This window comes from Petromyzon marinus, unplaced genomic scaffold (assembly GCF_048934315.1).
Source record: "Petromyzon marinus isolate PM22_M1 ecotype Great Lakes invasive population unplaced genomic scaffold, UKy_Petmar_22M1.pri1.0 PM_G_Scaffold_14, whole genome shotgun sequence".
NCBI classification, from domain to species: domain Eukaryota; kingdom Metazoa; phylum Chordata; class Hyperoartia; order Petromyzontiformes; family Petromyzontidae; genus Petromyzon; species Petromyzon marinus.
Genome location: NW_027422695.1, coordinates 418,655 through 490,743, shown reverse-complemented (window position 1 = coordinate 490,743; position 72,089 = coordinate 418,655). Strand labels below are relative to the sequence as shown.

At 49.5% G+C, this 72,089-nt stretch overlaps 1 protein-coding gene across 1 annotated transcript; it reads right to left on the bottom strand.

Moving 5' to 3' along the window:
- Nucleotides 1-26,190: 26,190 nt before the first annotated feature.
- LOC142910233 (ephrin type-A receptor 3-like) lies at nucleotides 26,191-53,124 on the bottom strand. The gene is made up of 13 exons (XM_076059939.1): nucleotides 52,173-53,124; nucleotides 47,586-47,650; nucleotides 43,761-44,433; nucleotides 43,000-43,155; nucleotides 41,616-41,981; nucleotides 39,351-39,475; nucleotides 35,817-35,976; nucleotides 34,096-34,296; nucleotides 32,091-32,152; nucleotides 31,398-31,613; nucleotides 30,686-30,835; nucleotides 28,715-28,878; nucleotides 26,191-26,855 (listed from the first exon to the last, which is right to left on the bottom strand). Exons 1-13 carry the CDS (start codon nucleotides 52,279-52,281, stop codon nucleotides 26,756-26,758), a joined length of 2,547 nt encoding a protein of 848 aa, XP_075916054.1. The 5' UTR covers nucleotides 52,282-53,124; the 3' UTR covers nucleotides 26,191-26,755.
- Nucleotides 53,125-72,089: the final 18,965 nt, after the last annotated feature.

The following is a 72,089-nucleotide window of genomic DNA, read 5'->3' as shown; positions in this document are numbered from 1 at the left end:
ACGATTCATCCATTAACGTGTGTGTGTGAAAATCGATTTTTTCTATAAATCACATTCGTTGTATGTCAGTTGGTCACGTGACCCCTGCTGCCACTAGAGGCGCGACATTCAGAGGCTTAAAAAAAATGTGTTGAGTGCAATCGCAACCTCGAATCGCAAACAGGGCGAATGTTCATGTTCAAGGTGAATGCCCTGATGATGGCACGATTGTGGTGAGTAAAATCTTCCCCGATCTAAATACGTGCTTCCGATCGAGTAGCAGGAGACCTCGTTGACAAAAAAAAAAACCACGCAGTTTATTTCGGTTTTGCACTCGATTTATCAAGATTGCAGCTCTTACGAATGTAAATCTTCGGTTTGACTGCCATGCAACAATCCCATTGCAATGCATAGAAAGTGCGCCCCCTACTGTGTAAAGGTAAAAAGGGCACACGAAGGTTTCTTTGGTAAAAGTCCTGTAAAAATATAAATTCTGCAACTATTCCATGACACATGGGGTGCACTGCTCTAACATCCTGTCTCAAGGCATTGCTGCCAATAGCACACGGGAAGAACGCTAAACTAAACTATTGTTTATTTTACCGGGTGAGTCCCACTGAGCTACGTAGCTCTTTTACTGAAGCAACCTGGCCACACATACAGCTCGACAAAGTGGCTTCTAAGGTGGGAGTTTATCGCAGCCAAATACTCTAAACGCGTGTTTCCAAATGCGGAGGGGAAAACCGGAGGTCCTGGTGAGAATTTCACGCGACCACGGGGAAAACATGGAAATTCCAATTATGTGTAGTGCATCAGGATTGGGATCGAACCCACGACCTTTGACATACCAGGCGAGGGGGTTAACATCTCTCCACCGTGGCAATACTGAGGGAGCAAGACCCAAACTGTGAACAAATAGAAACGTTCTTTGGTTCCATTCGGTAAAGTCACGTAGGTAAAAAAATAAAACAATAAAAAAATCACGACGTTTCGGCCAAAACACAAGCGGCCTTCATCAGGTCCTCTGGACAGTCCGGTCCCTTCACCTGATGAAGGCCACTTGTGTTGTGGCCGAAACGTCGTGATTTTTATTGCTTTATTTTTTTACCCACGTAACTTTACCGAATAGAACCAAAGAGTATGGATCCCTGCAGTCACGAACGCTTCAAATCTCTTTAAAGAAACGTTGCTTGATTCCATGAGGCTGAACTCACGTGTGCATTTGGATGCCTTCTCTCAGCGAGTCAGGCAAACACATGTGTGCAATGGTGCAGGTGCAGGGGGTGAGGCTCGAGCAAGGAGGAGGTGGGGAGGAGGACCGTGGGGAGACCCTCGCATCCATCTCAGCTGACGGTCGTGTCACCCGCTAGGCCGTCCGCAGAGGCCTTGACTGCCAGGGTGAGACGCGGACACACACACACACGGCGGTATCGTGCGGCGTGTGCGCGTGTGGAATTATCGCCGTCAGTTGAGCAACGGTCTTTTCAGTTGTGTTGTAACGCGCAGTAAAACCTAATGTCTAACACGCACACACACACGCGCGTCAGATCTGACGAGGCTGAAGCAGGGAACGTAAGGATGAGGATGAGGCGCTCATTTGGAGGCTGGCTCGTGGAACCTGCGTCGACTTCCATCCTCAGAGTACGCATGCCTAATTGAATCCAGTTCAATAACTAAACTATTAAACTACTATTTAAATTTGTTTTTTGTTTACCACGTAAGGCCCACTGAGTGTGGAAATTTATAGCAGCCAAATACTCTTAAACGCGCGGTGACGTTGATCCTAAATACGGAGGGAAAAACCAGAGGACCCGGAGAAAAATCCACGCGACCACAGGGAGAGAGAGAGAGACACCGCAAACTCCAAGCATACAGCAGCAGCAGCAGGCGTCGTCAGGGTTGGGGTCCAACCCGCGACCGCTTGTGTACGAGGCGAGGCAGTTAACATCCAGTGGTCATCATCACCACTGAGGCCACCGCGCCTCACCATCACTCTCCTCCTCATGCCGGTTATGCGACCGGACATTTCGTTGACGAGCCCTACCGTCGACGAATCCAAGCGAGGCAAGCGAGCGGCCCGCACATTGAAGCGTCTGCGTGTACGCGTGTACACGCTCACCTGCGCGTCTGTGTGTACGCACGGACGCGCTCACCTGCGCGCGTTCATCTCTGCGTGCGCTCGCACTCATGAGCGCACGTGCAAGGACGGCGACGTGCACCTGGCCCGGGCACGGAGGAGGGCTCCGTCCACAGGTGCACGTGCTCTTGCAGCGAGCAGCACCTGCGCAGCGGCCCCGCTCACCAGGTGAGGCGTACGCCCCCACAACGCCACGCGCCAGGCTGCGCACGGCCACCATTTGCTGCGTCTGCTGCCATCTCTCACGTTCCAACGCTCTTTCCCCCGTTGCGCATTTCAACTTTTTTTTTGTTATCCGAAATATCCATTGGCTCACGATGTAAGTCACCTACGTGACTTTACCGAATAGAACCAAAGAGTGTGGATCCTTGCGGTCACGAAAGCTTCAAATCTAGAAGAGATGTAAAGCGCTTCAAGATATTTGATCTATTTATCCATTAATTTTAGTTTCGCGGAAAAGTAATCGTCAGTGACATCACGGTGCGCATTTTTTTGCTATCCGACATCGTATTTTATGGTGCGACGTCACAATGGTCATCGTCCTCCGTGCTCATCGTGTGCTATTCTCTACGCCGCGACTGCGCCCTTTGCCACCACATCAGAAACAGTCGAGGCAGAGGGTGAGCGTCACGACTGCTGTGTGTCACATTGCAAGCGAAACACCGATGTCGTTCTGGGTGGTGCCATGGCCCAGCGGTAACACGCTCGCCGCTCGGTGCAGAGGTTCGCGGTTCAAATCCAGCGGGGGCCACCCTGGTTATATTACTGTGGACGTATTATTACTACGCGCCATCGGCTACACCATGTCACGGTCAAATCCCGCGACATCATTCGCAAGAGGAGGCCATTGTGTTCCATTGGCGTCATGGCCCCGCAAATCACTCTGTCGGAATAGACGCAGCGATCATCGCCCCCTACGGCAAGAACTTGGCAAAGGAGGTCTAATGATGTAGATGCTCACCCCGAGCCCTCATTACTTTGATAGCGGCATTGTCTTTGAGCTGTGTGACGTCTTCTGGCGTCATCTGGTCGAGCACCAATTGGGTCGAGGCTCAAAAAGAAAGCCGTCACTTGGTGTGGACCAATCAGTTTCAAGGACAATGCATCATATATTATCATAGTGTGTTTTTTGTTTGCATTTTGACTGCAGGTATTGTGGTTAATGCAGTGACATGAATCCTTGTAAAAAGGTTTCAGTTTTGTTGCCAGAAAAAAGGGGAAAAACCCTCTTATTATTACAACTTGGCAGGATCTTCCTATGCAAGTCACACGGCACTCGGTGAACACAAGTGCAGCAGTAGTAGTAACAATAAAATGACGAGCTGAATTTCTACCGGGCCTGAAGCAATCAGACCCACGCCGTGCAGATCCGTTCCTGAGAAGGCCAAGCCCAGCTCAGGTTTCTCCCCCGGGCCACTGGCTCGACCCCTACCTTCCGCCCCCCTCCTCGCCATCACGGCGGAGAAGTGATCAGAATTGAAGGTTCAATGCATGTTTGGGGTTAGCCGGTGTTACCCCCGCCCCCCCCCCCCCCCAAAGCTTTCGTTTTTTTAGCTCTTTCGGTAAAGTCACGTTGAAGGGAAACAATAAAATATATAATATATATAAAACAATAAAAAATTCTCACGATGTTTCGACCATAACACAAACGGTCGTCATCACGTGTGTCGTTTGTGTTATGGTCGAAACGTCGTGAGAATTTTTATTGTTTTATGTATATTTTATTATTTTATTGTTTCCCTTCAACGTGACTTTACCGAAAGAGCTAAGAATATGAATTACTGCAGTACGAAAGCTTTAAATCAAAATTTCGTTTTTTTACGTCGCTTTCGAGATTTTTCCGCATTCACTTTTTTGAACGTTGAAAAACGCGGATCCGTGAGTCGACATAACCGACAGACGCCGTTAGCAAACGCACATCTTTGCCGTGAAGCCACGAGGCTTTCCGAGGGTCGGGCCCCGCTCAGAGTGGCTGGAGCCCCCCGCCGTTGGCGAAGTGGGCCATGCGGCCCACGTGAAATGATGACGCCGAAAATTACTCGGGCAGAGCTCGTGGATTTTCGTGGGAATTTATGATTTGCGACTGTGCGTTCGTGTCTGAACTTGCCTGCATTATCACCAGCTGTGGTCTCAACAGGGGTTTCCCCCCGGGTGTGTAATAAAGTAAACCTGTCAACCTAAAATAACCATTTGTCACGTTAGACGTGGCTTAAAAACGTGCGTTGACGGAGACAAACTTGTACGCACGCACGTTGAACTTCTTTAGCACCGTACGTAGCCAACCGCGCTAACCGGAGGCGTGGTCGGCTAAATCGCCACCCGACGTCCGTGCGGCACAGGGCCCAGTCTACCGCGTGCCGCGGCCTCCCTTCGAGCCGGGAATCTTCCCGAGCGGCTCCTCCGACGGGAGCGTGCGGCTGTGGGAGGGTGGACCACGACGTCCCCCCGTGCCCACCCTGCGGTGCGGCGGTCAGGCTGCGCTGGACGCCGCCTGGTCCCCCCACAGCTCCGCGCTCGCTCGTGGCCGCGCTCGCCGCGGAGGCTTCGCGCGCGCGGGAACTGTCCAGCGGCACGTGCGTCAGGCCGCGTGCACGCCGCAGTGGCCGGGGTGTTAACCACACCTCGCCCGTTATGCAGCTCGCGGTGCGATCCCGAGGCCTGCGTATTTGGAGTTTTGCAGGCCTCTCTCCCCGCGTGGTTGAGTGGATTTTTCCTCCGGCTCCTCCGGTTTTTCCCTCTGCACGTAGGAAACATCGCGTCGGTCAGCTTCACAGTGGAACAGACTTCAGCAGCAGGCCGCGATGCCAAGGAGCGTGAAAGGCAGCAGCGGAGAGGCCGGTCGTCGCCGTGCCGGTTTTCTGTCGACGCTAGAAGCTAGCCGCTATGAGGGCGCTGAAGGCGACGGTCTGTCAGCAGCGGCCACGGCCGGTTCTGGATTCTGGCTCGTTCGGGAGGCAGTTACGGGTCGATGATTGGGGTCAAGTCTAGCAAGCAATGGCACGATCCATCGGCTTGGAGGTGGGCATCAAGCGGGACAGCCATGGCCGACAATTACCCCGATGGATTTAACCCTGTACGGTAATATACTGAACATGCATGGGCATACCAAGTACTTGCACCATATATTGATAGACGTTATGCTGTTTTAAAGCGTGGATTCTTGGGGACTTTTTTATGGGCCATCAGCCATCACGACAATTTCCGTCTGCTTATGACAGCGTAACGTGCCGACTTATCCCGAGATCCACAAACAAAAAATATTTTGCGATCCACCCATGAATCACCATCCACGCATTGGCCACCGCTGACCTGCTCGCGCAACAGAATTGTTAACCGGTATGAAGCAGGAGATGTTTTGTGGACCACTCAAAATCCAGGGCCCCGAACGGCAGCCCCGGCTGCCCCTGGCGATTGTTTACGTACAATCCTTTTCACTTCAGTCGTAAAATTAAAGATTTTTTGTTAAACAATGGGCAGTGCCACCCGTTCCCAGGGCGGTGCGGAGCGATCCTGAGAGATGCTGACAGATGCTGAGACACGTACCGCGTCGCCCTCTACCCTGTCCGTGCATCAATCCTGAGAGACGCTGGCAGATGCTGAGACACGCACCGCGTCGCCCTCTACCCTGTCTGTGCATCGATCCTGAGAGACGCTGACAGATGCTGAGACACGCACCGCGTCGCCCTCTACCCTGACCGTGCATCGATCCTGAGAGACGCTGACAGATGCTGAGACACGCACCGCGTCGCCCTCTACCCTGTCCGTGCATGTCTCGACATCTTAAGGCGTGAAAATTATTTCTAGCCAAGGGGGGGGGGATGGTTTGGCACACAAAGTACGTAGATTTATTTATCCCACATATGCACAATGTCTTAACAGCTGCAAAAAAAACTGTCAATTTGTAATGAACGCCTTTTCAAAGGAGAAGTTTTTCATCAGCAAAGAAATGTCCATAATACAGGTTAACTCTCCAATGAGTGACACTTTTTGACAATACATTCAATGTGTATGTATTATACAGTTTTTCAGTACAAACAATGTTAGAAATAACATTTTTTTTTGGCGTGACATCAAACGTGCAGTGTGCAAATGTGTGACCGTGTGCGTCTATGGATGTCCTTTGTGGTTTCACGTCACGTGGCCTCAACGTGCACATAGCCTGGCACAAGCGCCGTGGTGACGTCACCGCCACTTAGTGGCGAATGGTGGTTGTTGTGTTCTATGTTTGTACGCGTGGCTCTGGTTCTGTGTCTTTTGATGTCCTTGTCTGTGAGTGCAGAAATTGTGGCACTGTCGGATGTCATCGGTACCATAACGACCTCCCACAATGAGCAAACAGCAGCGATGGGGGAAACGTCGTGAACCAACCGCACTGCATCATCATACCTCGTGACGTTATGCCCTGTGGCAGCTTGTCATTACACTTTGGCTGGGGCCTAGACTTTGACTCAAAATTGACAGAAATTATTTACAATGCGTATTTTTATTCTTGGTTCTTTCGATAAAGTCACCACGTAGAAGGGAAACAATAAAATAATAAAAATATAAAACAATAAAATGTATCACGACGTTTAGACTGCAACACAAGCAATCATCATCAGGTGTGAAAACCACAGCAAGAAAAATTCAAATTGTTCTTGCTGTGGTTTTCACACCTGATGATGATTGCTTCTTGTGTTGCAGTCGAAACGTCGTGAGAATTGTATTGTTTTATATTTTTATCATTTTATTGTTTCCCTTCTACGTGGTGACTTTACCGAAAGAACCAAGAATATGAATCCCTGCAGTCACGAAAGCTTTAAATCAAAATTTAATGCATATTTTGTTTTTCTGAACAAAAATACGAGCGTGTTGTGTGTTGAATCCTAGGGTCAGAGTCTATGCCACACGTGCAGTCTCAAGTTACCTATTGACAACTTTTACTCAGCCTACCCTGTCAACTCCCATCGTTCACTTTACTGGACTTCACCCAAGCTCGACTGCCAAGGTCTACACAAGTCTCACAATTTATCGATTTAAAGCTTTCGTGACTGCAGGGATTCATCTTCTTGGATTATTTCGGTAAAGTCACCACGTAGAAGGGAAATAATAAAATAATAAAATAAAATAATATTTTATTATGTTTTATTTGTATTACTTATGTTTTATTTGTATTATTGATGTAGTGGAGTAGATAATGCGCATGGGAATTGGCCATGTACAGTACATACAGACAGACAAGGAGAACGGGTCACACGAGGGCGAACAGGTGGTCGAGTCGCAAGTGCCGTAACCAAACCCAAGTAATTAAGAGAGTTGTGACACGAGGGCTATGATTGGTCGAGAGGCTGTTAGCGTTAAGTGGTGGCGTCGGAATGTCTGATGAGGGGGACAGGTGCGGGCTGGCGGGAAACGGCCAGCGAGCCACGTGGCAATTAATTAAGGCTAATGCGAGAGGGGATAAAACGCGAGGTGGTTTGAACAGAGGGGGGTTGCTGTTGGGGAGTTACGGTTGGAGAGTTGCTGCTGGGAAGTTGTTGCTGGGCAGTTGTTGGCGAGAGGTGAAGAGATACGGAGAAGACAGCTGGAAATGTTCTGGAAGAATAGATAGAGAGCCGGATCCCAAAGACAGTAAATAGCGATAGGGAGAGTCAGCGTTAGCGGAGATAGATAGAGTCACTGTGTGTGGATAGATGGAAGTCACTGCGTGTGAAGAGATAGCAGCGATACTGTGTGTGAGGAGATAAAAGGCGAACCACTGTGTGTGGAAGAGATAGAAGACGAACCACTGTGTGTGGAAGGGAAGACACTGTGTGTGAAGAGATAGGCGAAGAAACACTGTGTGTGGATGGAGATGCACGGACGATGCTGAAGTAAATCGGAGCGTCCGAGTTGGCGGAGCACGGAGAGAATTACTGTGTGTACGGAACGATGGAATAAAAGTGACGGCGGAAAAAGAGACGGTTGTCGTCCGGGTGAATTCACGGCACTACATTTGGTGTCAGAAAAAGTACGGAACACGCCACAATGTCAGGAAAGCGGCAAAGAAGAGAAATGTGCCAGTGGACTTGAGCGGCGACAGCGACAACAACGATTTGCAGCCCGGCCAGATGGCCGGCAGTACTCCGGACGGTGACAGCGGTTCGGGTGGTGCTGAAGGCCCGGGATCGCCGGAAGATTGGGTGAGTCCTCATGACCCAGTGGGAGGCCAGAATGGAGAAGTTGTTGGAGGAATTCCAGAACTTCTTGACGGAGAACCGCATTCAACTACCCGTACCGGGTCCACCGCCGGAGGTTGCCGCTCAGCCGGAGCGGTTGGAAGAATCTGACGACGAAGACGACCCGTCGGAGGGACCGCCACGACGGCTACACGTACAACGATTTGAGGCCAAGGTGGGAGATTGGACGGCCCCTGCCGGGGCTGCGAGCACGGTGGCGGTGGTGGTGGACGAGGCGCCGCCGATGGCAGCGGCGGCCGGGGTGTCGACCGGAGACCGACGGCGTCGTCCCGGGGCATATGGAGATGGCGTGCATCGGACATGCTACGAGTGCGGGCGGAGGGGTCATCTCGCCCGCGACTGCTGGAGATGAAGAGGTTGTCCTCCATGGGCGCCGAACTACTACAGCGGGCGGTTCCCCCAAGACCAAGGATCCCGGGTGAGTCGAGATGCATTCAATACAGGGCCGCCCTATCCACATCACTCATCCGCGTCATCTCACCCGTATTCATCGGGTTCGGATAGTACGCATGGCCGGGATACGTGGGGCGCGTTGGTACATCGTGTGTTGGGGGCCGCGCCAGGATCGTTGGATGTGATGGGGCGTCGGCGACTCTCATTTCGTTGCAAACTTTTCGGTCGCTGCCGACGTCGCCTGGCTCGTTAGCGCCAGTGGAAGGGCCATGCGTAGCGGAAATCGGGGGTAGTTTGGGCATTATGGGCTGCGTGGTTGCGACAATTCAAATTGGGGAGGTGATTGTGACGGGAAGTGTTTTGGTTTCAACGGCCTTGGCGGTACCGTGTTTGTTGGGCACAGATTTCTTGCAAAAGATGCCAATTAAGATTTCAGTGGAAAAAGGTTGTTTGGAATTACCGTCGGGGAGATGTATGAAATTTTTGGGGACACCTTCGAAATTTGCGGTGGCGAACGCTGTGGTGCAGGCCGTGGTGAGCCGCACCGTGCGTGTCCCACCTGCATCGCAAATATTGATACCTCTACGGTTAAAGAAGGAATTGCCTTGGGATGAGCTGCAGGAGGGATTGCTGTTAACACCCTCAAATGCTGTATCGAGAATGCCCACCGTGGTAGGGGCTTTAACCACAATACCAACGTATTGCGATCCTTTCATTCAAATTGTAAACACGGGGCACGAAGAGGTTGTTATTCAAGAGGGCACTACGTTGGCGCACGCGATGGGTGCGCCGGGTCCAGAAACGAAAACATGCTTGCCTAGGGGACAGGATGAAATGTTGTCAAGGGAGGAAGACGATCCGGAATGGTTAAGGGATCTTTACAAACAAAACCCAGAGTTATTGCCTGTGCAGCAGTCGGGTTTGCATGCGTTGCTAGTGGAATTTAAAGATGTGTTCAGTTCAGGGAAATACGACGTGGGTCGAACGACGTTGTTGCAGCATCGTATTGACACGGGGAACGCACCCCCGATCAGGTTAAATTCGCATCGTGTAGGTCCTCTTCAGAAAGAATGTATTCGGCGATCTGTTGATGAAATGCTAGAGCACGATATTATCGCCCCATCGTCCAGCCCCTATTGTCCTCGTTAAAAAACGTGACTGAACCATGCGATTTTGTTTTGACTATCGGAAATTGAATAAAGTTTCGGTGGCGGAAGCGTACCCGCTTCCACGAATTGATGATTCGCTGGATGCCCTGTCCGGCGCCAGAATCTTTTCAACCCTCGATTTGTTGTAGGGCTTTTGGCAATTGCCCCTGGATAAAGAGTCAAAACCTAAAACGGCATTTCGGACACCACAAGGATTGTATCAATTTAACGTGCTCCCGATGGGACTCCACTCAGCGCCGGCGACCTTCCAGCGATTAATGGAACTCGTGTTGTCGGGCCTGCAGTGGGAGTCGTGCTTGATATATTTAGATGATGTGATTGTTTTCAGTAGGAATTTCGATGAACATTTGCAACGGCTGCGCGCCGTTTTTGGCAGAGTGCGGCGCGCTGGATTGAAATTTAAACCACAGAAGTGCCAATTGTTGAGAACATCGGTGAAGTATTTGGGGCACGTCGTTAGTGCGTCAGGAGTGGCCACTGATCCGGAAAAGACGAGTTGTGTGCGTACATGGCCAGTGCCGAAAACAGCAGGGGAAGTGCGTAGCTTTGTGGGCTTTGCATCGTATTATCGGCGGTTCGTTAAGGATTTTGCCACGATTGCTCGACCATTGCATACGCTGACCGGGAAAGGTGTAAAGTTTCAATGGGGGATTGCTGAACAAAAATCGTTTGAAGCGTTGCGGGCCGCACTGGCGGACGCACCGCCGTTGGGATACCCGGATTTTACGAAGCAATTTATACTTGACACAGATGCCTGTGATACGGGCATAGGCGCGGTTTTGTCACAAATGGTTGATGGCGTCGAGAGAGTGGTGCCATATGGCAGCCGGGTGTTATCGCCGGCAGAGCAAAAATACTGTGTGACGCGTAGGGAATTATTGGCGATTGTCCATTTTGTGTGCCAGTACCGACCGTATCTATACGGCAGGGAATTTTTGATCCGCACTGATCACGCGGCGCTACAGTACTCGCTGCGCATAGGTCAGCAAACGGGGCAAATGGCTCGCTGGATTGAGACCCTCCAGGAGTACTCTTTCACGATCCAGCATAGGAAAGGGACGCACCATGTAAACGCGGATGCTTTGTTGAGGTTGCCGCGACCGGCTGAGACGTGTCGGTGCAAAGATGGCTCGCTGCGTTGCGGCCCGCCGCTGCAGGAGGTTCCGCAAACGGTCGCTGCAGCGGGTTCGGGGGTGCCAGGGATAATCCCTGGAGCAGAAATTGGACTGTTGGGGTTGTCATTGAAGCAGTGGAAGCAACTGCAGGTGGAAGATTCCTCGCTGACCAGGATGAGGCTGCGTGCCTCTCGTTCAAGGGAATCGGAGGATCGCCCATTTTTGATGTTAACGGAGGGGTTGCTTGTTTGCTGGGATGTGGAAGCACAAAAATTTTGTATTGTTGTCCCGAAGGTGTTGCGGGGGAAACTGATTAACGAGATACATGAGAAATTGATGCATCTGGGGGAGAAGAAGACCGCGTTGATGGTGGGGAGTGAATTTTACTGGCCGGGAATGTTTAACGATGTGAAACAGCATGTAAAAGCGTGCCAGGAATGTGCACGGAGGAAAGCGCCGGCACGGCCATATCGTGTCCCTTTGCAATCGATTCAAGTTTCGAAAGTGAACGAAATTGTGGCACTGGATATTTTTGGTCCGTTTCCCGTCACCCCTCGAGGGCACAGATATTTGCTCGTCGGGGTGGAATATTTAACTTGTTGGCCGATGGCATGGCCGCTAGTAGACCAGTCAGCGACGTCGATCGCTGAGGCTTTCTTGAATGGATACATATTAGATAAGGGGGCCCCGGAACATTTGCTTCCTGACCAAGGCAGAAATTTTTCATCGAAATTGATTAAGGACGTGTGTGACTCGCTGGGGAGCAAAAAGATTCGGACGTCCCCGTACCACCCGCAGACTGACGGGATGGTCGAGCGGCGGCATAGGACGCTGACGTCCATGCTTTGTCACCAAGTAAACACCACTCAAGATGATTGGGATCTGCATGTTGCAGTGACGCTGGCCGCGTATAGATTGGCCCCGCATGCCTCAACGGGGTACTCGCCATTTTTTCTGATGTATGGACGGGAACCGGAATCGCCGGCTATTGTGAAATTGGGAATTCGAAAACGGGAGAAATCTACGACGGTGCCTGCTCCGATGCAGGTGGCTTTGGACCGTCTAAGGGAAGCCGAGAGGCTGCATTGAAAAATACGGCACGATGACAAGCCGCTAACGAAAGATTGTTCGGCAGGCAGTGGCCACGAGAGCCGTGGAGTGTTGGAGATAAAGCCTGGTTGCACTGCCCCATGGTGCCGGTGGGAACGTCCCCGAAATTTCACCGCCCCTGGCAGGGGCCCGTTGATATTGTGGAGGTTTTACGGGATCAGAGTGTGCGAATAAAATTCGGTCGTCGGACATGGTTTGTTCACCCGTCGCGCCTGAATAAATTTGTGTTACCATATGATGCGTCATCCCCCATCCGAGAGCGGCCTGTATTGGATGTGTCCGACGAACCTGTGGGGAGGTCACAAGTGCGCGTGTCCCAGAAATCTGCCCCCCGTATGCCTGCAGGATCGCCCTTTTTGGGCAGGGTTACCGACCGGACGCCGATTGAACGGCCACAGATCCGGACCAATGGCCGTCCCGACCATGAACGACGGACAGCCCCACCAGCTGAGTGTCGCGGGGACAGGGATGGGCGCAGGATTCATTGGCAAGACGAGCAAGGCCCTCCCTTACCGAAGAGATTCCCGTGCAGGGGAGATGGACCGGCAGCGGGAACCCGTTCCAGGAGGAATGCAATACATTGACTTTGGGGGTTGGGAATTCTGTATAAAGGTCTTGTGTGCTTGTCGTTGCGTGAGTGTACAAAATGGTTGTATATTGCAAATGCTTTATGTATATATGTTGTCATCGTTCCGTCCGCTTCACTCCACTACTCCAATTCGAGTATATCGTAGCCGGGGACGGCTAGGTTCTTTCATCACGGGGGGGGGGGGGGGGGGGGTGATTTAGTGGAATAGAAAATACACATGGGTAAATTGGCCATATACAGTAAATACAGACAGACAAGGAGAACGGGTCACACGAGGTCGAACATGATGTCGAGTCACGAGTGGCATAAACAAACCCAAGTAATTAAGGGAGTCGTGGCACGAGGGCTGTGATTGGTCGAGAGGCTGTTAGCGTTAAGTGGTGGCGTCTGAATGTCTGATGAAGGGGACAGGTGCGGGCTGGCGGGAAATGGCCAGTGAGCCACGTGGCAATTAATAAAGGCTAATGCGAGAGGGGATAAAACGCGAGGTGGTTTGAACGGAGGGGGAGTTGCTGTTGGAGAGTGGCTGCTGGGGAGTTGTTGCTGGAGAGTTGTTGCTGGGCAGTTGTTGGCGAGAGGTGAAGCGATACGAAGAAGACAGCTGGAAATGTTAGGGAAGAATAGATAGAGAGCCGGACCCCAAAGACAGTAAATAGCAATAGGGAGAGTCAGCGTTAGCGGAGATAGATAGAGTCACTGTGTGTGAATAGATAGAAGTCACTGCGTGTGAAGAGATAGCGGCGATACTGTGTGTGAGGAGATAGAAGACGAACCACTGTGTGTGGAAGAGATAGAAGACGAACCACTGTGTGTGGAAGGGAAGACACTGTGTGTGAAGAGATAGAGGAAGAAACACTGTGTGTGGAAGGGGATGGACGGACGATGCTGAAGTAAATCGGAGTGTCCGAGTTGGTGGAGCACGGAGAGAATTACTGTGTGTACGGAACGATGGAATAAAAGTAAAACTTTTATAATATCACAAAATACACAACCTCAATCCAGATTGTATGTTACATTTCCATATTTAGTAAAACTTTTATAACATCACAAAATATACAACCTCAATCCAGATTGTATGTTTCATTTCCATATTTAGTTAAACTTTTATAACATCACAAAATAAACAACGCCAATCCAGATTGTATGTTACATTTCCATATTTAGTTAAACTTTTATAACATCACAAAATAAACAATGCCAATCCAGATTGTATGTTACATTTCCACATTTAGTAAAACTTTTATAACATCACAAAATATACAACCTCAATCCAGATTGTATGTTACATTTCCATATTTAGTTAAACTTTTATAACATCACAAAATAAACAACGCCAATCCAGATTGTATGTTACATTTCCATATTTATTAAAACTTTTATAAAATCACAAAATATACAACACCAATCCAGATTGTATGTTACATTTCCATATTTATTAAAACTTTTATAAAATCACAAAATAAACAACGCCAATCCAGATTGTATGTTACATTTCCATATTTATTAAAACTTTTATAACATCACAAAATACACAACGCCAATCCAGATTGTATGTTACATTTCCACATTTAGTAAAACTTTTATAAGATCACAAAATATACAACGTCAATCCAGATTGTATGTTACATTTCCATATTTAGTAAAACTTTTATAACATCACAAAATACACAACCCCAATCCAGATTGTATGTTACATTTCCATATTTATTAAAACTTTTATCAAATCACAAAATATAGAACACCAATCCAGATTGTATGTTACATTTCCATATTTATTGAAACTTTTATAACATCACAAAATACACAATGCCAATCCAGATTGTATGTTTCATTTCCATATTTAGTCAAACTTTTATAACATCACAAAACAAACAACGCCAATCCAGATTGTATGTTACATTTCCATATTTATTAAAACTTTTATAACATCACAAAATAAACAACGCCAATCCAGTTTGTATGTTACATTTCCATATTTAGTAAAACTTTTATAACATCACAAAATATACAACCTCAATCCAGATTGTATGTTTCATTTCCATATTTAGTTAAACTTTTATAACATCACAAAATAAACAACGCCAATCCAGATTGTATGTTACATTTCCATATTTAGTTAAACTTTTATAACATCACAAAATAAACAACGCCAATCCAGATTGTATGTTACATTTCCACATTTAGTAAAACTTTTATAACATCACAAAATAAACAATGCCAATCCAGATTGTATGTTACCTTTCCATTTTTAGTAAAACTTTTATAACATCACAAAATACACAACCCCAATCCAGATTGTACGTTACATTTCCATATTTAGTAAAACTTTTATAAGATCACAAAATATACAACGCCAATCCAGATTGTACATTACATTTCCATATTTATTAAAACCGTTTATAACATTACAAAATACACAACCTCAATCCAGATTGTATGTTACATTTCCATATTTAGTAAAACTTTTATAACATCACAAAATATGCAACCTCAATCCAGATTGTATGTTACATTTCCATATTTAGTAAAACTTTTATAACATCACAAAATATACAACCTCAATCCAGATTGTATGTTACATTTCCATATTTAGTTAAACTTTTATAACATCACAAAATAAACAACGCCAATCCAGATTGTATGTTACATTTCCATATTTTTTAAAACTTTTATAAAATCACAAAATATACAACACCAATCCAGATTGTATGTTACATTTCCATATTTATTAAAACTTTTATAAAATCACAAAATAAACAACGCCAATCCAGATTGTATGTTACATTTCCATATTTATTAAAACTTTTATAACATCACAAAATACACAACGCCAATCCAGATTGTATGTTACATTTCCACATTTAGTAAAACTTTTATAAGATCACAAAATATACAACGTCAATCCAGATTGTATGTTACATTTCCATATTTAGTAAAACTTTTATAACATCACAAAATACACAACCCCAATCCAGATTGTATGTTACATTTCCATATTTATTAAAACTTTTATAAAATCACAAAATATACAACACCAATCCAGATTGTATGTTACATTTCCATATTTATTGAAACTTTTATAACATCACAAAATAAACAACGCCAATCCAGATTGTATGTTACCTTTCCATTTTTAGTAAAACTTTTATAACATCACAAAATACACAACCCCAATCCAGATTGTACGTTACATTTCCATATTCAGTAAAACTTTTATAAGATCACAAAATATACAACGCCAATCCAGATTGTACATTACATTTCCATATTTATTAAAACGTTTATAACATCACAAAATACACAACCTCAATCCAGATTGTATGTTACATTTCCATATTTAGTAAAACTTTTATAACATCACAAAATATGCAACCTCAATCCAGATTGTATGTTACATTTCCATATTTAGTAAAACTTTTATAACATCACAAAATATACAACCTCAATCCAGATTGTATGTTACATTTCCATATTTAGTTAAACTTTTATAACATCACAAAATAAACAACGCCAATCCAGATTGTATGTTACATTTCCATATTTATTAAAACTTTTATAAAATCACAAAATATACAACACCAATCCAGATTGTATGTTACATTTCCATATTTATTAAAACTTTTATAAAATCACAAAATATACAACACCAATCCAGATTGTATGTTACATTTCCATATTTATTGAAACTTTTATAACATCACAAAATACACAACGCCAATCCAGATTGTATGTTTCATTTCCATATTTAGTCAAACTTTTATAACATCACAAAACAAACAACGCCAATCCAGATTGTATGTTACATTTCCATATTTATTAAAACTTTTATAACATCACAAAATAAACAACGCCAATCCAGTTTGTATGTTACATTTCCATATTTAGTAAAACTTTTATAACATCACAAAATATACAACCTCAATCCAGATTGTATGTTTCATTTCCATATTTAGTAAAACTTTTATAACATCACAAAATACACAACCCCAATCCAGATTGTATGTTACATTTCCATATTTATTAAAACTTTTATAAAATCACAAAATATACAACACCAATCCAGATTGTATGTTACATTTCCATATTTATTGAAACTTTTATAACATCACAAAATAAACAACGCCAATCCAGATTGTATGTTACCTTTCCATTTTTAGTAAAACTTTTATAACATCACAAAATACACAACCCCAATCCAGATTGTACGTTACATTTCCATATTCAGTAAAACTTTTATAAGATCACAAAATATACAACGCCAATCCAGATTGTACATTACATTTCCATATTTATTAAAACGTTTATAACATCACAAAATACACAACCTCAATCCAGATTGTATGTTACATTTCCATATTTATTAAAACTTTTATAAAATCACAAAATATACAACACCAATCCAGATTGTATGTTACATTTCCATATTTATTGAAACTTTTATAACATCACAAAATACACAACGCCAATCCAGATTGTATGTTTCATTTCCATATTTAGTCAAACTTTTATAACATCACAAAACAAACAACGCCAATCCAGATTGTATGTTACATTTCCATATTTATTAAAACTTTTATAACATCACAAAATACACAACGCCAATCCAGATTGTATGTTACATTTCCACATTTAGTAAAACTTTTATAAGATCACAAAATATACAACCTCAATCCAGATTGTATGTTACATTTCCATATTTAGTTAAACTTTTATAACATCACAAAATAAACAACGCCAATCCAGATTGTATGTTACATTTCCATATTTAGTTAAACTTTTATAACATCACAAAATAAACAACGCCAATCCAGATTGTATGTTACCTTTCCATTTTTAGTAAAACTTTTATAACATCACAAAATACACAACCCCAATCCAGATTGTACGTTACATTTCCATATTTAGTAAAACTTTTATAAGATCACAAAATATACAACGCCAATCCAGATTGTACATTACATTTCCATATTTATTAAAACGTTTATAACATCACAAAATACACAACCTCAGTCCAGATTGTATGTTACATTTCCATATTTAGTAAAACTTTTATAACATCACAAAATATGCAACCTCAATCCAGATTGTATGTTACATTTCCATATTTAGTAAAACTTTTATAACATCACAAAATATACAACCTCAATCCAGATTGTATGTTACATTTCCATATTTAGTAAAACTTTTATAACATCACAAAATATACAACCTCAATCCAGATTGTATGTTACATTTGCATATTTACAACTTTTATAACATCACAAAATATTCAACCTCAATCCAGATTGTATGTTACATTTCCATATTTAGTAAAACTTTAATAACATCACAACACGTACCACACTCCAGGCTTGTTGACACCCCAGGCTGTACACGTTACATCTTCACGTTGTGTGGTGAGCGCCGTGTCCTGGCCATGGCAGGAACCACCTGACAATCCCACACCACCCAATGGGGGTGAGTCAGCTGTGGGTAAATCACCTGGGGGGGTGAGTCACCTGGGAGGGGGGTGAGTCAGCTGAGGGGGGTGAGTCAGCTGTGGGGGGTGAGTCAGCTGGGGGGGGGTGAGTCAGCTGTGGGGGGTGAGTCAGCTGGGGGGGTGAGTCAGCTGTGGGGGGTGAGTCAGCTGGGGGGGGGTGAGTCAGCTGTGGGGGTGAGTCAGCTGGGGGGGTGAGTCACCTGGGGGTTGAGTCAGCTGGGGGGGGTGAGTCAGCTGTGGGGGTGAGTCAGCTGGGGGGGTGAGTCACCTGGGAGGGGGGTGAGTCAGCTGGGGGGGTGAGTCACCTGGGAGGGGGGTGAGTCAGCTGTGGGGGTAAGTCAGCTGGGTGGGGTGAGTCAGCTGGGGGGCGTGAGTCAGCTGTGGGGGTGAGTCAGCTGTGGGGGGTGAGTCAGCTGGGGGGGTGAGTCAGCTGAGGGGGGTGAGTCAGCTGGGGGGGTGAGTCAGCTGGGGGGAGGTGAGTCACCTGTAGGTAAATCACCTGGCGTGGTTGAGTCAGCTGTGGGGGTGAGTCAGCTGGGGGGGGTGAGTCACCTGGGGGGGTGAGTCAGCTGAGGGGGGTGAGTCAGCTGAGGGGGGTGAGTCAGCTGGGGGGAGGTGAGTCACCTGTAGGTAAATCACCTGGCGTGGTTGAGTCAGCTGTGGGGGTGAGTCAGCTGGGGGGGGTGAGTCAGCTGGGGGTTGAGTCAGCTGGGGGGGTGAGTCAGCTGTAGGTAAATCACCTGGCGTGGTTGAGTCAGCTGGGGGGCGTGAGTCAGCTGTGGGGGGTGAGTCAGCTGTGGGGGGTGAGTCAGCTGGGGGGGGTGAGTCAGCTGTGGGGGGTGGATCACCCAGTGGTACTGGATCTGGGGGTTCATCATCCAGGGGTGACTCAGCTGCTGAGCCAGCTGTGGGCGGCTCACAAGCTGGGGGTGACTGACAGGAGCCTGGCGATACACCGCCTGGGAGCGACTCCCCCAGGGGGGGAGATTGACCCCAGGTTGAGTCAGGCCGCGTTGACTCCTCACCGGGCGGTGAGTCAGCTGGGAGGGGAGTGGGGACAGAGGGGGCAGAGAGAGAAGATGAACATCAGGTAGGTCACCACCACACTCACCACCACACTCACCACCACACTCACCACCACCACACTCACCACCACCACACTCACCACCACCACACTCACCACCACCACACTCACCACCTGCTTCTGCTGTTGGCGCTCTCCTTCTTGTCCTCCCACTGTGGTGGTGGCCCCCAACCCCCCCACCTCCTCCAGCTCCTCCACCTCCTCTTTCACCTCCTCCTTCATCTCCTCCTTCACCTCCTCCTTCATCTCCTCCAGCTCCTTCACCTCCTCCTCCTCTTCTTCCAGCTTCTTCACCTCCTCCTTCATCTTCTCCAGCTCCTTCACCTCCTCCTCCTCCAGCTGCTTTACCTCCTCCAGCTCCTCCACCTCTTCCACCCCCTCCTCCTCCACCTCCTCCTTCACCTCCTCCTTCATCTCCTCCTTCACCTCCTCCTTCATCTCCTCCAGCTCCTTCACCTCCTCCTCCTCCAGCTGCTTCACCTCCTCCAGCTCCTCCACCTCCTCCACCCCCTCCTCCTCCACCTCCTCCTTCACCTCCTCCTTCATCTCCTCCTTCACCTCCTCCTTCATCTCCTCCAGCTCCTTCACCTCCTCCTCCTCCTCCTCTTCCAGCTCCTTCTTCACCTCCTCCTTCATCTTCTCCAGCTCCTTCACCTTCTCCTTCACCTCCTCCTCCAGCTGCTTCACCTCCTCCAGATCCTTCACCTCCTCCCACGTCTCCCCCCTGCACCTGCTGGTGTCTCTGTAGCACGTCACCGATCGTGGCACCACCATAGACACCAAATAGCCACCACCAGAGACACCTCCGCTATAGCTACCACCATAGCCACCACCAGAGACACCTCCGCTATAGCTACCACCATAGACACCACCAGAGACACCTCCGCTATAGCTACCACCATAGCCACCACCATAGCCACCTCCGCTATAGCCACCACCAGAGACACCTCCGCTATAGCTACCACCATAGCCACCACCATAGACACCACCATAGACACCTCCGCTATAGCTACCACCATAGCCACCACCATAGACACCTCCGCTATAGCAACCACCACCACTGCCATCATAGCGCCACCAGGCCCCCTCTCTGGCAAGTGCACACCACCCTCCCCAACCAGCCCACATCCACGCCCAAGCTTCTTCACCTCCTCCAGATCCTTCACCTCCTCCTTCACCTCCTCCAGATCCTTCACCTCCTTCCACGTATCCCCTCTGCACCTGCTGGGGTCTCTGTAGCACGTCACAGATCGTGGCACCACCACCACCTCCACCACCACCATAGACACCTCCACTATAGCCACCTCCACCACCACCTCCACCACCATAGCCACCACCATAGCCACCACCACCACTGCCATCATAGTGCCACCAGGCCCCCTCTCTGGTAAGTCCATGCCACCCTCCCCAACCAGCCCACATCCTCGCCCAAGCTTCTTCACCACCTCCACCACCTCCACCACCTCCTCCACCACCTCCACCACCTCCACCACCTCCTCCTCCTCCCCTTCCTCTCTGATGGTCGCCACCTCCGGCCCTCCTCATCTCCTCCTCCATCCTCGTGGTCCGAGGGGCACCTGGGAGCGAGACAGAGAGATACAGACTTCAAACATTCAGTAGCAGCAGCAGAAGGTGTCGCCAGGGTCGGGATCGAACCCACGGACCTCTGTAGACCAGGCGAGGGAGTTAACATCTCCTAGCCAACCGCGTGGCGAGGATCTCTCACATTGCTACATTTTAAGTTGTCGTGACGTAAAAGGTAAAAAAACAACGAGCCTACTTTTTTCCTACCTTTTACCTTACCACAATACAATCACTCTATCTACCTTTTACCCTTCAGCAGGTAAGGAAAAAGGTTAAAAACAACGAGCCTACCTTTTCCCTATCTTTTACCTTACCACAATACAATCACTCTACCTACCTTTTACCCTTCAGCAGGTAAGGTTAAAGGTTAAAAACAACGAACCTACCTTTACCCGACCTTTTACGCTTATGTGGGTTGTGGTGATGATGGTTGATGTGGGTGGTGGTGGTGATGATGGTTGATGTGGGTGGTGGTGATGATGGTTGATGTGGGTGGTGGTGATGATGGTTGATGTGGGTGGTGGTGATGATGGTTGATGTGGGTGGTGGTGATGATGGTTCATGTGGGTGGTGGTGGTAATGATGGTTGATGTGGGTGGTGGTGATGATGGTTGATGTGGGTGGTGGTGATGATGGTTGATGTGGGTGGTGGTGATGATGGTTGATGTGGGTGGTGGTGATGATGGTTGATGTGGGTGGTGGTGATGATGGTTGATGTGGGTGGTGGTGATGGTGGTTGATGTGGGTGGTTGTGATGATGGTTGATGTGGGTGGTGGTGATGATGGTTGATGTGAGTGGTGGTGATGATGGTTGATGTGGGTGGTGGTGATGATGGTTGATGTGGGTGGTGATGATGTGGGTGGTGGTGATGTGGGTGGTGGTGATGATGGTTGATGTGGGTGGTGGTGATGATGGTTGATGTGGTGGTGGTGATGTGGGCGGTGGTGGTGGTGATGGTTCATGTGGGTGGTGGTGATGATGATGGTTGATGTGGGTGGTGGTGGTGATGGTCGATGTGGGTGTATAGATGTTGTGTGTGTAGTGTATAGTGTAGTGTATGTGTTGATAGCTATGTATATAGATGTGTGTAGTTTATAGTGTAGCGTATAGTGTAGTGTATGTGTTGATAGCTACACTACACTATAGTACACACTACACTAAAGTACACACTACACTATAGTACACACTACACTATAGTACACACTACAGTACACACTACACTATAGTACACACTACACTGTAGTATACAGTACACTACACTATAGTACACACTACACTATAGTACACACTACACTATAGTACACACCACACTATAGTACACACTACACTATAGTACACACTACACTGTAGTATACAGCAGACTATACTATAGTACACACTACACTATAGTACACACCACACTACAGTACACACTACACTATAGTACACACTACACTGTAGTATACAGTACACTACACTGCACACTACACTATAGTACACACTACACTACAGTATACAGTACACTATAGTACACACTACACTGTAGTACACACTACACTATAGTACACACTACACTGTAGTACACACCACACTACAGTACACACTACAGTACATACTACACTACAGTACACTATAGTACACACGACACTATAGTACACACTACACTATAGTATATAGTACGCACTACACTGCAGTATACAGTACACACTACACTACAGTACACACCACACTACAGTACACTATAGTACACACGACACTATAGTACACCTTACACTATACACTATAGTATACACTAGAGTCTACACTATAGTACGCGCTACACGTATAGTTCCAACGTGCGCACACACACACACTGTAGTGTAGTGAAATACGCCGTGCGTACAGTTGACCGAGGGGCAAGTCGATGCGCAGTGTGCAACACGTGAGGGTCGTTGATGTGGGTGGTGGTGATGATGGTTGATGTGGGTGGTGGTGATGATGGTTAATGTGGGTGGTGGTGATGATGGTTGATGTGGGTGGTGGTGATGATGGTTGATGTGGGTGGTGGTGATGATGGTTAATGTGGGTGGTGGTGATGATGGTTGATGTGGGTGGTGGTGATGATGGTTGATGTGGGTGGTGGTGATGATGGTTGATGTGGGTGGTGGTGATGATGGTTAATGTGGGTGGTGGTGATGATGGTTGATGTGGGTGGTGGTGATGATGGTTGATGTGGGTGGTGGTGATGGTGTGATTGATGTGGGTGGTTGTGATGTGGGTGGTGGTGATGATGGTTGATGTGGGTCGTGGTGATGGTGGTTGATGTGGGTGGTGGTGATGATGGTTGATGTGGGTGGTGGTGATGATGGTTGATGTGGGTGGTGGTGATGATGGTTGATGTGGGTCGTGGTGATGGTGTGGTTGATGTGGGTGGTTGTGATGTGGGTTGTGGTGATGATGGTTGATGTGGGTGGTTGTGATGTGGGTTGTGGTGATGTGGGTGGTGGTGATGATGGTTGATGTGGGTGGTTGTGATGTGGGTGGTGGTGATGATGGTTGATGTGGGTCGTGGTGATGATGGTTGATGTGGGTGGTTGTGATGTGGGTTGTGGTGATGTGGGTGGTGGTGATGATGGTTGATGTGGGTGGTTGTGATGTGGGTGGTGGTGATGATGGTTGATGTGGGTCGTGTTGATGGTTGATGTGGGTGGTTGTGATGTGGGTGGTGGTGATGGTGTGGTTGATGTGGGTGGTGGTGGTGGTGATGATGGTTGATGTGGGTGGTGGTGGTGATGGTTGATGTGGGTGGTGGTGATGTGGGTGGTGGTGGTGATGGTTGATGTGGATGGTGATGATGATGGTTGATGTGGGTGGTGGTGATGTTGGTGGTGGTGGTGATGGTTGATGTGGGTGGTGGTGGTGATGGTTCATGTGGGTGGTGATGATGGTTGATGTGGGTCGTGGTGATGATGGTTGATGTGGGTGGTTGTGATGTGGGTGGTGGTGATGGTGTGGTTGATGTGGGTGGTGGTGGTGATGATGGTTGATGTGGGTGGTGGTGGTGATGGTTGATGTGGGTGGTGGTGATGTGGGTGGTGGTGGTGGTGATGGTTGATGTGGGTGGTGGTGATGTTGGTGGTGGTGGTGATGGTTGATGTGGGTGGTGGTGGTGATGGTTCATGTGGGTGGTGATGATGATGGTTGATGTGGGGGTTGGTGGTGACGGTTGATGTGGGTGTATAGATGTTGTGTGTGTAGTGTATAGTGTAGTGTATGTGTTGATAGCTATGTATATAGATGTGTGTGTAGTGTATAGTGTAGTGTATGTGTTGATAGCTATGTATATAGATGAGTGTAGTTTATTATGTAGTGTATAGTGTAGTGTATGTGTTGATAGCTATGTATATATATGGTGTGTATAGTTTATAGTGTAGTGTATGTGTTGATAGCTATGTATATAGATGTTGTGTGTAGTTTATAGTGTAGTGTATAATGTAGTGTATGTGTTGATAGCTATGTATATAGATGTTCTGTGTATCTTCTTTGGTTCTTTCGGTAAAGTCACGTAGAATGAGAATAAAATAATAAATTGATAAAATAAAATAACACAATAATATTCTCACGACGTTTCGGCCACAACACAAGCGGCCTTCATCAGGTGAAGGGGGCGAGACTGTCTGGTAGGACAGCGCTGGAGTGAGAGAGCCACGTTCAGATCACGGCTTTTAAGCTGTGTGAGAGGAACAAAAAAAATGTTCTGTGTAGTTTATAGTGTAGTGTATAATGTAATGTATGTGTTGATAGCTAAATAGAAGCATTGTTTCACTCTGTCCCATGTGTGTGTCTCTCTCTGTGTCTCTGTGCTGGCTCTCTCTGCTTGGATGTCAGTATATGTGTCTGTGATCTGTACTCTATCACTCTTAACCTATAATTTAGCAATCTTTGAAATAACTTAATCAGCCAGACCATGCGTTAATTGTGTTTTGACCGACCCTCTGTGCTGCATTATATTGTTTCCAAAATTTTACTAAATCTTGTTTCAATTTGATGTGCTTCTCCATCTCTCTGTGTTTCCTCTCTCCCTTAAATTTAGCTCTTCTATACCTGATGATGATTGCTTGCTTTGCAATCGAAACGTCGTATGCTATCATGTAATTTTATTTCATTATTATTTATTATTTCTACGTGACTTTACCGAAAAAAACAAAGAGTATTTTCAACCGAAAGTTCAAAAGTTCAAGTTTCAACCGCAAGTCCAAAATTTCAAGTTTCAACCGCAAGTCCAAAAGTTCAAGTTTCAACCGCAAGTTCAAAAAATGCAAGTTTCAACCGCAAGTTCAAAAGTTCAAGTTTCAACCGCAAGTTCAACAGTTCAAGTTTCAACCGCAAGTCCAAAAGTTCAAGTTTCAACCTCAAGTTCAAAAAGTTCAAGTTTTAACCGCAAGTTCAAAAGTTCAAGTTTCAACCGCAAGTTCAAAAGTTCAAGTTTCAACCGCAAGTCCAAAATTTCAAGTTTCAACCTCAAGTTCAAAAAGTTCAAGTTTCAACCGCAAGTTCAAAAGTTCAAGTTTTAACCGCAAGTTCAAAAGTTCAAGTTTCAACCGCAAGTTCAAAAGTTCAAGTTTCAACCGCAAGTCCAAAAGTTCAAGTTTCAACCGCAAGTTCAAAAGTTCAAGTTTCAACCGCAAGTTCAAAAGTTCAAGTTTCAACCGCAAGTTCAAATTTCAAGTTTCAACCGCAAGTCCAAAAGTTCAAGTTTCAACCGCAAGTTCAAAAGTTCAAGTTTCAACCGCAAGTCCAAAAGTTCAAGTTTCAACCGCAAGTTCAAAAGTTCAAGTTTCAACCGCAAGTTCAAAAGTTCAAGTTTCAACCGCAAGTTCAAAAGTTCAAGTTTCAACCGCAAGTTCAAAAGTTCAAGTTTCAACCGCAAGTTCAAAAGTTCAAGTTTCAACCGCAAGTTCAAAAGTTCAAGTTTCAACCGCAAGTTCAAAAGTTCAAGTTTCAACCGCAAGTTCAAAAGTTCAAGTTTCAACCGCAATTTGAAAGGCACCACGGGCGTGAGGTGGCGGCTCTCCCTGTTGGTGGAGTTGGCATGGTGGGCAGCTCTGCCAGTCGCCCCCCCACCCACCCAGTCAGTTGACCTCCCCACCACAATCCGAATTGTCTTGCGACCTCCTGCCGCGTGAGCTTCTGCCATTCCACTTTGGCTCCTCGCTCGTTCGTTCCGCCACAGGTTGCCATTGTGACGTCGCTCCGTGACATTGCCACTAGGCGGGGCTTCCCATGAAAGTGATAAAACTGTCTCATCTACCGGCGGCGGGCGCTTATAGACAATACGACTTTTTTTTTGAAACACGACAAAACAATTTGCGGGAAAAGTTAATTTTTTTATTAGAAAAGTAATTTGTCATCTCGAGCTGCTTTGTGGGGCGATGTCCCAACTCCCCCTTAGTGGATGAACCAACGCAGCAGCCCCCAGGTAGTGATTACATAAAGAGCCTCAACTCAGCGCACAACTCAAACGCCTGGAGACGTGGCAGCAGCAGCAGTCGAATCACGGCCGCACGCAGCAGCAGCAGCAGTAACGGCGTCATCCAGCAGCGGAGAGAGGAGCTGACCAGGGATTGTGTAAGTCGTCGGCCCTGCTTCCACTATAGTCTGTGTGGTTAGTAAAGAACACGAAGAGACGATGTGATGCAGCCACGACCGTCAATTACCCCTACAGGCCGGCAGGTGTCACCCTGTCATTACACAAGTTAAGGGATCAAAGAGGAGGCACGCGAACAACAAACGAGCACGGGGAAGACGCAGGTCGTCGCGAGCGGGGGAAAAACAATAGAAAGTGTTAAAACCGACGGGGGAGCGCCGTGAGAAAAACCCAACGGGACACGAGAGGCAAACGCTGAGACCCCGAGTGGAGGACGCGCCAGCGAACACGACTACAACCGAGTGGGAGGAGACGGCGGCGGAATCGGCGTTGGCGTTGGCGGTGATAAGGCGTCGCCGTGAATGGAGGCCACCGCCGCCGGAGACGACAAGCTGGGCAGGGGGAGAGAAGGGAGTGGAAGGTGACGAGGGTGGAACACCGACCACCGGGCAGACCCTCATTGGGACCGTGAGAAGGCCAAAGTGGTCGCGACGTTTGTGCCGCCCGCTCTCGTTTCCTGTTTTTGTTTTACCGGGAAGCGGTGCGCGTCATCATCACGTCGCCCCAGTGCTAGCGATGCTTACTACACAACGCACCGGGTACTCGTTTGAGGCCGAGTCGACCTAGTGGAGGCCCAGGACCGGTTCAGATAATCGTCATTGGTGTTGGCCGTGAGCGGGAATCAAATCCGGTGTCGCCGGGTTCGTAGGGCGGCGTGCTGACCACTATACCACCGCTCCCCACACGCACACACACACATACACACATACACACATACACACACACATACACACACATATACACACACACATACACTATCGCTACACTATCGCTCACACATACACACATGCACACACACACATACATACACATGTACACACATACGTACACACATACATACACACATACATACATACACACATACACACACATACATACACACACATACACACACACATACACACACACATACAAACATACATACAAACATACACACACATACACACATATACAAACATACATACACACATACACACACACATACACACACATACACACATACATAACAACAACCGCCATTCGCCACTAAGTGGCGGTGACGTCACCACGACGCTTGTGCCAGGCCATGCACACCTTGAGGCCACGTGGAGTGTCTAACGCCCGCTGGCAGGAGGTCACGGGACAGACCCAGCAGGTGCCACGGGTCGACTGACAGAACATGCTCTTCTGTCACTATGTAGTTCAGCAGATGTTCTTGCTTGCATCCATGATGGTGCGTGGATGCGCCGATGCCGGAACAGCGTGTTGGTAATGACAAGCCCATGGGCTGCACAAAAATTTAGCAGCCTCCTGCCGCTGTTATTGAGCTGATCTGGCTCATGCCTTCCAATCACTCCAGACCAGGTGACAGCATCATGACCAACTCAGGTGAGCACCTTTGACAGGTGCTCACCTGACTCATCGGCCTTGCCTGCATCCCTCCACGGATGTTCGTCTTCGGTGGGGGCATAACTAACCACGACCACCACTCCTTGCCTCCGGTTGATGGGAAGGCGAGCCCAAAGTAGCCTGGGGCTTACAGCTTCCCCCACCTCACCGCCACGCTTCCACGCCCCTTTCATTCTTTTGTTTAGATAGAAGAGCCACTCGCTCTCTGTTGTTTAGCAGTCTCCTGCCCCGAGTAGAGGACTATCCACCCCTCATGGTGGCAGGAGCCAGAGCCGGTCTACCGGACCTGCTGAATATCGCAGAGATCCAGGCGGTTCCGGTCCAGCTCCCGACAGAGGAGTGGCAGCCTCTCCTCCGCAGTGAGCGTTCGAACATTCCACGTGGCCACGCGTAGTGGTTTTTTGTTGTTGTTTCTGGAGGAGCTCCGATGGTGAGGATTCAGTCTCCCGGCTCCGCCAAATGGGGTTTTGGCCAGGAGATGTCATAGATGCCTGTCCTCCGGCACAAGCTTATTAATTAAAAATTTCATTCATGATTTAGTCATAATTAATTGAAGGTGGAGGGGTTACCAACCCCTCGCACCCGTCCAGATCCCCCATTTGGTCGCTGTGGTGGTCACAAACACCATGAAGGGAAAGGCCAATTTAAATTGTCCCTCCTCCCACGGCACCGCCCACGACAGCGTTGCAGTCCGGCACCACGAAGAGGTAGGGGGTTGTTTTCTTGCTCCCCACACACACACACAGACACACGCACACACAGACAAACTCACACACACACAGACGCACACACACAAACGCACCTGGCCGTGTCGTGCAGCACGTCAGTGACGGCGGTAACAAGGCGGCTGAACGAGGGCCGCCAGGAGCTCTCCTGCTGCCAGCAGCTCAGCATGAGGCGGCGGAGAAGCATGGGGCAGTCCATGGGGCACGGCAGACGCCAGCCGCCCTCTACTGCCTCCATCACCTGGGGGGTACGAGACCCATAGACTACTCACACAGAGACCCATACAGTACTACTCACACAGAGACCCATAGAGTACTACTCACACAGAGACCAATAGAGTACTACTCACACAGAGACCCATAGAGTACTCACACAGAGACCCATAGAGTACTCACACAGAGACCCATAGAGTACTACTCACACAGAGACCCATAGAGTACTACTCACACAGAGACCCATAGAGTACTCACACAGAGACCCATAGACTACTCACACAGAGACCCATAGAGTACTCACACAGAGACCCATAGACTACCCACACAGAGACCCATAGACTACTGACAGAGACCCATAGAGTACTACTCACACAGAGACCCATAGACTACTCACACAGAGACCCATAGAGTACTACTCACACAGAGACCCATAGAGTACTACTCACACAGAGACCCATAGAGTACTACTCACACAGAGACCCATAGACTACTCACAGAGAGACCCATAGAGTACTACTCACACAGAGACCCATAGAGTACTACTCACACAGAGACCCATAGAGTACTACTCACACAGAGACCCATAGACTACTCACACAGAGACCCATAGACTACTCACACAGAGACCCATAGACGACTCACACAGAGACCCATAGACTACTCACAGAGAGACCCATAGACTGCTCACACAGAGACCCATAGACTACACACAGAGACCCATAGAGTACTCACGCAGAGACCCAGAGACTACACACAGAGACCCATAGAGTACTCACGCAGAGACCCATAGACTACTCACACAGAGACCCATAGACTACTCACACAGAGACCCATAGAGTACTCACAGAGAACCATAGACTACTCACAGAGACCCATAAACTACTCGCACAGAGACCCATAGACTACTCACACAGAGACCCATAGACTGCTCACACAGAGACCCATAGACTACTCACACAGAGACCCATAGAGTACTCACACAAAGACCCATAGACTACTCACACAGAGACCCATAAACTACTCACACAGAGACCCATAGACTACTCACACAGAGACCCATAGACTACTCACACAGAGACCCATAGACTACTCACACAGAGACCCATAGACTACTCACAGAGACCCATAAACTACTCGCACAGAGACCCATAGACTACTCACACAGAGACCCATAGACTGCTCACACAGAGACCCATAGACTACTCACACAGAGACCCATAGAGTACTCACACAAAGACCCATAGACTACTCACACAGAGACCCATAAACTACTCACACAGAGACCCATAGACTACTCACACAGAGACCCATAGACTACTCACACAGAGACCCATAGACTACTCACACAGAGACCCATAGACTACTCACACAGAGACCCATAAACTACTCACACAGAGACCCACAGACTACTCGCATAGAGACCCATGGACTACTCGCACAGAGACCCATAGACTCACCACACAGAGACCCATAGACTACTCACACAGAAACCCATAGACTAATCACACAGAGACCCACAGCCGCACACAGAGACCACAGACTACTCACACAGAGACCGCAGACACACACACAGAGACCCATAGACTACTCACACAGAGACCCATAGACTACTCACACAGAGACCCACAGCCGCACACAGAGACCACAGACTACTCACACAGAGACCCATAGACTACACACAGAGACCCATAGAGTACTCACACAGAGACCCATAGACTACACACAGAGACCCATAGACTACTCACACAGAGACCCACAGCCGCACACAGAGACCACAGACACACACACAGAGACCACAGACACACACACAGGGGTGCCGGTGCTGAACTCACGTCCCGGTTGCTCATGTCCCAGTACGGCCGTTCGCCGTACGACGTCACCTCCCACACGACGATGCCGTAGCTCCACACGTCGCTCGCCGACGTGAACCTGAGCTGTGCGATGGCCTCCGGGGCGGTCCAGCGGATCGGGATCTTCCCCCCCTGGTGGGGAACATTCACAACGGGACCTCGCCCTCGGGTCCGGCACGCGGGGCTCTCGCGGCCCGACGTCGTCGGCACGCGGCGAAGGGTTTGCCGGGTCAAAGCCGGCGTCGCGAGTTCGCGCCGCCTCGACGCGCCGAGCGTCGAGATTCACGGGTCCACACCGTACGCTGCACGTTTGCACTTTCACCGCGCGTGTGTGCATGTGTGCGTGTGTGTGTGTGCGCGTGTGTATGTGTGTGTGCGTGTGTGCGTGTGTGCGTGTGTGTGTGCGTGTGTGTGCGTGTGTGTGTGTGTGCGTGTGTGTGTGTGTGTGCGTGTGTGTGTGCGTGTGTGCGTGTGTGTGTGTGTGTGAGGTTAATGCATTTCGCTCGACGCACGGCGGCGGCAAGTACTTTCGGCGAAAAACGGAAGCCCCTTAGGGAGCGGTAACGCCGCGCCGACACACGCCGGGCCGGCGCGGCTTTGCCTTCTCCTCGACTCCGGCCGAACGTCGGCCGAACGTCGGCCGAACGTCGGCCGTCGACGACGCCGGCGCTTCTTTTTTCCTGCCCCGCCTTACCCGGGAGGTGTACGCTCCCTCGGGGTCGGCGTCCAGTAGAAGCGTCCGCGAGAGGCCAAAGTCGGACACCTTGCACGTCAGCTCGCCACTCACGAGCACGTTGCGGGCGGCCAGGTCGCGGTGCACATAGCCCTTGCGGGACAGGTACTCCATGCCCGATGCGACGTCACGCAGCATCCCGAGCAGCTGGGTCACCACCAGGTGCCCCTTCTTCATCTACACCGTGCCCGGCCAGGGGGGGGAGAGAGGGAGGGAGGAGGGGAGGAGAGGGGGGAGAGGGGGGAGGAGAGGGGGGAGAAGGAAGAGGAAGGGAGGGAGAAGAGGAGGCGATGAGGAGCCGCCTGGGTGACGTTGTGCTGCTTGTTGTGCGGCCGTCTGGAATGCTCTTCCGGGAGCTGCTATGTGCGTTTAAGTCATCGTTGTCTAAACTAATTTGTTTAGAACTCTCGCTTGTTGTGTTTAGTTTGTCCCCCCCCCCCGCGCCAGTTGGCTACGTAAGGTACAAAGGAAGTTTGACGCAGACGCGTGCAGTTGTCACCACAAGCGGAGCCCCGGTTAGTAGGATCTACAGCACACACACACAACAATGCCACCGTGTGCTCTCCATTTGTGGACAGTTACACACACAACCGCTGAGGAGTGTGAGACTGCAACACACAGATGATCGCATCATTTGGCATTGCCACTTCTTACCCTGAGGAATAAATCCAAGGAATGGTTTTCCATGAATTCGGTGATGATCATGACAGGTTTACCTTCGTCGAGAGGACAAGAAAACCAAACGTTAGCAATCCACGCACAGCATTCACGACTTATACCGTAACATCATCACTTGGTCACATACACACCTTGTATCTCTGCCAAGATGCGTCGCTGTGGGTTCATACACAGGGACTCCTCTACTTACGAATGTTCCTCTTACGAACTCTCAGAGGTACAAACAAACCTGTTCGTACGTCCGGTTGCCCGTTCTGAACCGAGAGTCAGAGGTTCAACCTCTGCGCAATAGATGGTGGTGGCATCTACATCTGCAGAACGTGAAGAACCAGTGGCATCTACATCTGCAGAACGTGAAGAACCAGTGGCATCTACATCTGCAGAACGTGAAGAACCAGTGCATCTACATCTGCAGAACGTGAAGAACCAGTGCATCTACATCTGCAGAACGTGAAGAACCAGTGGCATCTACATCTGCAGAACGTGAAGAACCAGTGGCATCTACATCTGCAGAACGTGAAGAACCAGTGGCATCTACATCTGCAGAATGTGAAGAACCAGTGCATCTACATCTGCAGAATGTGAAGAACCAGTGGCATCTACAGCTGCAGAATATGAAGAACCAGTGGCATCTACATCTACAGAACGTGAAGAACCAGTGGCATCTACATCTGCAGAACGTGAAGAACCAGTGGTATCTACATCTGCAGAACGTGAAGAACCAGTGGCATCTACATCTGCAGCACGTGAGGAACCAGTGCATCTACATCTGCAGAACGTGAAGAACCAGTGGCATCTACATCTGCAGAACGTGAAGAACCAGTGGCATCTACATCTGCAGAACGTGAAGAACCAGTGGCATCTACATCTGCAGAATGTGAAGAACCAGTGCATCTACATCTGCAGAATATGAAGAACCAGTGGCATCTACATCTACAGAACGTGAAGAACCAGTGGCATCTACATCTGCAGAACGTGAAGAACCAGTGGTATCTACATCTGCAGAACGTGAAGAACCAGTGCATCTACATCTGCAGAACGTGAAGAACCAGTGCATCTACATCTGCAGAACGTGAAGAACCAGTGGCATCTACATCTGCAGAACGTGAAGAACCAGTGGCATCTACATCTGCAGAACGTGAAGAACCAGTGGCATCTACATCTGCAGAATGTGAAGAACCAGTGCATCTACATCTGCAGAATGTGAAGAACCAGTGGCATCTACAGCTGCAGAATATGAAGAACCAGTGGCATCTACATCTACAGAACGTGAAGAACCAGTGGCATCTACATCTGCAGAACGTGAAGAACCAGTGGTATCTACATCTGCAGAACGTGAAGAACCAGTGGCATCTACATCTGCAGCACGTGAGGAACCAGTGGCATCTACATCTTTAGAACATAAAGAACCAGTGGCATGTAGTGTATAGTAGTGTATAATGTAGTATAGAGGAGTGTAGTGTATAGTCGTGTATAGTGTTGTGTATAGTGTAATGTGCAGTGTGTATAGTGTAGTATAGAAGTACACCACACCGGTGTGTTGGAGAGCAAATCCACAACATTTCCAATCTGAGTACAATCACCAGTGATTAAAACAACGGGCATAATCAACTGGACAGCCAGCTACATAACAGACTTGCCAGTTTTAAACTTGGTTCGAAGCTTTTGTGACTGCAGGAATTAATCTTTGTTTTTTTCGGTAAAGTCACGTATAAATAAGAAATAATAAAATAACATAATAGCGTCCGACGTTTCGGTTGTATACATCTGGGGTTATGTATTTCCCCTCTCTCTTAAATTTAGTTCTTCTGTACCTGATGATGGCTGCTTGCGTTGCAACCGAAACGTCGTACGCTATTATGTTATTTTATTACTTCTTATTTATATGTGACTTTACCGGAAAAAACAAACAAAGATTAATTGCCAGTTTTTAGTTTGTTTAAAATGCGTGTGGCATCGATTGGACGTTCTCGAAGCTCACTCTTGGTGACGACGCCCTCCAGGCGGACGATGTTGTCATGCTCGAACTGTCCCATGATGCTCGCCTCACATAGGAAGTCCTGCTGCTGCTGCTGCTTGCTGGATCCGCCCTTCAGCGTCTTGATGGCCACGCGCACTGTTGCCGCCCCTCCGCTGCTGCCCTGGCGCTTCAGGTATCCGACGTGCACCTTCCCAAACTCTCCTGCGGGCCGAGGGGTCGATGACAGTGGGTAGCACGTAGAGCAGGTGTGAGGACCCCCCCCCCCCCCCCGTCCAGCTGCTAAGTAAGGTTCGTCACGTGAATAAAACGTGCCGATTGCTTGCTGGTTGTGCACTGGCCGGTCGCTGTGTGGTGCATGCGTTGGGGAGTGTGAACCCACGGCAAACGACGGGGTGCTGCAAAACAATGTTAACACTTTTCGATTTGAAGCTTTCGTGACTGCGAGGATTCATCTTCTTTGGTTCTTTCGCTAAAGTCACCACCACGTAGAATGAGACTAAAATAATAAATTGCTAAAATAAAATAACGCGGTAAAACTCTCACGACGTTTCGGCCACAACGCAAGCGGCCTTCATCAGGTGAAGGGGACGAGACTGTCTGGAGGACAGCGCTGTCCAGACAGTCTCGTCCCCTAGGGTTAGGGTTAGGGTTAATAAAAAACAATAACACTCCCCCAAACCATTTACAGCATTAACGCGATATCAAGGTCACATCACCATTTTAAAGGTGCAGACATTTATTTCAGTTAAGCATAAAGGAAGGAAATATGCAGTTTTTTTTACAGTGCCTTCATTTACGTTCCATCATTCGCCACTTAGTGGCGAATGGCGGTTGTTGTTGTGAGTGTATGAGGGGTGGTGTGTGAGGGGTGGTGTGTGAGGGGTGGTGTGTGTGTATGTGTGTGAGAGGTGTGTGTGTATGAAGGGTGGTGTGTGTGTGTGTATGAGGGGTGGTGTGTGTGTATGAGGGGTGGTGTGTGTGTGTGAGTGGTGTGTGCGTGTGTATGAGGAGTGGTGTGTGTGTGGGTGTATGAGTGGTGTGTGTGTGTGAGGTGTGTGTGTGTGTATGAGGAGTGGTGTGTGTGTGTATGAGTGGTGGTGTGTGTGTGTGTGAGAGGTGTGTGTGTATGAGAAGTGGTGTGTGTGTGTGTATGAGTGGTGTGTATGTGTATGAGGAGTGGTGTGTATGAGGTGTGTGTGTGTGTATGAGAGGTGGTGTGTGTGTGGGTATGGTGCTGAGGTGATGGGGATGGTGCTGGTGAGTGGTGCTGGTGAGTGGAGGTGGTGGGGTGGTGGTGGTGGCGGCGTAGTGGTTGGGTGGGGATGGTGCTGGGGTGGTGGTTGGTGGTGGTGGGGTTGGTAGTGGTTGGTGGTGGGTGGGTGGTGATTGGTGGTGGGTGGTGGTGGTGCTAGTTGGTGGTGGTGGGGTGGTGGTTGGGGGTTGGTGGTGGTGGGCTTGGTGGTGGTTGGTGGTGGTGGGGTTGGTGCTGGTTGGTGGTGGGTGGGTAGTGGTTGGGTAGTGGTTGGGTAGGGTTGATGCTGGTTGGTGGTGATTGGGTGGTGGTGGCTGGTGGTGGTGGGTGGTGGCTGGATTGGGTGGTGGTGATGATTGGGTGGTGGTGGTGATTGGGTGGTGGTGGCGATTGGGTGGTGGTGGTGATTGGGTGGTGGTGGTGATTGGGTGGTGGTGGTGATTGGATGGTGGTGTTGTTGCTCACGTGCGGGAGACGTCTGGAAGTGGAGTGTGGGGCTGTAGTCTCCGTAGCCGGCGGCGTTGCGAGCGCGGACCTGCAGTGAGTAAACCGCGGCATGCCGGAGCCCCGTCACGGTGATGCTCGGCACGCTGGAGATCAGCCTCATTACCTCTCTCGTCGTCGTCATCCTGGTGGGGGGTACAGATGGGGGGGGGGGGGGGGGGGTACAGATGGGGGGGTACAGATGGGGGGGGGATGGGTTCAGACTCATCCCACAGAGACCCATTGAACCTGGGTCACGTGGTTCACAGCATATTGTTGTGTTAACTCTACTGCCCTCCACTTGCTAATGCAAAGACAAAGAACCCCCGTATAGTGTCAGCAGACTGTCGGGGCGAGTGCTGTTAGCGGCCACCTATGGAGGCACACGAGGGGGTGGGTGGTCAGCACCACGCCCGGCCGCCTTTGTATCCACAGTGGTGATGTTGTTGTATACGGCCCTTTTTCCACAATTAATATCCATAAGAATATTTACGGATGCATACACCTAGATTTCTTTTTCCTTTCTTTCGTGACAAACAATTTATATTTTTTAATGAATAAAACCCGTAAGCCAGAAACACGAAAAACCAGATGTCGGTCATAAACAGGCCATATATATATATAAAGAAATAATAAAACTCTCAAGGCGAGGAGGATGTAACAGCTATCGGCAAAAATCTCCAGGTGAACAAGAGTTTGATGGGCCCTTAGGAAAGGTCCCTCCGAGGTCAGAACACCAAGAGAGTAGACACAGAGACGCCAACAGGGTAAATCGTATACATATTCTTTTCCTTATTTGCCAGTAAAAAAAAAGGCAACAACAAGAATAAGATAGAATTAGCGATCCTAACGCTCACTCCAATTAAGAACAGGCCACCAGACACATCAGTGAATATTATCCAATGATTAATTCGCTATCAAATGATTTTCACCTTTAATACTTTTACTGTTAAAACAAAGCTTGGAGCAGGAATACCAAGTCACATCAAAGGTTATCGAGAAGGAATGAGACAACGGGTAAACTTGCAAAATAATTTAAACAATATCCCAAGCAACCCCGACCACCTTTGTCCCTCTCACAGCGCGGAGAAGCAGGAATTACACCTTATCACAAGGGGCCATCTGGAAAAGCCAGCCGGGTTTGATGAGGAGACACACCCCACCCCACACACGGCAACCAGGCAAAGACAGTTTTAAAGAAAATTGCAATATAATATTAATAATAACAACGTGTTAACCTTACACGACATTCCATTATAGAACCTTACAGAACCAAGGGATATGGATTCCAACAATCAAGAAACGGACCTCTTAAACTCAGGATGATAATTATTTTTCTTTTTAATAATTCTATCATAACAATTCGAACCTCGGTAAAACCGAGAGGTGTCGGGAGGACGTAGTTACAAACACGAGTCTTGGCGAACATGGGACCAAATGGTATTTGAGAAATATAAGTCGAAAGTATAAAGAGGTGCTCCCGACCACCTTTGTCTCTCCCGAAGAGCGCGAGAGAGGAATTTCACGCCAGGGCAAACAGATCGTTATCGCGGGGACCATCTGCCACACACGGGACTTAGTAGTGGCCCCCACCCCACCCTGCACACGGGCAGCAAAAGAGCGTATCTACTCGTTCACCAACATCCGTCGAGTCCGAACCAACTACTGAAAGAAGAATCAACTGATACGTATGATACACTGCCCCCCACTACACGACAAACCAGACGTCTGCTTGACGCAAAGAATCGATTCCGAACATTGGCCTACTCTTTCACCACTCATACCATTCAACACACACACACACGGGTCATTAACAAAGCCTAAAACCTCAAGCCATTGAACCATCCGTGATTGTGGAAACATCGCAACGACCGAGTGAATAATCCATCGTTTTTAAGAGTGTTCATAATTTTCCTCTGTAATATTGTGCTGGGGCTGTACTTCTAACCGCATAAATTACCAACTGACCCATTAACAAGGATTAATTCTTGGCACCTCACCACGGAGCGCCGCTCGCGGGGGTGAAGAGCGTGCTCAACCGGTTCCCTGTCAGGGATCTGGCCACAATTAATTAAAAGATTGGCCCGAGATAAGGATCTAAAAAGGAAACATCGCCACCCATTGAGTCGCGTTGAGAAGTCGATTAGAAATACTTGAGTCGTTCGTTAATATTTTCTTTCTACATAATCTTGCTGGTATCCACGAATGAAATAACGAATTCAAATGCATATTTGTGCCTCCAAGAATAATACTGGTTGGAGTGCCCCTTCAACGAGTAGCGTTGCATAATAATTAGTCATCCTATTGTTAACAACGTGACAATAATTGCATTAAGGGCCGCGCATGATCAATGACCGAATGCTGTGTTGTGTGACAATTCAAGTAACGAAGCATTGCGGCCATCGAGTGTTGTTGATAAGGTAATTAGAAGTATTTCAGTCGAACGCTTTAAATTCATAATCGTTATGAATCAATGAACGAACATCAACGTGGTACTGTGCTGACGATTTCAAGCATAATAACTTCGCATATCAGAATGTATTAAGGATTGGATACGAATCAAAGACCAAGTGCCGTATTGTGTAACAATTCAAGTATACGAGTTTGCATATTATAAAGTTAAGGTTTGATAGAATAGTTCGCATATTTTTAATCTCTCTCTCAACAACCGATCGATTGCGTTACGCGTCGGGAATTAACCACAGGTGCCGCTATCGAGGTGAAACAACGCAATCGTGATGTTATGTTAACGCTGTGTTGAAATTCCAAATCCCGAGATTGAGTTTTCATATTATCCAAAAATTAAAGTTAGCTAGAAATAAAATTGATAAAAGCAGAACGTTTGTGTGTGATTCTTCCTGAAATCCTGCATAATATTGTTCTGCGTATGAGATCTGAATCCTGGGGACCTATCATAAGTACACTATCACCACACATAATCCATAACACACATAATTCATAATGTTCAATCGAGAGTAATCGTATCCTTATCGATAATACGGAATTAAAGAGCAGAGTCGAATCGACTCTCTCTCATTCACGCTCACAACGCCTGCGTCACTGCATACGATTAATTGCGTTATTCCAATTCATAACACAATCCTCGTCACCGAGGCTCGACCTTATAATCCATAACGACCTGCATTATCATAACCACGCTCACTCGCATAAATTAATACGATTATCTCTCGAATCAGCATAATTTATGCACATAATTACACTGATTAACATAATTTCGGATAAATTATGCGAATTTCATAACACCTATATATACAACAATGTTTACTACACACCGCACCAGGGTACTCAATTTGAGGCTGAGTCGACCTAGGGGAGACCCAGGACTCGTTCAGATTATCGTCACCGGTGCCGGTTGCCGTGAGCGGGAATCGAACTCGAGACGCCGGGTTCGTAGCGCAGCGTAGCGCGTATCGCTGCACCACCGCTCAGCACGCACGCGCGTGCACATTCACACGCACACGCGCGCAAGTAAAATGGATAATCGCGAGCCGCTACGCACCTCGTCAAAGCATTTGACTTCATAGTCCATAACGATGCCATTGGGCTGCTCCGGCTCGGCCCAGGTCAACAGGACGGCGTCTTCAGAGACGATCTCCGTGTGGACACGCACCACGGGTGACGGTGCTGCGGGCAATCACAGCATGTGGTCACGCGCTAACTCGTTTGTTTACCCCCCTGGCCAACGTCTCGAGGTGCGGTGAGTGACAATCGGTGTGCGTTTCCCCTTGCTGCTGAATGAAATACGAGTTGCGGTGAGATGTTCAAACACCAAGCAGACGGACGCCGCTTTGCGAGCAATCAACTCAACTTGCAACAGCCACACACGCGGTGCTTTGTGGTGAACATGCGAACATGGCTATGATGATGATAATTATAACAGATGATGCATTGTCTTTAAGAATAATAATTAGAGTGGTATATGCATTAAGAATAATATAATTATAATGTTACATGTGTAGTGGAGTAACACGCGCGCTGGGGGGGTTTGCAAGCGGTGTGCACGGATGTGTGAGGTCGCATCGGGGCGAACAGGAGCAGCGAGAGACGCCCAAAAAAGATGCAGAGCGGTGATTGGCTGGCTGCAAATGCAGGCGGACAATTTAGATGCAGAGCGGTGATTGGCTGGCTGCAAATGCAGGCGGACAATTTAGATGCAGAGCGGTGCTTGGCTGGCTGCAAATGCAGGCGGACAACTAAGATGCAGAGCGGTGATTGGCTGGCTGCAAATGCAGGCGGCCAATTTAGATGCAGAGCGGTGATTGGCTGGCTACAAATGCAGGAGGACAATTTAGATGGAGAGCGGTGATTGGCTGGCTGCAAATGCAGGCAGACAACTAAGATGCAGAGCGGTGATTGGCTGGCTGCAAATTCAGGCGGCCAATTTAGATGCAGAGCGGTGATTGGCTGGCTGCTGATGCAGGCGGATAACTAAGATGCAGAGCGGTGATTGGCTGGCTGCAAATGCAGGCGGCCAATTTAGATGCAGAGCGGTGATTGGCTGGCTGCAAATGCAGGCGGACAATTTAGATGCAGAGTGGTGATTGGCTGGCTGCAAATGCAGGCGGACAACTAAGATGCAGAGCGGTGATTGACTGGCTGCAAATGCAGGCGGACAATTTAGATGCAGAGCGGTGATTGGCTGGCTGCAAATGCAGGCGGCCAATTTAGATGCAGAGCAGTGATTGGCTGGCTGCAAATGCAAGCGGACAACTAAGATGCAGAGCGGTGATTGGCTGGCTGCAAATGCAGGCGGCCAATTTAGATGCAGAGCGGTGATTGGCTGGCTGCAAATGCAGGCGGACAACTAAGATGCAGAGCGGTGATTGGCTGGCTGCAAATGCAGGCGGCCAATTTAGATGCAGAGCGGTGATTGGCTGGCTGCAAATGCAGGTGGCCAATTTAGATGCAGAGCGGTGATTGGCTGGCTGCAAATGAAGGCGGACAATTTAGATGCAGAGTGGTGATTGGCTGGCTGCAAATGCAGGCGGACAACTAAGATGCAGAGCGGTGATTGGCTGGCTGCAAATGCAGGCGGCCAATTTAGATGCAGAGCGTTGATTGGCTGGCTGCAAATGCAGGCAGACAATTTAGATGCAGAGCAGTGATTGGCTGGCTGCAAATGCAGGCGGATAACTAAGATGCAGAGCGGTGATTGGCTGGCTGCAAATGCAGGCGGCCAATTTAGATGCAGAGCAGTGATTGGCTGGCTGCAAATGCAGGCGGACAATTTAGATGCAGAGCGGTGATTGGCTGGCTGCAAATGCAGGCGGACAACTAAGATGCAGAGCGGTGATTGGCTGGCTGCCAATGCAGGCGGCCAACTAAGATGCAGAGCGGTGATTGGCTGGCTGCAAATGCAGGCGGACAACTAAGATGCAGAGCGGTGATTGGCTGGCTGCAAAGGCAGGCGGATAATTAAGATGCAGAGCGGTGATTGGCCGGCTGCAAATGCAGACGGCCAACTAAGATGCAGAGCGGTGATTGGCTGGCTGCAAATGCAGGCGGCATTGTCTTTAATCATAATATAATTATCATGTTTTTGCATAGCATTTAAGAATAATATTATTATAATGTTATGTGCATGTTATAGCTTTTAAAAAAGGAGAATGTATTTTTAAAAAAATATTTTAAAAAACCATTTAAAAAAAGATAGAAAAAAAATATTTGACAAAAGCAACTAAATATCTAAAGATGAAAAAGAGATTTCAAAAAAAGAAAGACGATGGCCGTGAGCGAGAGGTGGAGGGGGGGGACGACGACTCACGATCCCGTGACGTGGCGACGTGGACGGCCGCGAACGCCGAGGGGACGCCGCTCAGGCGGGAGACGCCATTGGTGGCGTGCACCTCCAGGGTGTAGGCGGCGTTCTCACGCAGGCCGCTCACCTCCACCGAGGCGTTCGTCAGCGGGAGCGGAGGCCGGAACCTCACGGCCGGGCCGCACGGCGGCGCCGGCTCCTGGCCCCTCTCCCCACCCCCCCCCCGCAGGGGGGGCGGGTAGAGCCGGCACACGACGGAGTAGGCGAGGTCGGAGCGCCCGCCGGGATTCGCCGGCGGGCTCCACCGGAGCGTCACCGAGGCGGCGGCGGAGAGCGGCGAGGTGACGACGTCCCTGGGGGCCGACGGCGGCTCTGGCCGGGGGGGGGGGGGCGGAACGGAGTTTATAGAGTAGTGTAGTAGGTAGTGTATAGTGTAGTGTATAGTGTAGTGTATAGCGTAGTAGTGTATAGTGTAGTGTAGTACTGTATAGTAGTAGTGTATAGTGTAGTGTATAGTGTAGTGTATAGTGTAGTGTAGTAGGTAGTGTATAGTGTAGTGTATAATGTAGTGTATAGTAGTGTATAGTGTAGTGTATAGTGTAGGGTAGTAGTTTATAGTGTAGTGTATAGTGTAGTGTAGTAGGTAGTGTATAGTGTAGTGTATAGTGTAGTAGTGTATAGTGTAGTGTACAGTGTAGTAGTGTATAGTGTAGTGTATAGTGTAGTGTATAGTGTAGTGTGTAGTGTAGTAGGTAGTGTATAGTGTAGTGTAGTAGTGTATAGTGTAGTAGTGTATAGTGTAGTGTAGTAGTGTAGAGTGTAGTGTAGTAGTGTATAGTGTAGTGTAGTAGTGTATAGTATAGTGTAGTAGTGTATAGTGCAGTGTAGTAGTGTAGTGTATAGTGTAGTGTAGTAGTGTAGTGTATAGTGTAGTGTAGTAGTGTATAGTGTAGTGTATAGTGTAGTGTATAGTGTAGTGTGTAGTGTAGTAGGTAGTGTATAGTGTAGTGTAGTAGTGTATAGTGTAGTAGTGTATAGTGTAGTGTAGTAGTGTAGAGTGTAGTGTAGTAGTGTATAGTGTAGTGTAGTAGTGTATAGTATAGTGTAGTAGTGTATAGTGCAGTGTAGTAGTGTATAGTGTAGTGTATAGTGTAGTGTAGTAGTGTAGTGTATAGTGTAGTGTAGTAGTGTATAGTGTAGTGTATAGTGTAGTGTATAGTGTAGTGTGTAGTGTAGTAGGTAGTGTATAGTGTAGTGTATAGTGTAGTGTAGTAGTGTATAGTGTAGTGTAGTAGTGTAGTGTATAGTGTAGTGTAGTACTGTATAGTGTAGTGTAGTAGTGTATAGTGTAGTAGTGTATAGTGTAGTGTATGGCGCATAGTGAACGAACTTGCACAGGCCACAGACTGGGGCTCGCCGCTGGGCCGGAAGTATCCATCGTGGCAGGTGCAGGACGTCGCTCCGATGACGCTGCCCGTGCTGTGTGGCGGACACCGGGAGCAGGAGCTGTCTTGGGCCGTCTCCTTATAAGAGCCCTGCTCACACACTGCACGCACAAAGGTCCCGCCCCCCGACCTGTAGCCTTTACAGACTCAGTTTAACACCTTTATTATGAACCTTTACAGACTGTTGGTGCTGTCAGTAGCGAGAGATGGGGAGAGAGATGAGCAGATGGGGAGAGAGATGAGCAGATGGGGAGAGAGATGAGATGGGGTGGGTGAGAGAGTGCGTGGGTGGGTAAGTGGTTGGGTGAGTGAGAAAGTGGGTGAGTGAGTGGATGAGTAGGTATGTGGGTGGGTGAGTGGGTGGGTGAGTGGGTGAGTGGGTGAGTGAGTGGGTGAGTGAGTGGTTGGGTGAGTGAGTGAGTGGGTGGGTGGGTGAGTGAGTGAGTGGGTGGGCGAGTGAGTGAGTGGGTGGGTGAGTGGTTGAGTGAGTGAGTGGGTGAGTCAGTGGGTGAGTGAGTGAGTGGGTGGGAGGATAAGTGGTTGGGTGGGTGGGTGGGTGAGTGAGTGAGTAGGTGGGTGGGTGAGTGAGTAGGTGAGTGAGTGGGTGAGTGGGCGAGTGAGTGTGTGGGAGGTCCGCTGGGTCTTTCCACATCTCTCTCGAGGGTAAGCGATGATGAATCTACTAAAACAAATCCCAACGCGTCACCTTGGCAGGCGTTCCCCGCCTGCTGGTACCCGGCACGGCAGACGCAGCTCCCGGGGTGGCCCTCCCACTCGCCGTCGGCGTTGCAGAACATCGCCGGCTCCGGCTCCCCCTCGGGCCGGAGCGCGTGGCCCACGCACGCCCCCGTCACCTCCGACAGCGCCCACGGCCCGTCGCCGGCGGCCGGAGCGTCGGGGAACTCGGCGAGGCGGACCGCGAGGGCCGGGCAGCGCCTGCGGTAGACGCGCACGGACGCCAGCCACGCGCAGGCCCCCGTGTCGCGGAACGCCAGACGGAGGCCGCCCCGGGAGAGGGGCCCCACGTCGCCCGCCGCCTCGACCTCCGACCCGCCCGAGCCGACGACGTCGACCTTGGAGAAGAGCCGCCGCTCGTCGTCGGCGAAGACCCCGGCGGCGACGTCGCCGGGGTCGTCCGACTCCCGGTAGTAAACGTCCAACGTGTCGTCGTCGCAGCCGGCGGCGGAGGCGGCGGCGGCCGGGAGGCGACGGGGGCACCGGCGCCGTAAGCTGAAGCGGAACTCGAGGAAGATGCGGCGAGCGTCGCCGCGCGGGATCCAGGCGGTGCGCAGCCACTTGTCCTGCCTGGGCACGGCGGGGCGGCACTGCGCCTGGTACAGCCTGGGCCTTGAGCGTTGGCCACTCGTAGCCTGCTGCCACTGCGGTCGTGATGAGGGGAGAGGGAGTGGAGTGTGGGAGGGAGTGTGGGGGGGAGTGTAGATGTCACAGTGATTCTGAAACATTGTTCTCCACTCCTTGAATCAATTTTTATAACCTGTAAACCGTTTTACTCGCCTCGCGAGTTCGCGTCGCTCATTTTGGTCGGAGTTTATTTGCCGCCATGTCCTCAGGTTAAAGAGGCCCAACGCATGCTCGCCGATCAGATTCTGAGTGTGGAGCGAGCAAATCCAGATTCGTTGGTTATCGTACTTGGCGACTTTAACAAAGGTAATCTCAGCCACGAACTCCCCAAATACATACAATTCATTAAATGCCCAACCAGAGAAGGGAACACTCTGGATCACTGCTACACTACAGTCAGTAGAGCCTACCACGCCGTCCCCCGAGCAGCACTAGGACACTCTGACCATGCCATGGTCCACCTGATTCCTGCATACAGGCAGAAACTAAAACTCTGTAAACTTGCTGTGAGGACATCTAAACAGTGGACCAGTGAGGCTGTGGAAGATTTGCGGGCATGCTTAGACTGTACTGACTGGGATATGTTCACGACTGCTACCAATAGTCTGGATGAACTCACAGAGGCTGTGACGTCCTACATCAGCTTCTATGAGGACTGCTGTATCCCAACACGTAACAGGGTGAACTTTAACAACAACAAGCCCTGGTTCTCAGCAAAGCTCAGAAGGTTGAGGTTGGAGAAGGAGGAAGCGTTTAGGGGTGGAGATAGAGACAGATTCAAGGAGTCGAAGAACAGGTTTAGCAAAGCGGTGAGAGAGGCTAAACGACTGTACTCAGAGAGACTAAAACACCAGTTCTCTACTAACGACTCTGCTTCTGTCTGGAGAGGGCTCAGGCAGATCACCAACTACAAGCCCAGAGCTCCCCACACCACTAACGACTCCCGCCTGGCCAACGACCTGAACGAGTTCTACTGCAGATTTGAAAGACAATTAGACTGTCCTGAACTACCCCTTCCCACTCAAGAGGCCCCATCCCCCACCCATACTACAGAGACGACTCTCTCCTTTCAGGAGGGAGACGTTAATAGACTTTTCAAGAGGCAGAATCCACGCAAAGCAGCCGGGCCGGACTCTGTCTCTCCAGCCACCCTCAGGCACTGCGTTGACCAGCTGTCTCCGGTGTTCACCTACCTCTTTAACACCTCCCTGGAGACATGCCATGTACCAGCCTGTCTCAAGTCCTCCACCATCATCCCTGTGCCCAAAAAGCTAAGGCCAACAGGACTAAATGATTACAGACCGGTCGCCCTTACATCTGTGGTAATGAAGTCTTTTGAGCGCCTGGTCCTGGCACACCTCAAAGCCATCACAGACCCTCTCCTGGACCCCCTTCAGTTTGCCTACAGAGCCAACAGGTCTGTGGACGACGCAGTTAACATGGCCCTCCACTTCATCCTACAGCATCTGGATGCCCCAGCATCCTACGCTAGGATCCTGTTTGTGGACTTCAGCTCTGCCTTCAACACCATCATCCCTGCCCTGCTTCAGGACAAGCTCTTCCAGCTGAACGTGCCCTACTGGATCACAGACTTCCTGTCTGACAGGAAGCAGTGCGTTAAGCTGGGAACACAAGTCTCTGACTCCAGCTCCATCAGCACCAGAACTCCTCAGGGCTGCGTCCTTTCCCCACTGCTCTTCTCTCTGTATACCAACAGCTGCACCTCCAATCATCTGTCCGTCAAACTCTTGAAGTTTGCGGACGACACCACCCTCATTGGGCTGATATCTGGTGGGGATGAGTCTGACTATAGGTGGGAAGCTGACAACCTGGTGACCTGGTGTAGCCAGAACAACTTAGAGCTAAATGCTCTAAAGACAGTTGAGATGGTTGTGGACTTCAGGAAGAATACAGCCCCACTCACCCCCATCACCCTGTTAGACTCCCCAGTCAAAAGTGTAGAGTCCTTCCGCTTCCTGGGCACTATTCTCTCCTGGGACCTCAAGTGGGAACTGAACATCAGCTCCCTCACCAAGAAAGCTCAACAGAGGATTTACTTTCTATGGCAGCTGAAGAAATTCAACCTGCCAAAGACAATGATGGTGCAATTCTATACAGCAATCATTGAATCCATCCTCACCTCCTCCATAACCGTCTGGTACGCTGCTGCCACTGCCAAGGACAAGAGCAGACTGCAGCGTATCATCCACACTGCTGAGAAGGTAATTGCCTGCAATCTACCAACCCTCGAGGACCTGCACACGACAAGGACCATGAGGCGAGCGAGGAAGATTGGGTTTCCTGCCGGTAAGGCATCACTCTCGACAGCCCAGGGGGGGGAACAGGAGCGCGGCGGCCCTTCCCCGCCCGGTGAGGAGTGCAGCGGCGGCAGCTCCCACACTAGTGGAGAGTCTGGGGGCGTCGGTACTTCGCGGGCAGGGTCGCAGGCAGGAGAGATCCCGGGGGCCGACGACCCTAACATAATCATCATCAGGTGTGAAAACCACAGCAAGAAATTTAGAAAAAAGTGGCGTTTTTTTAACGTTAGCACCACGGAGAGCGATTTGGCAGTTCAGAAGGACGAGTCCATCTATGTTCGGAAAAGAGGAGGGGGGAGACGAAAAATAATGGATGAGGTCTGAAGGCCACCGTAAGCGTGAACAATCAATTAAGACCCGAAATGGTTTATCAAATCCTTCCAATGATTGCTAAGCCAGAATCCATCTTCTCGGTTGAAATTGTCTCTGTGTTTGTATATGTGAATAGACTCATGAACGAATCTCTCATGGTAGCCAGATGGCTTGCAAAGAACCTCTGTCTTGGATAAGTCAATGTCATGTGAGCCTACTGAATTATAACAGTGATCTGCCACGGCCGAGGTGTTGGTCCTACCGTGTTTCAGGTCTGCTTTGTGTTCACGAATGCGGTCCGAGACATGTCATTTGGTTTCTCCAATATAACTACTCCCACCGAGGCAACTTAGCGTTGTCTGTATTTATTTAAAGTTGCGCATTTTGATGATGTGACGTCACATTTCTCAAACCTCCCTCTCTCGTCACGCATCGTCACAAATGTCTGACCCCGCCCCCTAAGTGCGTGACGTCATCTATGGACGCCCCTCCCCCCCCGAACATCCACGGAGGTCTCGTGGCCTCCACGCTCGACTCACCCCATCGGGCGGGGAGGCGACCCAGCCGAGGTCGCCCTGCGCGGTCTCCGTGTCGAGCAGGTCCACTGCGGCGGGGTGGGTGGGTGGGGGGAGAGACACGCGCACGCGCGCACACAGAGAGAGACGAAGTTTCAAGTTTGTTAGGTACGAGCTGTACTACCCGGCTACGCCCGGGACGAGGATTCACCACGTCCCCCCAGTGGCGATGTTCACACAGCAGAGCAGGTACTCGTTTGATGCCAAGTCGACCTAGGGAAGGCCCAGGACCGGTAAAAAAATAATCGTCACCGGCGGTGGCCGTGAGCGGGAATCGAACTCGGGTTACTACACTACAACGCGTTACGCTTCCACGTGCGCGGGTCACGTGACAGATTTGACGTCACAGCTCACTTGACGTGCAAAAAAAATAGATGCATTATTGAGCTACCCCCCTAAAGAAAAAGCAAAAGTGTATTTTTATAATTTTAGGATGGTGTACAGTCTGGAAAGCACCCACGTGGCAAATTTCCAGTTTGTTGCATGTCGGGAAGTACGCTAAACATTTTGAACAGACACGCACAATCACAACTTTGCCTTTTATATCTATGGAGATAGCGTTGTGAGCCATGCGGCTCTCAAGTCGGGTGCAGCCGCAACAAACAAAATATGAACACAGAACATCTTAAAGCGACAACGCGTAACAGAAACATCCTGGAAAAAAAACAGCAAATATTTAATATAAAACGCCGCGTGCAAAAAATCCCCACCATCGTGTACACGACGGCTGTCACGGACTGCCGGGGCAAGTGCTGCTGCTGCTCGCGAGTAGCAGCACCTACCAAGGCTACCGGCACTGTGGCACACGAGGGCGTGGGTGGCCAGCACCACGCCCGGCCGCCTTTGTCTCCCCAGTGGCGATGTTTACTACACACCGCACCAGGTTACTCATTTGAGCTTGAGTCGACCTAGGGGAGGCCCAGGACCGGTTCAGAGAATCGTCACTGACGGTGTTGGCCGTGAGAGGGAATCGAACTTGGGTCGCCGGGTTCGTAGCGCAGCGCGCTAACAGCTACATACACACACACAACAACTGCCATTCGCCACTAAGTGGTGGTGACATCACCACGACGCTTGTGCCAGGCCATGTGCACCTTGAGGCCACGCTGGCAGGTCACGGGGCAGACCCAGGTGCCACGGGTCGACTGACTGAGATGACCGAAATGACTGGCTGGTGCACCACCTGTGCCCCCTACTGTGCCAACCTGCTGTGCTTTAGCCACCCGGCGCTCCGCTCGTTGTTGTGAGCGTCGCTCCTCCACCCTCCGTTGTTGTTGGAGGGCGACTGCCTCCAACTGCCCAGTAGCGTCCTTCACGAGCCTCCTCCACAGAGGCCAATTTTGACACCGCTGGTACCAGTCATCGACAAGTCCACTCAGCTCCACGTCCTCCCGTACCACATCACTCCATCTCCTCTCTAGCCCGTGCCGCGCCCGTTTAGCCCCCTCGATCCGGCCGAACAAAAGCTGTTTCGGCATGTGGTGGCTGGGCATGCGGGCTACATGACCCAGCCTTGCCTGCCGGAGGAGCTCATCGATGGGACCTTGCCCAGATCTTTCAAGGATTTGTGAGCTCCTCACACAATCCAGTCTGGTTAAACCCAGGATGGATCGTAGGCAGGCCAGCCTAAATGTTTCAACCGGCGAAAATGCTCCATTAAGGGGGTCCACGTTTCGCAAGCGTAGAGAAGGGAGGGAATGACCGTGGCCGAGAAGACCTGAAGCTTAGTGCGGAGCGACAGACCAGGTAGCTTCCACACAGCGTTACGCAACCGATGAAAAGATATTGCCGCTCGACTGATTCGGAGTGAGACCTCTGCTGTTAAACTGGAGCCAGTCATAAGCACACTGCCCAGGTATGGGAAACTCTCCACTCTCTCCACAACTGCCCCATCACCGATTGGGAGTTGTGGGGGTGGAGTGTCCGATGGTACAAAATATCCAGGCAGGTGCTTAGTTTTGGTGTGGCTGAAGGTAAGGCCCCCATCTCTTAGTGGCACGCTCCAGTCTCAGCAGCAGCGTCTCCAACTCCTCCTCTGAATGAGCAGCTATTACCAAATCATCAGCATACATAACGTGGTTGAGCAATAGGGAGCCATCCCTTGACCGCACCCGGGCATCGATCAGCCTCCCATTATAGCTGTACCAAATGGAGATTCCCCCGGTACAGACACACACACTCACACACGTACACAGACACACACTCACACGTACTCAGACACACACTCACACGTACACAGACACACACTCACACGTACATACATGTACACACACTCACAGACACACACTCACACACGTACACAGACACACACTCACACGTACACTCACACGTACACAGACACACTCACGTACAAGACAAGACAAAGATCCCCATATAGCCTTAACAGACTGTAGGGGCAAGTGCTGTTAGCGAGCACCTATGAAGGCCGAAACGGTACACGAGGGGGTGGGTGGCCAGCACCACGCCCGACCGCCTTTGTCTCCCTAGTGGCAATGTACTCATTTGAGGCTGAGTCGACCTAAGGGAGGCCCGGGACCGGTTCGAATAATCGTCACTGGTGTTGGCCGTGAGCGGGAATCGAACCCGGGTTGCCAGGTTCATAGCGCAGCGCGCTAACCGCTACACTATCGCACATACATACACACGTACACACACGTACACACACTCACACGTACACAAACACACACACTCACACGTACACAGACACACACTCACACGTACACAGACACACTCACGTACACACACATACGTACACACACGTACACAAACACACACTCACACGTACACACACGTACACACTCTCTCTTCATGTGGTCGCGTGGATTTTTCCCTCCGTGTCCTCCGCTTCCCCCACCACCCCCACCCCCACATCGAGAATGGACGTGGCCGCCACGCGGGGCATCATCATCATCATCAGTTTGTGGTCACCGCTCGCTGTGCATCATCTCAGCACGCGGTGAGACGCTTCGAGCGGCGTCGGCGTCGTCTAAACAAGCGAGCAGCCTCGCCTGCTAGCGTCAAAGGCTCCGTCGGAGCGCTCCATCTCGGCGAACGAGTTGACTCCGCGGGGAACGAGAGAGACGCGGAGAGAGACGTGGAGCTTTCAAAGAGCCATCGTTGTGCGGAGCCACGAGCCGCTTTGTGTTTTTGTCACCTTCAGTTTATCAGATGTTTTTTTTCTTCAGTTTCAGTTTATTTTGGTTATAGCCCCTGTGAGCCGTTCGGCTCTTGAATCGGGTCCAACCGCAACAAACACAAAAACACAAAAACACGAACGAGAAAACAGAGTGACTATGTGGTGACTGTGTAAACAGAAAATCCGTGAAAAAAAACCCATGCAAAAATATTCCGGAAAAAAGCACCGTACACCACCAACGCTGTGTGTGTACCACCAACACTGTGTGTACACCACCAACACTGTGTGTACACCACCAACACTGTGTGTGTACCACCAACACTGTGTGTACACCACCAACACTGTGTGTACACCACCAACCCCTGGTGCACCACCAACCCCTGGTGCACCACCAACCCCTGGTGCACCACCAACACTGTGTGTACACCACCAACACTGTGTGTACACCACCAACGCTGTGTGTACACCACCAACACTGTGTGTACACCACCAACACTGTGTGTACACCACTAACACTGTGTGTACACCACCAACACTGTGTGTGTACACCACCAACACTGTGTGTACACCACCAACACTGTGGTGTACACCACCAACACTGTGTACACCACCAACACTGTGTGTGTACCACCAACACTGTGTGTACACCACCAACACTGTGTGTACACCACCAACACTGTGTGTACACCACCAACGCTGTGTGTACACCACCAACACTGTGTGTACACCACCAACACTGTGTGTGTACCACCAACACTGTGTACACCACCAACCCCTGGTGCACCACCAACGCTGTGTGTACACCACCAACACTGTGTGTACACCACCAACACTGTGTGTACACCACCAACACTGTGTGTGTACCACCAACACTGTGTGTACACCACCAACACTGTGTGTACACCACCAACCCCTGGTGCACCACCAACCCCTGGTGCACCACCAACCCCTGGTGCACCACCAACACTGTGTGCACACCACCAACACTGTGTGTACACCACCAATGCTGTGTGTACACCACCAACACTGTGTGTACACCACCAACACTGTGTGTACACCACCAACGCTGTGTGTACACCACCAACACTGTGTGTACACCACCAACACTGTGTGTACACCACCAACACTGTGTGTACACCACTAATACTGTGTGTACACCACCAACACTGTGTGTGTACACCACCAACACTGTGTGTACACCACCAACACTGTGGTGTACACCACCAACACTGTGTACACCACCAACACTGTGTGTACACCACCAACGCTGTGTGTACACCACCAACGCTGTGTGTACACCACCAACGCTGTGTGTACACCACCAACGCTGTGTGTGTACCACCAACGCTGTGTGTACACCACCAACGCTGTGTGTGTACCACCAACCCCTGGTGCACCACCAACGCTGCGCCCACCTTCATAAGCAGCGGCCACCGCCAAGACGGCGACGATGCCAACGGCGACAGGAGATGGAGCCAGACTCCTGCAGCTGCGGAGGGGCGCGGAGACGGAGCCTGGGGACATTTCTGCTGGTGCTGGTGGTGGTGGTGCTGTTGGTGGTGGTGGTGCTGGTGGTGGTGGTAGTGCTGGTGGTGGTGGTGGTGCTGGTGGTGGTACTGCTACTGGTGGTGGTGGTGCTGGTGGTGGTGGTGGTGCTGGTGGTAGTGCTGGTGGTGGTGGTGCTGGTGGTGGTACTGCTACTGGTGGTGGTGGTGCTGCTGCTGCTGGTGGTGCTGCTGGTGGTGGTGCTGGTGGTGCTGCTACTGGTGGTGGTGCTGCTGCTGCTGCTGGTGGTTCTGCTGCTTTTGGTGGTGGTGCTGGTGGTGGTGCTGGTGGTGGTGGTGCTGCTGCTGGTGGTGGTGGTGATGCATGGATCGGCTCGGTTCACCAACCCTCCTCTTTTCCTCCTGCGAGGGAGACGAGCAGGCGAGAGGATTTAAAAGAATGGAATGAGTCAGAGTGAGTGGGGTGTGTACGATTAATGATTGACCCAGCTGGAGAAGACACCAATGAATTATTAACCCTGGCAGAAGTGAAGGTTTGCTGAGGCTTTCGGCTCCCCTCCCACCTCCCTCCATCCAAAACCACTCCACACATCTCTCTCCTTGTGTGTAACTGTGAGTGTGTGTACGTGTGAGTGTGTGTACGTGTGAGTGTGTGTACATGTGTACGTGTGAGTGTGTACGTGTGTGTACGTGTGAGTGTGTGCAGGTGTGAGTGTGTGCACGTGTGAGTGTGTGTACGTGTGAGTGTGTGTACGTGTGAGTGTGTACGTGTGTGCACGTGTGAGTGTGTGTACGTGTGAGTGTGTGTACGTGTGAGTGTGTGTACGTGTGAGTGTGTGTACGTGTGTGCACGTGTGAGTGTGTGTACGTGTGAGTGTGTGTACGTGTGAGTGTGTACGTGTGTGCACGTGTGAGTGTGTGTACGTGTGAGTGTGTGTACGTGTGAGTGTGTGTACGTGTGTGTACGTGTGAGTGTGTGTACGTGTGAGTGTGTGTACGTGTGAGTGTGTACGTGTGAGTGTGTGTTCGTGTGAGTGTGTGTACGTGTGAGTGTGTGTACGTGTGTACGTGTGAGTGTGTACGTGTGAGTGTGTGTACGTGTGAGTGTGTGTTCGTGTGAGTGTGTGAACGTGTGTGTACGTGTGTACGTGTGAGTGTGTACGTGTGAGTGTGTGTACGTGTGAGTGTGTGTACGTGTGAGTGTGTGTACGTGTGTGCACGTGTGAGTGTGTGTACGTGTGAGTGTGTACGTGTGAGTGTGTGTACGTGTGAGTGTGTGTACGTGTGAGTGTGTACGTGTGTGTACGTGTGAGTGTGTGTACGTGTGAGTGTGTGTACGTGTGTGTACGTGTGAGTGTGTGTACGTGTGAGTGTGTACGTGTGAGTGTGTGTACGTGTGAGTGTGTGTACGTGTGAGAGATACACGGGGAGAGATACACGGGGAGAGATACAGGGGGAGAGATACACGGGGGAGAGATACAGGGGGAGAGATACAGGGGGAGAGATACACGGGGGAGAGATACAGGGGGAGAGATACAGGGGGAGAGATACATGGGGAGAGATACAGGGGGAGAGATACAGGGGGAGAGATACACGGGGAGAGATACACGGGGGAGAGATACAGGGGGGAGAGATACAGGGGGGAGAGATACAGGGGGAGAGATACACGGGGAGAGATACACGGGGATAGATACAGGGGGAGAGATACAGGGGTAGAGATACATGGGGAGAGATACAGGGGGAGAGATACACGGGGAGAGATACACGGGGAGAGATACAGGGGGAGAGTTACACGGGGGAGAGATACACGGGGGAGAGATACAGGGGGAGAGATACAGGGGGAGAGATACACGGGGGAGAGATACAGGGGGAGAGATACAGGGGGAGAGATACACGGGGAGAGATACAGGGGGAGAGATACAGGGGGAGAGATACACGGGGAGAGATACACGGGGGAGAGATACAGGGGGGAGAGATACAGGGGGGAGAGATACAGGGGGAGAGATACACGGGGAGAGATACACGGGGATAGATACAGGGGGAGAGATACAGGGGTAGAGATACATGGGGAGAGATACAGGGGGAGAGATACACGGGGAGAGATACACGGGGAGAGATACAGGGGGAGAGTTACACGGGGGAGAGATACACGGGGGAGAGATACAGGGGGAGAGATACAGGGGGAGAGATACACGGGGGAGAGATACACAGGGAGAGATACAGGGGGAGAGATACACGGGGAGAGATACACGGGGGAGAGATACACGGGGAGAGATACACGGGGAGAGATACACGGGGGAGAGATACACGGGGAGAGATACACGAGGAGAGATACACGGGGAGAGATACACAAGGAGAGATACACGGGGGAGAGATACAGGGGGAGAGATACACGGGGAGAGATACAGGGGGGAGAGATACACGGGGAGAGATACAGTTAGGGAAAAAAGTATTTGATCCCCTGTTGATTTTGTACGTTTGCCCACTGACAAAGAAATGATCAGTCTATAATTTTAATGGTAGGTTTATTTGAACAGTGAGAGACAGAACAACAACAAAATCCAGTAAAACGCATGTCAAGAATGTTACACAGGGAGAGATAATGCAATCAATTTATAACATTCTTGACATGCGTTTTTCTGGATTTTTTGTTGCTGTTATTCTGTATCTCACTGTTCAAATAAACCTACCATTAAAATTATAGACTGATCATTTCTTTGTCAGTGGGCAAACGTACAAAATCAACAGGGGATCAAATACTTTTTTCCCTCACTGTATAAAGCGCCTGCATGTTTGTTCGGGTGTGGTCTCAGGTCGAGTTGGGACTTGAGCTGTGTGTGTGTGTAACATAATCACATCCTGTATGTGTGTGTGTAACATAGTCACATCCTGTATGTGTGTGTAACATAGTCACATCCTGTGTGTGTGTGTAACATAATCACATCCTGTATGTGTGTGTGTAACATAGTCACATCCTGTATGTGTGTGTAACATAGTCACATCCTGTGTGTGTGTGTGTAACATAGTCACAGCCTGTATGTGTGTGTGTAACATAGTGACATCCTGTGTGTATGTGTGTGTGTAACATAGTCACATCGTGTGTGTGTGTGTAACATAGTCACATCCTGTGTGTGTGTGTAACAATCACATCCTGTGTGTGTGTAACATAATCACATCCTGTATGTGTGTGTGTAACATAATCACATCCCGTAGCTGTGTGTGTGTGTAACAGTCACATCCTGTGTGTGTGTAACATAATCACATCCTGTATGTGTGTGTGTAACATAATCACATCCCTGTAGCTGTGTGTGTAACATAGTCACATCCTGTTTGTGTGTGTGTGTAACATAGTCACATCCTGTTTGTGTATGTGTAACATAGTCACATCCTGTATGTGTGTGTGTAACATAATCACATCCTGTGTGTGTGTAACATAGTCACATCCTGTGTGTGTAACATAGTCACATCCTGTATGTGTGTGTAACATAGTCACATCCTGAAGCTGTGTGTGTGTAACATAGTCACATCGTGTGTGTGTGTAACATAGTCACATCCTGAAGCTGTGTATGTGTGTCACATAGTCACGTCCTGAAGCTGTGTGTGTGTGTAACATAGTCACATCGTGTGTGTGATGTGTGTGTAACATAATCACATCCTGTGTGTGTGTGTGACATAGTCACATACTGTGTGTGTGTAACATAGTCACATCCTGTATGTGTGTGTAACATAGTCACATCCTGAAGCTGTGTGTGTGTAACATAGTCACATCCTGAAGCTGTGTGTGTGTAACATAGTCACATCCTGTGTGTGTGTGTAACATAATCACATCCTGTATGTGTGTGTAACATAGTCACATCCTGTATGTGTGTGTGTAACATAATCACGTCCTGTATGTGTGTGTGTAACATAGTCACATCCTGTATGTGTGTGTGTAACATAATCACATCGTGTGTGTGTGTAACATAATCACATCCTGTATGTGTGTGTAACATAGTCACATCCTGTATGTGTGTGTGTAACATAATCACGTCCTGAAGCTGTGTATGTGTGTGTAACATAGTCACATCCTGTATGTGTGTGTAACATAGTCACATCCTGTATGTGTGTGTGTGTGTAACATAGTCACGTCCTGAAGCTGTGTGTGTGTAACATAGTCATGTCCTGTATGTGTGTGTGTGTAACATAGTCACATCCTGTGTGTGTGTGTGTAACATAATCACATCGTGTGTGTGTGTAACATAGTCACATCCTGTGTGTGTGTGTAACATAATCACATCCTGTATGTGTGTGTGTAACATAGTCACATCCTGTGTGTGTGTGTGTAACATAGTCACATCCTGTATGTGTGTGTGTAACATAGTCACATCGTGTATGTGTGTGTGTAACATAGTCACGTTATGTGTGTGTGTAACATAGTCACGTCGTGTGTGTGTGTAACATAGTCACATCCTGTATGTGTGTGTAACATAATCACATCCTGTATGTGTGTGTAACATAGTCACATCCTGTATGTGTGTGTGTGTAACATAATCACGTCCTGAAGCTGTGTGTGTGTGTGTAACATAGTCACGTCCTGAAGCTGTGTGTGTGTAACATAGTCACATCCTGTGTGTGTAACATAGTCACGTCCTGAAGCTGTGTGTGTGTAACATAGTCACGTCCTGTAGCTGTGTGTGTGTAACATAGTCACGTCCTATAGCTGTGTGTGTGTGTGTAACATAGTCACGTCCTGAAGCTGTGTGTGTGTGTAACATAGTCACGTCCTGAAGCTGCGTGTGTATAACATAGTCACGTCCTGAAGCTGTGTGTGTGTAACATAGTCACGTCCTGTAGCTGTGTGTGTGTAACATAGTCACGTCCTGTAGCTGTGTGTGAGTGTAACATAATCACGTCCTGAAGCTGTGTGTGTGTGTAACAAAGTCACATCCTGTAGCTGTGTGTGTGTGTAACATAGTCACGTCCTGTAGCTGTGTGTGTGTAACATAGTCACATCCTGAAGCTGTGTGTGTGTGTTTAACATAGTCACATCCTACAGCTGTGTGTGTGTGTGTAACATAGTCACGTCCTGAAGCTGTGTGTGTGTAACAAAGTCACATCCTGTAGCTGTGTGTGTGTGTAACATAGTCACGTCCTGTAGCTGTGTGTGTGTAACATAGTCACATCCTGAAGCTGTGTGTGTGTGTGTTTAACATAGTCACATCCTACAGCTGTGTGTGTGTGTGTGTAACATAGTCACGTCCTGAAGCTGTGTGTGTGTAACATAGTCACGTCCTGAAGCTGTGTGTGTGTGTGTAACATAGTCACATCCTGAAGCTGTGTGTGTGTGTCACATAGTCACGTCCTGAAGCTGTGTGTGTGTGTGTAACATAGTCAAGTCCTGAAGCTGTTTGTGTGTCACATAGTCACGTCCTGTAGCTGTGTGTGTGTGTAACATAATCATGTCCTGTAGCTGTGTGTGTGTGTAACATAATCACGTCCTGAAGCTGTGTGTGTGTGTAACAAAGTCACATCCTGTAGCTGTGTGTGTGTGTGTGTAACATAGTCACGTCCTGTAGCTGTGTGTGTGTAACATAGTCACATCCTGAAGCTGTGTGTGTGTAAGATAGTCATGTCCTGAAGCTGTGTGTGTGTGTAACATAGTGACGTCCTGAAGCTGTGTGTGTGTAACATAGTCACGTCCTGTAGCTGTGTGTGTGTGTGTAACATAGTCACGTCCTGAAGCTGTGTGTGTGTGTAACATAGTCACGTCCTGTAGCTGTGTGTGTGTGTAACATAGTCACGTCCTGAAGCTGTGTGTGTGTGTAACATAGTCACGTCCTGTAGCTGTGTGTGTGTGTGTAACATAGTCACGTCCTGAAGCTGTGTGTGTGTGTAACATAGTCACGTCCTGTATGTGTGTGTGTGTAACATAGTCACGTCCTGAAGCTGTGTGTGTGTGTAACATAGTCACGTCCTGAAGCTGTGTGTGTGTGTAACATAGTCACGTCCTGTGTGTGTGTGTGTGTAACATAGTCACATCCTGTATGTGTGTGTGTGTGTAACATAATCACATCCTGTGTGTGTGTGTGTAACATAGTCACATCGTGTGTGTGTGTGTAACATAATCACATCCTGTATGTGTGTGTAACATAGTCACATCCTGTGTGTGTGTGTAACATAATCACATCCTGTATGTGTGTGTAACATAGTCACATCCTGTATGTGTGTGTAACATAGTGACATCCTGTGTGTATGTGTGTGTGTGTAACATAGTCACATCCTGTGTGTGTGTGTGTGTAACATAGTCACATCCTGTATGTGTGTGTGTGTAACATAATCACATCCTGTGTGTGTGTGTGTAACATAGTCACATCGTGTGTGTGTGTAACATAGTCACATCCTGTGTGTGTGTGTAACATAATCACATCCTGTGTGTGTGTGTAACATAATCACATCCTGTATGTGTGTGTGTGTAACATAATCACATCCTGTGTGTGTGTGTAACATAGTCACATCCTGTATGTGTGTGTGTGTAACATAATCACATCCTGTGTGTGTGTGTAACATAGTCACATCGTGTGTGTGTGTGTAACATAGTCACATCCTGTGTGTGTGTGTAACATAATCACATCCTGTATGTGTGTGTAACATAGTCACATCCTGTATGTGTGTGTAACATAGTGACATCCTGTGTGTATGTGTGTGTGTGTTTAACATAGTCACATCCTGTGTGTGTGTGTGTAACATAGTCACATCCTGTATGTGTGTGTGTGTGTAACATAATCACATCCTGTGTGTGTGTGTAACATAGTCACATCGTGTGTGTGTGTAACATAGTCACATCCTGTGTGTGTGTGTGTAACATAATCACATCCTGTGTGTGTGTGTAACATAATCACATCCTGTATGTGTGTGTAACATAATCACATCCTGTAGCTGTGTGTGTGTAACATAGTCACATCCTGTGTGTGTGTGTAACATAATCACATCCTGTATGTGTGTGTGTGTAACATAATCACATCCTGTAGCTGTGTGTGTAACATAGTCACATCCTGTTTGTGTGTGTGTAACATAGTCACATCCTGTATGTGTGTGTGTAACATAGTCACATCCTCTATGTGTGTGTGTGTAACATAGTCACATCCTGTGTGTGTAACATAGTCACATCCTGTATGTGTGTGTGTAACATAGTCACATCGTGTGTGTGTGTAACATAATCACATCCTGTGTGTATGTGTGTGTAACATAGTCACGTCCTGAAGGTGTGTGTGTGTGTAACATAGTCATGTCCTGTATGTGTGTGTGTAACATAGTCACGTCCTGAAGGTGTGTGTGTGTAACATAGTCATGTCCTGTGTGTGTGTGTAACATAATCACATCCTGTGTGTGTGTGTGTAACATAGTCACATCCTGTGTGTATGTGTGTAACATAATCACATCGTGTGTGTGTGTGTGTAACATAGTCACATCCAGTGTGTGTGTGTGTAACATAGTCACGTTCTGAAGCTGTGTATGTGTGTGTAACATAGTCACATCCTGTATGTGTGTGTGTGTGTAACATAATCACATCCTGTATGTGTGTGTGTAACATAATCACATCCTGTGTGTGTGTGTAACATAATCACATCCTGTATGTGTGTGTGTGTAACATAATCACATCCTGTGTGTGTGTGTAACATAGTCACATCCTGTATGTGTGTGTGTGTAACATAATCACATCCTGTGTGTGTGTGTAACATAGTCACATCGTGTGTGTGTGTGTAACATAGTCACATCGTGTGTGTGTGTAACATAGTCACATCCTGTGTGTGTGTGTAACATAATCACATCCTGTGTGTGTGTAACATAATCACATCCTGTATGTGTGTGTAACATAATCACATCCTGTAGCTGTGTGTGTGTAACATAGTCACATCCTGTGTGTGTGTGTAACATAATCACATCCTGTATGTGTGTGTGTAACATAATCACATCCTGTAGCTGTGTGTGTAACATAGTCACATCCTGTTTGTGTGTGTGTAACATAGTCACATCCTGTATGTGTGTGTGTAACATAGTCACATCCTCTATGTGTGTGTGTGTAACATAGTCACATCCTGTGTGTGTAACATAGTCACATCCTGTATGTGTGTGTGTAACATAGTCACATCGTGTGTGTGTGTAACATAATCACATCCTGTGTGTATGTGTGTGTAACATAGTCACATCGTGTGTGTGATGTGTGTGTAACATAATTACATCCTGTGTGTGTGTGTAACATAGTCACATCCTGTGTGTGTGTAACATAGTCACATCGTGTGTGTGATGTTTGTGTAACATAGTCACATCCTGTATGTGTGTGTAACATAGTCACATCCTGAAGCTGTGTGTGTCACATAGTCACGTCCTGAAGCTGTGTGTGTGTGTAACATAGTCACATCGTGTGTGTGATGTGTGTGTAACATAATCACATCCTGTGTGTGTGTGTAACATAGTCACATACTGTGTGTGTGTAACATAGTCACATCTTGTATGTGTGTGTAACATAGTCACGTCCTGAAGCTGTGTGTGTGTGTAACATAGTCACATCCTGAAGCTGTGTGTGTAACATAGTCACGTCCTGAAGCTGTGTGTGTGTGTAACATAGTCACATCCTGTGTGTGTGTGTAACATAATCACATCGTGTGTGTGTGTAACATAATCACATCCTGTATGTGTGTGTAACATAGTCACATCCTGTATGTGTGTGTGTAACATAGTCACGTCCTGAAGCTGTGTATGTGTGTGTAACATAGTCACATCCTATATGTGTGTGTAACATAGTCACATCCTGTATGTGTGTGTGTAACATAGTCACGTCCTGAAGGTGTGTGTGTGTAACATAGTCATGTCCTGTGTGTGTGTGTAACATAATCACATCCTGTGTGTGTGTGTAACATAGTCACATCCTGTGTGTATGTGTGTAACATAATCACATCGTGTGTGTGTAACATAGTCACATCCAGTGTGTGTGTGTGTAACATAGTCACGTTCTGAAGCTGTGTATGTGTGTGTAACATAGTCACATCCTGTATGTGTGTGTGTGTGTAACATAATCACATCCTGTATGTGTGTGTGTAACATAGTCACATCCTGTGTGTGTGTGTGTAACATAGTCACATCCTGTGTGTGTGTGTGTGTAACATAGTCACATCCTGTGTGTGTGTGTAACATAGTCACTGTGGGGGCTACCGTCCCCCGCCATCACTGAATTGTCGGGGCCGTTGCCCACCGACTCCCCCGTTCCATTCATACCGCTACCTCCCCGGCTGCTCTGTCAGGTCCAGACTACCGACCCCTAATGCCTCGCCCCCCTGTACCTCTGCCTGGGATGTCGACCGCGTTTGCGTAGCTTAATAAACGGCTCGTACGCTTTGCGCTCGCGATGCGCTACCCTGTTCAACGCCGGCGTGTCGCGGTGAGCGCGCTCGCAAAGCAAAACCCCGTCCTGCACGGGAATAAACAGGCGCGGCGCGCCCCCGTGGGATTCCCTCCCACCTACGCTCCACGCGCTTAAGCAAAAACAACCACGCCGCAATTACTTTGCTCCGATTTAACGGGCTGTTTACACAGCTGCGTATTCACACACGCCAGGCGCTTAATTCGCTATTAGACAATAGCGCGAGTGCGCGACCACCACCCCGTCACACAGGCGCGCGAGCGCAAAGCGCTACTGTAGGCTATTGCGCAGGTACACGAGCGCTGGGCACCACCGAAGATATTCGTGTAGGTACGCGCGCGCTGAACAATACTGTAAACGACCGTACAGGTACCGGCACTAAGCACGTTCTACTCCCTTATTCGCTGCAAACAGCCGCGTATGCGCGAACACAAAACACTCTGTACACACTCGTACCGGTATGCGAACACCAAACACTCCGTCTCCCTCCTCGCACTCACAGTGACCACGACACAGCTTTATCCTATTAGTGGTTTTATTCCCCGCGAGTATCGAACTAGACTGTGCGTGTCAGTACGGACCAGCAGGACAGGTCTAACCTATCTCGCTACTGCCTGATACTTAATGGACCTGTCTGCCCTCTATTTTCTCTCCGAATTTCGTCCCTTTGTCTTACCTCTCTCCCTCGTACTTACGGTCCGACCGCGCAGCGATGGAGGTCGCGGATAGATGATGCTGTAAACAGAATCTGGCTGTTCTCTGCCCCATCTCACGGACGTGCGAGTAACAGTCAGGTGACGGCTCCCCGATCCCTCCCTCCTGTTGATCTCCAGTCAAGTAAAAAAATGGCCCCTTGCTTCCCCAAAGCATCCCCTTTTATGCTCCTTTCAAAGCCCTCGCAGCGCCCATCCGCGGTGCATCACGGGTCAGGCCGTTAATCCGCGGTGCATCATGGGTAGGGCCGTTAATCCGCGGTGCATCATGGGTAGAGACGCTAGCCCGCGGTGCACCATGGGTAGAGACCCTTAACCCACGCTGCCCCGCTCCCCACCTGTCTGCTGGTCCGCGTGTGTCCTGGGCATCTCCTCAATGCGGTTCTCAGCGAGTTCTCCGTGGTCATTTAATTCTAAGTTAAGCCACGGCGCCGCAGTGCCATTTGGCCTGGGGGGGGGGGGGGGGGGTGCCTGCCAATTCCCTGACCCTGAGAAACCGTGGAGCACCCCCACGAGGGGGCCTCTCGGGTAAAAATTCAGGGCAGGTGCCCCCCTCCCTCCCCATGAGGCCCTACTTGAGTGTGTGTGTGTGTGTTAAGGTGGGGGGGGGGGGTGGCGGTTGAAGTGCTGTGATGGGAGCCGGGTGGCTTCTCGGTCGCAGCAGCACAGCGACGGCCCCTATTTAGACGGAGCGGCTTCGCTGTTGTGACACAACAATTACATCCAGCATCATCGGGCAATTCACCAGAATGGTAAAGCCCTCGCTTGCTCCCAGTCTTAAATAGAGCAGCAGGCTGACGTCATCATTTAACTCATATCAGGTGCAGTGATTAGAGGCGGATGGGGGGTATTGTAATTATATAATCGATTGGTAATCAGTCAATGGTTATGATTAGTAATGAGTTGTAGATTAGTAATTAGTTGTAATGTGTGTTATTGTGATTATATGCTACGTTAGTAATCCGTTTATTAGTATGTGTTTCCCCCATAAGGAATTGTAATATGTATTATTTAATAATACATATTACCGCACTAAGCCTGTAGCTGTCAGAGCGATTAAAGTTATTTCTATTCCTCTCAATTTCAATGGATTCTCTAATTAGTTTTACACAACACTTCAACGTTATCAAAATCAATTCAGTGTCCTTGTTGAAAAGCATGTTCTGCCACTGCCGACAGTTGTGTATGAGATAATTTAATATTTCTTTGATGTTCTTTTAGTCTTATGCTGATGTTACACCGGTTGATAATTTAGGTAATGCGTCTTTAGTGCAAGATACTAGTTTTTTAATTTTGTGTACTGTACCAAATCATACTGTAATGTTTTGCTTTTGCAAAACACGGGCTAATTTGTCAGTTACTCCTGAGATATATGGAATATTTATTGTTTTAACAATCTGATCGCTTTCAGCAGTATTGCTTTGCGATCGTGATTTGGCATTCAGTGCACTGTTAATTTGAGCATTATTGTAGCAATTCTGTCGTAGTGCTTCTGTAGAGGTGTTAACTACGCGCTGTTGCGTAACCTGCATTGCCACCAGGGCAGTGCAGCATTACCCCTGGGTAAAACGGTTGGGGTCAGTTGAGGTGAAACGGATCGTGGCCAGGGTTTGGTGCGAACCAATCAGACGGTTCCACGTGGGAATGTATGATTGGTTCTACCCGGCCACGAAGGGGTATAAGACGGGTGACCCAACGGACCTCGGGGAGTTCTCTCCCTGCACGAAGATAGAAGACTGGGCTGAAGCCTAGCTAGGACCCTGGACCAGCCTTTCAGCCCTTCTAAGGGCTAAGGCTCGGCATACCCAGTGGTCAGGACCCACCGGGCCAGCGGTGGGTCAGATAGCCTCCCCTAGGTCCTAGCCGGAGGACTAGGATAGCGGTAGACGTGTGAGTCCTGCCAAGTCCGGAGGTTGTACCTCCTTAGGTATCAAGGAGGTTAGCGGTAGACGTGTGAGTCCCGCCAGGTCCGGAGGCTGTACCTCCCTAGGGTATCGGGTGAGGGGACCGAATATCCCTCTGTGTGTGTTAAGCGTTGTATAAGGAAATAATACAATAAACAGAGTGTGCCTCCTAAAAAAGTTTGCTCGTCCTTACAACACTGCAACTGGTGTCAGAAGTGGTTGGAAATGGAAACCAGAAGTTCAGCCCACGCGCGGAGCCAGAACGAAGATAACGCTGCCTCACCTGCAAGCACCGCCAGCTCCGCTGAAAACGCTGCCACGTTGACAGCCGCCCAGCCACCGGTTGAGCAGCCAGCCGGTCGCTCCCCCTGCCATGGGGGACGGACTCAGGGCAGCACACGGCCGTCTCGCTCAACTCGTACATGCCGCGGCCTCCATTCTCGAAGAGATCAACTTGGAGGTCGCGAGCAGGCCGAGTCAACCACCGGCAGACATTCCCGCCATCGGCCGGGGCGGACATTTTGATTTTCCCGCCGGAGAACCACGTGATCCCGCCGGAAGCGGAAGCCAGGGGCATCCTGGGAACGCGGGGGGCCAATCACAACCCGCAACGTCATCGGCACGCGACGCTGCGAATTCAAGTTCCTCTGCGGACGCCGCGTCATCACTGTACCGACATGGTACAGTAGACTCTATCGGCCGGGAAATCACCGATCTCCGGCTCGAGATGGTGCAAGCTGAGGGAGAGACGACGTCCGCCCTCCAACAACGCCTGCCCATCTTCCGGGAATTCTCATCTGAAGGGGGTGACTGGGCGGCGTTCCAGCGTCGCTTCCTGAGCCACCAAGAGATGGTGGGCTGATCGGACGCACAGGCACGAAAGGGCGACTCTTCAATCGGCCCTCCGACGGATGTCCGACGTCTACGGGCCTCCATCCAACGTCCGCAGCCGATTTTACGACAGGCGACGCCGCCCTAAAGAGTCTCCGTTGGCATTCCGGACCGCTCTACTGGCGATGGCAAGAGCGGGTTACCCTCGCATGGATGACGAGGCCATCGACGCCATCGTTCTCCAGAAGATGCTGGAGCTGGCGCGCGAGCTGCGCATCGTCATCCAAGCAGTGGACGACGACAGTATGTGCTCGCTACGAGCCGCTCGGTGCATCCACGCACATCTGCTGCTCCACACGGAATCGACCATCGCCGCCTCGGCTTCGACGTCGGAGCCTGCCAGCAGGGACGCCGAGTTCTCCCCCGACCGGGCCTTCATGGCGACCAGGTCAACGGGCCGGCGATCGTCAGACCACGCTGGTCGCCGCAACGACCAGCAGCGGGGACGGCCTGCTCCACGCAGCGACGTGACGTGCTTCAACTGTGGCCAACGAGGCCACATCTCCTCTGACTGCCGTGCGCCTCGACGACGCCCCTCCGCATCCCGGGGCCAGGACTACAGGACGTCCACGGCATCGCGGCAAAACCAGGCAAGTCGCGACGCCTCTCACGCTCGGCCCTCATTCATACCATACACACTGCAACGCACCATAAGAAGGGCTCGCGATTCGGCGTGTGATGGGGGGTATTCTGGCGTTTGTTCGCGGCCACTCGGACCTGGGCAGTGGTCTGAGTTGGCCCATAGGGTAGTCGCGGCGTTGGCAGGTTCGTCCGTGGTTGTCGGATCAATCGAGGGTGTGGAATTTCGCGTGTTGGTCGATACTGGTGCGTTGGCTACGATCATTTCGGGTTTTTGATTTACAATATACTGCCCGTACGATGCCGCCCCTTGGAATGGGTTTCTATCCCGTGTTTCACCGCTAATGGCAGTTCACTTGGCATTATTGGGCAAATTCGGGCGCAAATTTCGATTGGAGACATTAAATTGGCAGGGCCTATTTTGGTCTCTTCTTCCCTCGCCGTGCCGTGTTTGTTAGGCACTGATTTTCTCGCAAAAATGCCTATTAAGATCCTTGTAGATCAAGGCTGCATCGAACTCCCGTCGGGTCGACGGATGGCGTTCTTGCCCACACCCTCACATCCGCGCATGGCTAGTGCCTCGGTGCAGGCGTTTGTCGCGAGCACAGTCCGCATTCCGCCAGGGACACAAATGCTCGTGCCCTTGCAACTTAAAAAGCCGCTAGCCCCAGAGGCCTTGGCACATGGCATTTTGCTGGGGCCTTCAAACGCAGCTGCTAAGGGGTTAGATTTGGTGGCTGCACAGACCCTCGTAGCAGCCGACAGGGAGCTGTTCTTGCAGGTTTTGAATGTCGGATTGTCCACAACCGTCATTTCGCAAGGAACTGTGTTCGCTCACGCGACCCCGGTGCCGTTGGGGACCGGAGTCGTGGGACACGTGCATGACACGCCGCAGGTCCCACCTCCTTCCGAATCGGATGAGAGATGGTTGGACGCGCTCTGCACAGACACGGGTGATCTGTCTCATTCGCAGCGAATTAAATTGCGCGCTCTTCTGCGAGAATTTTCCGATGTCTTCAGTAAATCTAAATTTGATATTGGCTGCACCAAGCTGCTGCGTCACCACATTGATACTGGTGACGCTGCCCCGATTCGACAAAACCCGTTTCGGCTTAGCCCGGCGGAGAAACAGCATGTTAAATCGGCTGTGGATGACATGCTGAAGGCCGATATAATTTCTCCCTCCACTAGTCCCTGGGGTGCTCCAATAGTGCTGGTCAAAAAGCACAATGGCAGTCTCCGTTTTTGCGTTGATTTTCGGCGCCTAAATAAAATCTCGGTAGCGGACGCCTACCCTCTCCCTCGTATGGACGAGTCATTGGATGCCCTGGCAGGGGCGCACTATTTCTCCACCTTGGACCTTCTGTCGGGGTTTTGGCAACTCCCCCTCGACGAATCATCAAAACCTAAGACTGCTTTTCGGACACCACAGGGCCTTTTCGAGTTTAATAGATTGCCCATGGGTCTCCACTCGGCCCCAGCGACGTTCCAGAGGCTCATGGAGCTGGTCCTCGCTGGGCTCCAGTGGGACTCATGTCTCATTTATCTTGACGACGTCATCGTCTTTAGCCGCACGTTCGGTGAACACATCGAACGGTTGCGTGCTGTCTTCTTGAAAATGCGGGCCGCTAACTTGAAATTCAAGCCGCAGAAGTGTCACCTTCTGCGTGAGTCTGTGCGCTATCTGGGGCACAGTTAACCGCTCGGGCATCTCTACCGACCCTGAAAAAACCAAATGTGTTCAACATTGGCCGACCCCTACATCTGCGGGCGATGTTCGTAGTTTTATTGGTTTTGCGTCGTACTACCGCCGGTTTGTTGCTGGCTTCGCGACGATTGCCAAGCCGCTCCACGCCCTTACGTCAAAAGGGGTGGCGTTTCATTGGGGGGACGCAGAACAGGCTACGTTCGACTCCTTGCGGAACGCGCTCGTGACGGCACCGTCCCTTGCGTACCCCGATTTTTCCGTGCCATTCGTGTTGGACACCGACGCTAGCAATACGGGGATTGGGGGTGTTCTGTCCCAAAAAGTTGATGGCATTGAAAGGGTTGTTGCCTATGGTAGCAGAGTCTTGTCTCTTGCTGAACAAAGATACTGTGTGACCAGACGTGAGCTGCTGGCCATTGTTTTTTTTATTCAGCAATACAGGCCGTACCTGTATGGTCAGCATTTTACCGTGCGATCTGATCATTCGGCTTTACAGTACGCTCTGCGGGTTGACCAACCGTCCGGGCAGCTTTCTCGGTGGCTCGAAGTCCTTCAGGACTACGATTTCAATGTCACTTACCGTAGGGGTGCACAACACACGAATGCCGATGCGTTGTCTCGCCTTCCGCCGGCTCAAAAATGTGCGTATTTTTTGGGCTCGGGCCGTTGTAAGCCGCCATTGCCTGCGCAGGTTGCGCCTCTCACAACGGTGTCAGCCACGCTTCCCGCCGCCTCAGCGCCGATGTTCGATCATGCAGATCCAATGGCCAGTGCCGATTTGCTGGAGCTAACTTTGGCCGAATGGGGTCGGCACCAGGGCGAGGACATGTCGTTTTTGAGGTTGCGTCGCCACGCGAATAATGCGGTTCCAAGACAGGGCAAATTTAATTCATTTGTCATGAAGCACGGCTTGTTGATGCATTGGGATGCTGACTCGTGTCAACATAAAATCGTCGTGCCATCCGCCTTGCGATGCAAGGCCGTATGGGCGGCGCATGAGCGTTTATTGCACCTGGGTGTTCATAAGACCATTGGGTTGTTGCGGTTGCAATTTTTCTGCCCGGGCATGCTGCGCGACGTCACTGACATTTTGCTGGGATGCACCCATTGTGCGCAACGTAAACCGCCGGCTAAACTGGCATGTCCACCCCTGAAACCCATTTCGGTCTCTCGTATAAATGAGTTGGTGGCTCTCGATATTTTGGGCCCTTTTCCTACTACGCCACGGGGTAATAAGTACCTTCTGGTTGGGGTAGAGTATTTTACACGGTGGCCTATGGCCTGGGCCCTCCCCAACCAGTCGGCGGCGGCCGTTGTGGACGCCTTTGTTCAGGGCTACGTCCTGGACAAGGGCGCACCAGAACGGTTGCTGACCGATCAGGGAAGAAATTTTCCGGGAGCCTTGCTGAATGATGTGTGCCGCCTGTTGGGCACTAAGAAAGTGCGCACTTCACCCTACCATCCTTAGACCGACGGCATGGTGGAGCGCCTTCATAGAACTCTCACCGCTATGTTATGCCATCAGGTCGATGAATCCCACCTCGATTGGGAGTTGCAGGTTCCGGGGGTCCTCGCCGCATACCGTATGGCACCTCACGCGGCGACGGGATTTTCCCCGTTCTTTCTAATGTACGGCAGGGATGCCTTTCCTCCCGCCGACGTTCGGCTGGAAATCGAACAGCCACCGCAAAAGTCAAAGCTCGTTGACCACTTGCGATTCAACCTCCGTAAGTTGGCCGAGGCACGGGAGGCCGCCATTGAAAATTCGGCTTCCCGCCAACGGGCGAATTTGCGACTGCGTGACCCCCGGACGTACACGCATCGGTGGGCACCGGGAGACAGGGCATGGCTCCACTGCCCCCAGGTGCCGGTGTCCACGTCGGCCAAACTCCTCAGACCATGGCGAGGCCCGGTTGAGGTAGTGGAAATCCTGCGTCCCCAATTTGTTAAAATTAGCTGGGGACGGCGTCGCTGGTGCGTTCACCCCTCTCGGTTAAAACCCTTCGTCACGCCACGCATCCCTCCACAACACGCACGACACGGGGGCCGAGTGCGCGACGCGTCCGACGAGCCGGATGTTGCCCCGTTGGTGCCTAACCCACAGCGCAGGCGTGTCAGTCCTCCTGCAGATGACGCGGGAGTGACGGCTCCATGCAGGCCACGTTCGGCCTCAATGGACCGTGGAGCAGCGGGTGTCCCCGTGGAGATGCCTAAAGGCCCACCGGATGCTCTGGCTCATCCTCCTCCTTCCCTTGTGCCGCCGACAAAGCCTGCCATCCCCTACGATGGTCCCGCGAAACACACGCGCGCGAAATCTCGCTGGTAGTTATAATTTTTTTTGGCATGTCTAGTGCCTTGTACATACGTTATGTTGTTAAGGGGGGTATTTATAGGGGTTTTATTGTTCTTGTTGTTCGTGAGGCACACTCACAATTATTCTACCGTTAGTAATTTCGGAGTTTCCCATTGTTGCAGCCGGGACGGCTGGAGCTTCCGAAGGAGGGGGTGATGTAGAGGTGTTAACTACACGCTGTTGCGTAACCTGCATTGCCACCAGGGCAGTGCAGCATTACCCCTGGGTACAACGGTTGGGGTCAGTCGAGGTGAAACGGATCGTGGCCAGGGTTTGGTGCGAACCAATCAGACGGTTCCACGTGGGAATGTATGATTGGTTCTACCTGGCCACGAAGGGGTATAAGACGGGTGACCCAACGGACCTCGGGGAGTTCTCTCCCTGCACGAAGATAGAAGACTGGGCTGAAGCCTAGCTAGGACCCTGGACCAGCCTTTCAGCCCTTCTAAGGGCTAAGGCTCGGCATACCCAGTGGTCAGGACCCACCGGGCCAGCGGTGGGTCAGATAGCCTCCCCTAGGTCCTAGCCGGAGGACTCGGATAGCGGTAGACGTGTGAGTCCCGCCAGGTCCGGAGGCTGTACCTCCCTAGGGTATCGGGTCAGGGGACCGAATATCCCTCTGTGTGTGTTAAGCGTTGTATAAGGAAATAATACAATAAACAGAGTGTGCCTGCTAAAGAAGTCTGCTCGTCCTTACAACACTACATAATTACTAGCGAAACGTCGTACTCAGATTGTAAATGTTGTGATTGTGCGCTCCAACGCTCCGATGTGCTGTACCAGTAACGAATTGGCACGTTCTGTTCACGTGACAAACCTTACTTATTGGCTGTGTCGGGTGGTGGCGGGTTTAACGACACAACATTTATATATTGACACGATCTAACGCAAAAAAAATCTGTATTATGGGATGATATTGGTCACGAAAGCCTACCACGTGTTAAACCAAATACAAGGCAGTTTACATTTTGATTTAAAGCTTTCGTGACTGCAGGGATTAATATTCTTGGTTCTTTTGGTAAAGTCACCACGTAGAAGGGAAACAATAAAATAATAAAAATATAAAACAATAAAATTCTCACGAAGTTTCGACTGCAACACAAGCAATCATCATCAGGTGTGAAAACCACAGCAAGAAAATTTGAAAAAAGTTGCGTTTGTTTTTAACGTTTACGGTGACTTTCAGACCGCATCCATTATTTTCGTCTCCTCCCCTCCTCTTTTCCGAACATAGATGGACTCGTCCATCTGAATCACTGCCAAATCGCTCTCCGTGGTGCTAACGTTAAAAATAACCGCCACTTTTTTCAAAATTTCTTGCTGTGGTTTTCACACCTGATGATGATTGCTTGTCTTGCAGTCGAAACGTCATGAGGATTGTATTGTTTTATATTTTTATTATACTGGTAGGAACGAAGTTGTAAACTGAGTGTACCAGCCTGCAATAGATTAATGTGTCCGTCCGTCCGTCCGTCCCCTTTCAATACTTTAACGAAGTGAAATCTCGTGCTGTTGGGTGTAAAATCAGCAATAGACAGCGCAGAGACTTGATATGTCTTATTGCACCCAACATTTGGGAGTAACAATGTCATCAAATTGCGCAAAATTCCAATGTTCCTACCAGCCCACCCTGCAGGGACCTGTTTTTGTTGTGTCTCTTCTACGCGGTGGTGACTTTACCGAAAGAACCAGGAATACAAGGCAGTTTGTTCATATTATTTAAATCACGTACAATTTGTCAAAAAAATACGAAGTGTTTTCTTGCTCACGTAAAAAGCATCGAGTGACTCTCATCACCAATGCCAGCAACCAAACAAGGTGAAATTTCCACATTCCCATAATAGGGGGCTACGTTTGTTCACAGGATGAAAACTTTTCAATCATCATCATCATCAGCAGCTATGCCCAAATAACCCAGAATGTACCCGATCTAGTCAAATCCTGGAAGATAATCAGGTTTTAACTTGGATGTTGCTGGCGCAGTGCTGACCACACGCATAGCAGGTTGGCATGGGCAGCTGCAGGGGTGCAAGGTGGTCAGCTGAAGGATCCATTGTTGTACTGTACTTATATGCTCTACTCGCACTTGTGCCCATCCATTTTGTGTTCCGCTTTCTGTCTCGCAGTGAAATTCCCAACGTGTGCGATTGTTACATTTGATTTGTCAGTGTGAGTTCCGTTCCTGATCATTGTTTCTGATCACTCGCAAGACAATTGAGAGATGGACATTGGAAGGCCTTCTTCCAGAAGCGGACAGAGAATGACTTTGATGATAAGTCATT

Excerpts from the sequence above, each read along its gene's own strand:
- LOC142910233 (XM_076059939.1), bottom strand. The coding sequence starts at position 52,281 with ATGTCCCCAGGCTCCGTCTCCGCGCCCCTCCGCAGCTGCAGGAGTCTG. Across the intron at positions 47,651-52,172 it reads GGTGGCCGCTGCTTATGAAG|TGGACCTGCTCGACACGGAG; the intron begins GTGGGCGCAGCG and ends ACCCCGCCGCAG. Across the intron at positions 43,156-43,760 it reads GGCGGGGAACGCCTGCCAAG|TGTGTGAGCAGGGCTCTTAT; the intron begins GTGACGCGTTGG and ends TTGTGCGTGCAG.